The 71007-nt window shown below is 41.4% G+C and overlaps 3 protein-coding genes across 13 annotated transcripts; 2 read left to right on the top strand and 1 right to left on the bottom strand.

Annotated features, from left to right (window-relative positions):
- Window positions 1-8453: 8453 nt before the first annotated feature.
- On the top strand, window positions 8454-16124 carry CDCA4 (cell division cycle associated 4). Of its 3 annotated transcripts, none has more exons than XM_068160284.1 (3): window positions 8454-8628; window positions 12393-12473; window positions 14548-16124. In XM_068160284.1, exons 2-3 carry the CDS (start codon window positions 12435-12437, stop codon window positions 15292-15294), a joined length of 786 nt encoding a protein of 261 aa, XP_068016385.1. In that variant the 5' UTR covers window positions 8454-8628; window positions 12393-12434; the 3' UTR covers window positions 15295-16124. The 3 variants fall into 3 exon arrangements, with proteins under 3 accessions (XP_068016385.1, XP_068016387.1, XP_068016388.1); XM_068160286.1 differs by lacking the exon at window positions 8454-8628 and adding an exon at window positions 8635-9741; XM_068160287.1 differs by lacking the exon at window positions 8454-8628 and adding an exon at window positions 14233-14405 and having other exon boundaries at window positions 12401-12473.
- A 7824-nt stretch (window positions 16125-23948) lies between these two features.
- LOC137452107 (SERTA domain-containing protein 2-like) lies at window positions 23949-38521 on the top strand. Of its 8 annotated transcripts, none has more exons than XM_068160281.1 (5): window positions 23974-24153; window positions 26993-27111; window positions 29239-29333; window positions 30423-30561; window positions 34860-38521. In XM_068160281.1, the coding sequence occupies exon 5, from the start codon at window positions 34864-34866 to the stop codon at window positions 35713-35715; it is 852 nt and encodes a 283-aa protein (XP_068016382.1). In that variant the 5' UTR covers window positions 23974-24153; window positions 26993-27111; window positions 29239-29333; window positions 30423-30561; window positions 34860-34863; the 3' UTR covers window positions 35716-38521. The 8 variants fall into 8 exon arrangements, 7 of the variants coding, with proteins under 7 accessions (XP_068016382.1, XP_068016380.1, XP_068016381.1 ...); XM_068160279.1 differs by lacking the exon at window positions 30423-30561 and adding an exon at window positions 27341-28376; XM_068160280.1 differs by lacking the exon at window positions 30423-30561 and having other exon boundaries at window positions 29242-29333.
- Window positions 38522-42333: 3812 nt separating this feature from the next.
- CLBA1 (clathrin binding box of aftiphilin containing 1) lies at window positions 42334-53985 on the bottom strand. 2 transcript variants are annotated; one of them, XM_068160274.1, is made up of 7 exons: window positions 53898-53985; window positions 52016-52686; window positions 50479-50550; window positions 48389-48534; window positions 46932-47061; window positions 45543-45656; window positions 42334-43765 (listed from the first exon to the last, which is right to left on the bottom strand). In XM_068160274.1, the coding sequence occupies exons 2-7, from the start codon at window positions 52463-52465 to the stop codon at window positions 43640-43642; spliced, it is 1038 nt and encodes a 345-aa protein (XP_068016375.1). In that variant the 5' UTR covers window positions 52466-52686; window positions 53898-53985; the 3' UTR covers window positions 42334-43639. The 2 variants fall into 2 exon arrangements, with proteins under 2 accessions (XP_068016375.1, XP_068016376.1); XM_068160275.1 differs by lacking the exon at window positions 50479-50550 and having other exon boundaries at window positions 42335-43765.
- Window positions 53986-71007: the final 17022 nt, after the last annotated feature.

The following is a 71007-nucleotide window of genomic DNA, read 5'->3' as shown; positions in this document are numbered from 1 at the left end:
AATAGCATGTCACTGAAACATATCCAACATATCAGTCACCTATGGGTTGTGAGACTACTGCCTCTGTTCTGAACCATGCAGCAAAAGTTTCATTTCAGAAATTATGCTGAGAGACTAGTTCCCCTTTACTGTACTCACAGATTTTATTATGGATACATTTCACTGTGTTTTCCAGCATAATTCAAGCCCTGATCACTTTTAAATCACGGGATGATGTTTTTCCAGGAGTTCAGTGTCATCACAAGAGGGCACCAGACTCTAGGCTATTTCTCCTGCTGAACATAGTGGACTTCACAGTGGAAATAAATAAATAATATTATTGTTTATATCTCTTAAGTTCACAGCCTGTAGTCCTAAACTTGTAAGATTTCGTGCTGCTAGGTAAAACAGTCTGTAAAGATAAGTGTATGTGTGTGTGTGCTCATGCTTACCACACAGATAGCTGTTGAGGCAGGCACAAGTTTGGGTTATAATCTTCATCCTGGTATGGCAAAAAACATGCAACCTTTTTCAAACAGTCGCTTATAAGTAGGCAGAAAAAAAGCAGAAGCAAAAAAAGCAGAACTGAAAACTAGCAAGAAAAATCATGGGGAAAAACAGAGAAATAATTCCTTTGCATCACACAATAGAAAATGGAGGATGGATGGACTTCATGATCTTAGAGGTGTTTTCCAATCAAAACAATTCTGATTCTATGATGGAACTTGTCAGGATTTGCCCATGATTCCCTGGAGAGGATGTAAGTGGCAGGAGGCAAACATACCGTCTAAGGATTGCAGCTGAGCCAACCCCTGAGGCATCTAAACAACCAGCAACCAGGAGCCTCACTTTGTCTTCCTGCCTCTGCAAACCACTCTCCACATTGCCCTGCACCACTGTTCACTGCAGCTCTTGTGACTTTATCCCAAATCTATGGGCACTTGGTGCTGTTAGTTAGATAAGCAAAGATTTATTAAAGATTCATTATTGTGTTAATATAGGGCACATTGAAATGATTTCTGGAAAGTCACTGGCTACAGCAAGAGCAATAGGAGACATGAGCTGACATTCCTTTGTTGGTACACAAGTCAAAACTGTCATTCCCATCAAAGTACAGGACCAGAGTAGAGAACAAGAGCAGCTCACAGTTTGTTATCTGTGTCCATACTTATGCTTCTAATTGGGTTAACCCTTTAACCAGATAAAGCAGGCAGGCATTATCAATCATAGTGTCAGGAAAAATTAAGGTTAAAAAAATAAAATGTTTAATAAGCCTTTTCACTTCTCAGTTTACCTTATGCTCACTTTTGGATACCCTCATTAAACTATAATTGCTCTGTTCCTAAATTAATATTTTATTTTTTTCTTACAGACTGCATTATTCAGAAAAGTCACCAGTTTTCCAGTTTAATCTTTCAATTCACCAGACTCTTGAACAAAATTGGGAAACTATTCCAACACTCTAACAATCCATCATGGCCTGTCTACTTCTCCAAGGTGCACAGAGGATCATTTGAACTGCAGATAAAGTTCTGCATTTCTCTTACTGATGCTTAATTTTGTCCTCCTCATTATTTATGACAGGTCAAAGGAAAATCATACGTCTGTTTTGGAAAACGTAAAACAACTCATGCTGCCAATGGCTTGTTACTAAAGTCTCGACCACCAAAATTAAATTACTGTATAAGTAACTAAACAGTTTAAGTTTTTACTCACACACACACTAGTTTTCATGGTCCAAGTGCTTAACAACTTTAAGGCAAGCTCAAAAATAAACAACTGACCTATATATTCTTAAAAGTTTTGTTAACTTTAACTGTGTTTTTGAATTATAACTCTCCAGCTTGCCACTACTGCAGAAATTAGTTTCCCACTGGTATTGTAAATTTCAGAGACAAGGCTTCTAGAAACAGCTCTGTTCCTTCCAAAGTCTGCTTTCAAGAGCAAAACACTGTGATAAAATGAAAAGATGCAGAACAGCAAAGGTGTAAGCCTCAAATTTGGCCTAAGAGATCTGAAAGCCACACTGCAATGTATGTCCAAGGATAGATGAAAAAGGAATTATTCATTAACTTCAGCTTGCAACTGCTTCAGGCTATTTTGTTCTTTGCAGTTTTCAAAGGAAGGTAGTGCTGGTGGGGGAAAAAGATCTTCACATGCACAGCACAAATGCATTCATCAGAAGCAGCCTAACTCCCAAGATGGAAATATGGTACTTAGCTTGCTGCAAAGAAAGGAATACCTTGTGTAGTGACAGGCTGCACGTGGTTGGGTTTTTTTGAGCTTGCGGGTGCTATTTAATAGTAGATGCTTAGTTGCTATAGCAACTGTCATACCCTATGGTATTTATGCTTAGACATGGAACATATATTTTAAGCAGCACCAGACAACATTCAAGTGTCCAAAATGTATGTTTAGAAGAAAATCCCTGTTATGAAGGAAATAGGTAGTTATTAGAAAACCTCTATAACACAACAAAACAATCTTGCCTCTCACAATCATAAACCAGAACTACCACGATGATACAGGAAAGGGCTTAGAAGCTTTAAAATAAAATCCCAAACAACATTTAGCACTTTAAAATCTATCTTTGCTGACTGTTACTGCATAATCTGGAGACTTCTGCTGTTTGGAACAGTGCACGGTGCTTTGCCACTAGAGGCTTCAGTCGTAGTTTTAGTACCTCACTAGGTACTGCTTTGAAAGCCTAAACTTTCTATCATCTGGGCTCTGTTTCTACCACAGATGTCATCTCGCAACACAAAGCCACATACTAGCTGTTGCACTCAGCCTGCCAGTGCCCATATGGATTATGTGTGGTGTCAGGGCTGGAATTTCTCAAATGTGCTTTGTAGCCCCTTTGGCTTTTGTAGGTTTGCGTATCACCTGGTATGGAGAACACTCTGAACTGGCTGGCAACTGTAAATCTTGCTGAAAACACTTATTTTTATTTCCTCACATCCTGGGGGTTAAGGGGCATAAACAAATATTATAATATGAGTGCACTCTTTCTCTCAGGTTCTTCCCACTGCAAGAGGAAACTGATGTTCAGCAACTTCTTCTACTGCCTGTGAAGGGTCCTTAATGCCAACACAACCACTTTAGTCACACAGACTAAGAGTTTGCAGACTAGTACAAGCCTAACAGCTTTTCTGTTTCCTGTTTCCACTGTATTTCCTGCAATCAAAATTTATTAATACCTCTTCTTATCAATTTCTCATCAGTTTCTTAAAGCCATTAACTGAACTGGATAAACACAGTGGTGCTTGGGTTAGCTTACAGAATTTCTTAGTCTGTACAAGTTCTTAAATAGAAGTCCTTTCTTAGCTCATGCTACCCCTAATTTCCCTTGCCTCTTAGTAGATAGGTCAGATACCCACAGCCATAAAACCTAAAACCTGAGACTGAGACATTTTTCTGCCTCAGACCAGATTTGCTTTGCCACTATTATACTGACAGCCACACATCCTCTCTCATGTAATTTGCATACTACCACTCCAGTATTTCACCAACACAAACACCCAGTTGAGCCCATACAGTCAGCCAACCACTGCCATATTCAGACACGTATTACCTTGGTGTATGGATTAATTGATGTGCTGAGTACTCTATGTTACTCTCATTTTGCAAGACACTAACATGTGATGCCAGCATCATTATCATCCAATATCAAGCCACAGTCAGTCCACAAATGCTCACTCACTTACTATGAATGCTTTGGTTGGTTTGTTTTACAGGCACCAGACGCCTGCTGTTCTTTGTCCTATCCCCTCCTACAGGTAGAACGACAGCCCCTCCAGGCTGAGCCCTGAAAGAGCTTAACCTCACTGAAGGCTGAGCAGAACTCTTAGCCACCTTTGGTGGCCCACACATTAAGAAACAGTAATGATATAAAAACACTCTCTTAAATTCAGTGCACAGTGAGTGAAGCCTGAACACAATGAAGTTGTATCCTGTACCTGGCTTACACAGGGCCCAGCTGAGCTGCTACAACAGGCTTATTTCTTAGGGAACGGCCACATTTAATTACTCTCCTCAGCCTTTCTTCCATCTGCTCCTGGGTTTTTTTAGGCTAGCTCTGCTGCAAGAATGCATCTGTCTGCAGAAACACTCAGGACTGTTTCATAATGGTGCCTATCTCAGAGGTAATCAGAATGGGCTTAAAAGAAAGAGTACATTAGAAGTGGGCCTCCTGCCCTACTCTGAAGCCAAACTAAAAAGACAAACATATCTTAAACAGTTGAATCAAACAGTAATTATGAGAGAAACAATACACCCTCTCAGCAAGTCCATGTTGCCTTTAACAGGCAGAGGCAGGCAAGCTCTGTCCCTGCTCTAAACTGGTGGGATCACAGCCAAAACTCTTCCAAACCTCAAGCAGTTGTGCCAGTACAGCACAGAGCTTGAGTTAACACACCTTGTCTCTCAACAAGAATCACTAGCCAGAGCACAGCACTGCCCTGATGACAGCTCACAGCTTCCAGTTCAGGGCTGAGTCATGTCTGGTTGGCTCCAAGCACCAGCAGCACAAGCATGCATTTTCCTGCCTCTGACTGCACAGCCATGCTCTGAACTATTCATCCAGCACCATAAACCCCAGGGCCCTTGGACCAGAGACAGCAAACACTGCAGCCATAAAGGAGTGCAGAGGGCGAACCACTTCACCATCAGCTCAGCAGTGGATTTGAGACAGGATTCCATCCTATCTCACTGAAATTGTTTCAAAGCTTGAGCAACCTCCCAACTCATCTTTCTGCCCTCTTTATCAGAAAGTTTGCATGCCACCAGTTGTGAAACTCCACTAAGCCTCATACAAATATCAAGTAAAAGACAAGGCCTGTCAGAGCCCAAGCAGCCCCTCGAAGAGCCCTTTTCACAGGCTAGAAATAGCATGATAGCAGGGATCCAACAGAAAGTGAGGAACTTTGCTCTGCATGTATGTCTGTTTCTTATTCACCCACAAAAAATATTATCTGCAATAGCCCCTTAAAACTATTAAACTCAACTATTATTATAATAATTTATAATGTGGAAATGTCATAGACTGAGGTTGGTTGTGCAAATATACTAGAAATGTAATTTGTAATTTTATTTATTTATTTTTTATTCTTTCTTTGTCTTCTAAAAGTGCAGTTCGTGCCCTGCTCCTGGCCACTGAGTTCCTATTAATCTCTGCGGTTTTGCAAACACTGTCCAACTCTGAAGCAGCCTTCCTGTCACCACTGACGTGCAAAAGCCTGGCCAGCTCAGCAGGCACTGAGCAACTCTTGAGAAAGGAGCAAGCAAAACTCCTGAGGCATCAAGCACAGCCCAGCACAGGCTTTCTCCAGAAGGGAAGGAAGGGGGATGGGAGGGAGGGAGTAGTGGCTGCGTTCCAACAAGCATGGCACGCAGGTCACACCACCCGGTACCAGCCACCACTGAAGGCAGAGGCAGACCAGAGCTCCCGGGAGAACAAGCATACTGTGCGATGGGGAAAGCTGGAGCTGGCTGCCAGCATGGCTCCCGCAGCCGCTGATACTTCTCCGTGGGGGAGGCAGCACGGCTGGAGCCCGTGTGCACATGCAGCTCTCACAGACTGAAGCCAAACCCATTCTTCATCCACACTGAGCACAAGCTAAGCACTACCCAGCCAAGGGAAGGGGCTGAGGGTAGCAGCTGCTCTTGACTCAGCCCTCCTGATCTGAGGCAGGGGCTCCAGCTCAAAAAAGCCTCACCAGTGCTAAGCATAGATCTGCACTTTGGACCCACTCACAGAGGCCGAGGTGATGTCTACTTCTGTCAAACCAGCCCTATACCTCCCGTTGCCACTCAAAAAAGATCATCTCATTCATCTCCCTTTGATGTTCACACTTTAATTTACAAAAATGCTTCCAGAGCTTTTAAATCCTCTCAGGACTGAAGGTTTTGCTGGGTGTCACTGGTGACCTATCTTCCTAGGAGAGATCAGCTGAGCTGGTTTGCATCATTTTCTTCCCAGTCACTCATGTTAGTCATTTCATCAGCAAGGAGGTTGTTCCGCAGTGTCACACTAGGCGCAATGCCTCTCAATTGTCTAGAAGCTTTGAGTACATATTCAGAATCACCTTTTGATTTAAGTTTCCTGCCATTTCTAAGCAGTAATTCCCCCACCCTTTTTTCTGTTTTGGTTTGGGGGAGGTTGTTGTTGTCTGGGTTTTGATTTTTTATTTTTTTTTAATGCAGTTCTTGTCTTCAATTCAATTTACCCTATCAGGTTGCTTAGCAGACATTTCTTTCCAGTTCTACTCCACACTTTGCCTCCAAAATTTCAGCTTTAACTCAGGCACCAGTTCTGCTTTTGTTTGCAGGTTATCTTAGTTGTGAAAGTTTCATGGGCTGACATAATTTTCTCAATATATAAATATGTGTTTAGGAAATTACCAAGTTGGGGTTTTGTTTGTTTGTGGGGTGATTTTTGTTGTTGGGATTTTGCTTGTTTGTTTGTTGTTTTGCACCACTGGTGTTAAAATATCATCTACTGAAACCAGTAAGAGGACAAAAGACTTCAGCACATAGCTAAAATTTGATCATTCTCTTTATCACATTGTGACTACAATTCCAATTAAATTCTTTATAACACTATTTTAGTCCTAGCAGAGACTGTTCACTTTCTAGTAAATACTTTGGACTGTATTGTTTTGCACAAGTCAGTCCAGATTTTTCCATTTTGACTTTTCAGGTTTTGTTTCTCATGTATGTGAGAGTCATTTTGTCCTGAGAATAAACAAACCTTGTTATGCATTGATGAGACATAGATAGTTTCTCAGCTTTTCAGAGAAGCTGGAGTGATGAGAACCATTTGTAATTTTTCTTTCAGTGGCTTAATCAGAATCACAGATGATACAGTTCCTAAGTCATCAAACATCCTTTCATGGAGGGAAAAGAAAAAAAAGAAAAAAAAAAAAAAAAGGTCAAAATCCTCTCATTGTAACTAATAGGGGAAAAAAAAAAAAAGAGAGAGATAAAGACAGGGTACTTCTCTATCTCACTACATAGAAAGGGCGATACCAATGAACGTTTCTGGCAGCGATCCCCCAGGTAGCACCCACACTGCCTTGAACGGGAAGCCCAGTGAGGCTCTAAGGTTCTTAGATTTGTTTGAGGATTACTTATTTGAATTCTTTGCAGTTTAACTAGAAGAAATCAATGTCGAGCTGAACAGACCACGAGAACACCTTTCTTTGTGGTATTTTTGCCCCACGATGCCATAAGCATCTGGGGGAAGGAGGGTGGGGGTGTCGGCGGGGGTAAGGGGGAAATAGTGCACTCCATAACCTGTCTTGTCCCGAAAGCAGATCTTGCTTTGCTATGTAAATATTATTTCCTCCTGAATTCTCGCTACATCTCTGTTGCTTTACAGCCTGTCTTACTAAACCTCCGAACCAAGCCCTATTGATGCCCCTCCACCCCCAGCCTAGCCCACCCCTTCTCCATTTTCCTTCTCCCCTCGCTCCCCGCCCCACCGCGCCTTCTGTGGCAGCAGATCCTCCGCCTGCCCTAGCCGCAGGCTGGAGGCAGCAGCTGCTGTGCCTCCGCGGCCTCACCCCCGCCCCCCTCCTCCTTCTCGCTGCCGTGGAGACAGCCGGCACGTAGCTGCAAGACCGGGAAAGAGACCGAGAAAAGCTCGGTCTCCCTAAGTACTTTCAGATGTGCAGCAGCAGCGAGCTGGAAGCCACAGAAGCGCTCAAAGCTTTCGGTTGTGTTTGTGTGGTGTTTCTTTTCTTTCCGCTCAGGGGGGCGGTTCGAACTTTTGGAGCAGCGGCTTCGTGAGGGTGTGCGAAACTGCACCCCTTGCCCCAAAGAACCGGCTTCCCCGTGCTCTGACTGCGGGACCTGGGGCTGGGAGGCCAGGCCCAAACAGGAAATGCCACAAGCCTTGCTAATGGAGTCATGAGGCCTGGCACCCCCTGCGGGGCGAAAGCACGAAGGAGGGGGGGAAGCAGCTGTGAGGGCGGGCCGGCAGTGGTCGGCGCCGGGAGCTGCCCGACCCTGAGGGAAGCGGCGCCTGACGGCAGAGAGCGGCTGGGCCCAGCGAGGGAGGTGACGCGGCCTAGGGGTGGCAGCCAAACCCCCTTCCTTCTTGCGGCTCCCTGGGCGCCCCGCGGGCTGCAGCGGAGCCAGGTCTGAACCTGTTCTTGCCGGAGCCCGTGGCCGGGAGCCCAGACACGCCGCGGGCCCTTGGCTGCCGTTTGAAATCGGGGCGGCTCCACCCCGCCCTCCGCCTCCGCCTCTCGCCAGCCTCTCAGGGCCGAGGGGAAGGGCTCCGGCGCCACGGCAACCCCTCAGCCTCCCGTGGGAGCCACCAGGGGGAGGGAGATGCCAGGCGCCATAGCAACGGACCGCCAATCGTACTATAGACCGGCGTCTGCGTGATTTGGCGATAGCCAATAAGAGCCGCCATCACTCGCCGCAGCTGTCGGGGAAGGCCCGCCCTCCAGAGGGAGGACGGAGGTGGGGGTGCGAGGAAGCGAGTTCCTTTGTGGGCTTTGACAATAAAATGGCGGGCGGGGGGAGGCGGGGCTGGTCTCTACGGTTAGCCACGCCTCCTCCCTCAAGTGCGGAGCGATCGGTGAGGCGGGAGCGGGGACCCCTAAGCTGGCAAGTAGCGGCGACAGCAGCGGCCAGGTGGTGAGTGGGATACACTGCGCTGGGTCGTGCGCGACGCGGGGGCTCCGGGCCCGCCTGCCTCTCTAGTGGCTTCGCGTGGGGACAGCGCGAGTGGGTAGCCGGTGCCGGCAGAGCCCGCGGAGGAAGGAGTCAGTTCAAAATGGCGGCGGGCAGTTCGCCGGGAGCGCGGGGCCATGAGTAACCGCCACCCGGGGCCGAGGGTGGCCGTGCGCCCGCCCGCTCCAGGAGCAGTGAGGAAGCCTAGGGCAGCTGGGCTACGGAGATCGTTTCCCCGTCGGCGCTGGGCGCCCCCTTCTTCCGCTCAGTCCCTTCCCCAGGTGTGCCTCCACCCCCCGGCACCCATCCGGCGCCGCCGCCACACGCCGCGGCTCTGCTTCCCTCCCACCGCCGGCGTGCTGTGGCTGGGGAACCTCCCCTGGCTCCCCAAGCGCACGGTTCGCGGCTCAACCCCGCCTCGGCCGCCGCCGAACTCCCTCCCCACCCTCCGTATGCCGGTGCTCACTCCCCGCCCCGGCCGCGCCCGCCGGTCACGCCTCTCCCCGTCGGCTCTGGTGGGCTGCCTCCCCCGCCTCTCCTCCTTCAGTCGCCGTGGCCTCCATCGTCTTGCGTTTCTGCGATGTTCTGCTCCTCGTACCGTCTGCTGTTGAGCCTGCCCTGCGCCTGTGGCTACCCCAGCTTCCCAGTCTGTTCTTTCTTGGGACCTAGTTCCCCTTACCGAAGACCCCGTGTCCTGGAGAGTGGTGCCTGCTAGCTCACTACGACCAGGGAGTGGACTGGATCCCAGTTATATATTGGCGCCTTTGTCCCGGTCCGAATGTTTTCTGGCCCTAGCAGCTCTTCTGTGTCTGCAGCTCACCTTATGTATAATTCAACATCACCATACACATATATGTGTGCCTGAAGAGCAGTACCTGGCTTTACATCTTTGCTTCACCATTGCACATAGCTGCAATTTCCTTCCACAGTTGTTGAAAAGGCCAGTTTTGGAGTGGGGAGAGTTAGAGTGATAGAGAGCAGATCCAACACTTTGCCTTTCCATGCTAACCATCATCACTATATTTAATGGCAGTACAAAAAAGAAGTCTGCTTAAGTGAACCTCCATCGCTGGCCTAGTTAGTTTTCTTTCTGCTTTTTCATAAACATGAAAAATGTTGAAATTTCTGTTAACCTAACTCTTAAGAAGCAAGTTTTTCATTTAAGGAGTTAAATATATCTTTGACAGCGTATCACTACGTGAATCTGAATTGAATGTGAATCTGGAATGCTTCATGCTTTAGTAAGAATTGAATAAAATTTCAAGCACCTTATTTGTAAACCAGATTAGGAGTTTGTCAATCCCTAAAGCAATTTTTTAGATTAATTATGTAGTACTGTGCTACCACTTAAAGAAAAGAAAAATAACAAAACAAAACTCAACCTCTCCCCCCCAAAAAAACCCAAACAACCAAATAAAAAACCTGCAAACCCAAACAAAAAACACAAACAAAACCTGCAAAGTTCACAAAAGCTCCTTACATACTGTGTTTATTATGCTATGGGTAGCTGTTGTCTCACTGACAGCTTTTTGTGTACAGCTATTTCAGATAGTAGATAATGCTAACACACAAAGTTTGACTCTTGGTATTCCAGTTGTAGTGGAAGAAGGGAAATGATACAGCTAGTCTAGATATAGCTTCTTGGACAGAGACAGATTCTGCTTGAAATTAATTTGGGCTCTTGATCACCTTGATTTGATTGCAGCAGCAGTCCTTTTTACATCTGGAGGGTTTACACAATGGCTAATGCCTTTTCAGTATGTTAGTATGTAAATCAATAGAGAAACATACTTGGATTTTAACTAATTAGCTTTTGAATTTAACATTCTCTTGAGATGATTGGCTGTTGTAGGTAGTGTAGAGAAGTCTGGAGGAGGTTATTTACTTGCAAGTTTTTAAGTGCATCTGATAATGGCTATCAAGTTGGCTTGCCTGTGGTTTTTTACTTGGGTTCTGAGACACACTCATATGACAGTCAATAAAATCTGAAGAAATAGTAGCTGGCCATATTCTGAAAATTTTTACTAACAGAGGTCCACATGGTTTGTTTATTGCTCCAGGGAAGAGCCTGGAATCTCATGCAGCAGATCTTACATATTATTATGTTGCATAGGAAAAATATTTCCATATTGAGTATGTTAATAGTTTATAGACTGGGCTTAATCTGCCAATACCCTTAATGCATTTTCAGTTTGTAGGTGGGATTATAGCTCTTTTACTGAGAAGTTTTGAGTTCTGATCAACAGTCCCCCTCCTGTATCACTTGGCTATTTTGGGAGGCAAATAACTAAAGTCTCTTCCTTTGTCAGAAATACAAAATAACACCAGAAAATACTGATTTGTCTTCTGACTGTATGATCTTTAATTGTTATGAATGATTTTTGTGGGGTTTTGTTTGATTTTATTTTTTAAACAAAGCGTATGACCTTTTTCACTTACAGTAAACTAATATAGGAATTGGGAGATTCAAATAGTTGCTGTGTACAGGCTCTAAAAGAGATTGCTCTTCATTTATACAATATTTTGAAAGTATACTCAGGGAGCAAAAAAACCCTTATTGTAGCATCATAATATGCTTGACAAAAATAAGAAATACTTAGTTGGTTTGATATTATGATGTCTTACTGGGCTTGTAGTTCATAAGTGTCATGATCCAGAATGAGACTGAGCTGGTCAAAATACAGTTTTCATGACATAACAGCATTTTAGTCTGAATATTTTGGGATAGAATCATAATATTTTGGCTTGAGTGTTTTAAGCTGGGTGGTTGTTTGTTGTAGCATTATAACACTATGCAAATTCCTGAGAAAGAAACGTTTTCCCAAGTCCTTTGTCAACCATCTCTTTCCCCCCCCCCCCTCCAATTTTGAGAGCAAAATATCTTCAAAGATTATTAGCCCAAATAGAAAACAAAAAAATATGTCCATATGCATTCTCTTTACTTGTTTATTTACTAGATAAGTGCTTCAGTTGCAGACACTGAACTGTCTTGTACTGTGCAGACATGTCCAGAAAAGTATCTGAATTATTTTCATGTTTTATCATCTAAGTTTTTTGTAGCCAGTTGAAATGGAGCATTCTTTCTGGCTTTAGTAACTGAAGGGATTGTTGCATGTACTTGAACATTGAATGTGGTATATAAAATCTTACTTTGCCTTATATATATTAAAAAGAGCCTTTCACGTTAAACCAATTTATTAATGTCATTACTTTTTTATTGTCATCTTGCAGATAAATCTTAGGCATAGTTTCTGTGCTAGTAAACAAGAATTCTCTCTGGTTTTACTGTGTTTCAGTTTTGTATTTGTGCTTTTGTCTAGATGTTAGAGAGATACGTTGTTTTGTGATAACAGTAAGGAAGACTTACTTTCAGTACACTTTTGTTCACGTTTAATTTTTTCAGATGATCACTAAGGATTTTGTTTGCTCTTTAAATCGCAAAGGTGTAGGGATAAGGGAGGGGATGGCGCAAAGGTCAGGGTAATAGCATAGGGCTTGGACTCAAGCTGGCAGTTTCCTTCTACTGCCACAGATTTTGTGTATATTGTTGGGCAAATCATCTTTGTGCTCTATGTGTAAATTTGGTTTAGAAGTGTTGTTCAAGTTTGTAGGAACATTGTGAAGCTAGAGATATAAAATATAGAGATGTGTAAGTTTCTGAACTGGGAAACTGGTTTGCCCTGCATCTCCTGTACTTGCCTGACATCTTGCTTCCTGGTACTTGGTAGGTGGTGCTTTAACTTTTACTGTATGGACTCTTGCTCAGTAGCATGGGAGAAGAGGAAGGACTACATCAAACACAATTACTGGTATGTAATTTTTTGCTTCTTAAATGAAACCGAAATCCAGTCTTTTGCAGTAAGATGTTAAGTGGAAGTAAGTGTTGCAGGGAAAAAAAAAAATCCAGTGAACTCTATTAAAGGTTTACCTTTAAAAATCCATAAACATTTTTTCCTCAGCTTCACACCTAAGTGTGTGTGATGTATTAAGGTTTCTGTGTTTTCTGCTGTGTTCTTTTTGTTTTGGTGTGCCTTAGAAGACATTTAAATACCAAATAGTAGATGTATGAAAACCAGGTTAATATTCAGTTGAAGTTTAAATTATTCTTTACAGGAATATAGGGTGAAATAAAATAAGCTTCAAACTCTGCATAGAGGGTTTAATGTTTGATGACATAATCATACATTGTTGATTAGTACTCCCAAAAGATGTCTCCAGAGGTCAGATTTCACATGGATTGTTCATGTAGGCACTATCAAGCCAAAACTTGAGTTATATTTAATGGAAATAATGTGAATATATTAGATTATGGGAGAAAGTTTTAAAAGCATTTAATATATTGGTAATCCATGGGTAACTTTTAAGAAGTCCATGGAAAATGACCATGAGACCAAGTTCATATATTCTGCATTGTAGCTTCTGCATATTGTGATTTTTAGAGTTTTATACCTAAGCTGGAAAGAAATCTTTAAAAGTTGGGAAATTCAAAAAAGCCAAAAGGTTATTCGATGAATATATACAGCAATGCAAGAAGTGGTGTACAAAGACCAAGTGTTTAGCTGCTGTGCTATCCCCAGGTTTTCAGAGTAGGTAAGTATGTAATGTATTTTGAAAGAAACAATGTTGCTGCACTTCGGTGGATTTTTAGTGACTGAAAAAAGCTGAGAGTGCTCTGAAACCGTAGCAACCAGAAAAGCAAGGCAGAGGTTAGGGCTTACCAAGGGAAATGGAAACTCGTAGAGAAAAACACTGCAGTAATATTTTGGTTTTATAAGCAATTAAAAAAATCCCAAAATATTGGGCAAAAGGAACTCTAAGGACAGAAGATGTAGAAGGGACGTGACAAAGGTGCATGAATGCAAAGATCCAATACTAGCTTTCATTTGCAGCCTAATTTTTCTTAGGCTAAGAGAAGTGACATCTTCTACGGGGAAAAAAAAAAAAAGTGACTTTATTTCAAGAGATCTGCTGTGGTACTTGAGACACACTTTTGACAAAATTAGTGCAATTCCTAAGAAGATCTAGAGGTTAGTGCTTGAAAATTCAGCAAGGGAATTTTAGGTGTTAAAAATAAAAAGCCTGCACATACGTCACTTAATTTTTGCTGGCAAACCTAAACTAGGAATACAAGAATTTTACTTTCTTACAGTCCACTGGGAAAGAAGCCCATACAGAGGATGACTGTACATGTCCTTATTGGACTTGATTAATTCATACTGGAATTACACCATTCAGTTACTCACCTGAGTAAGGGAACCAGAAGGACCATTTTAGGCACCTCAATTGAAAGTCTCAAGTTATATGGAACAAACCTAGATCTTACTCTCCCTGCAGCCAAAATAAGCTTAGCTTTTCAAGTATAGTGGCCATGGTAATTTTTTTGTTATTCTGCTAGGCATGTTGATATTCTGGAGGGGTCAAGCTTTTAAAGATGGTGTGCCAGGTTGTATTTTTGTTTCAAAAATTAGAAGTTAAGCATGCCAGCAGGACCTTGGGAGGAGCGAGGAGAAACTGCCTCTCCAGTAGGTGAAACACAGCCGTTGAGATGTTTGCTTCTGTACAAAGCAGCAGCTCCTGACTTCCATGAAGTGTGGAGCTTAATGGGAGCCAGGATCTGGGAGCCCCTGCTTCTCTCCGATGCCATGACTCGTGGACCTGCTCACTCCTGGTTCCCGAGTGCCGTATTTGGGACCCATACGTTCCTGACCCCTGTTTTACCACACTGGCCATTCTAGAACCTGGTATGACAATTCTGATGTTTCTATCTTAAAAATTTGCTGTTTAAGATTACAGTATTATGTTTTCTTTTTAGACCTTTCTTTTTTTCACAGGCCTTTTGAGCTGTTTACATTGTACAAGAATTCTTTCTTTTCTTTTTAACAGGACACAATGTTTGTGCGAGGATTAAAGAGAAAGTGTTTTGATGGTGAAGAAGATATTGAAGGAACTCTGGCTGGTATTAAGGCTATTCCTTCATATAATCTTCAGCGACAGTCACTTTTAGATATGTCCTTGGTTAAACTTCAGCTGTGTCACATGCTGGTTGAACCTAATCTTTGTCGTTCAGTTCTAATAGCCAACACAGTACGGCAGATCCAAGAGGAAATGACTCAAGATGGGACTTGGCAGATGATAAATACACAGAGTACAGGGCAGGCATCCCTGGATCGTCTTGTTTCAACAGATATCCTCTGTCGTTCATCTAGGGAACAAGCTGAGGGAAAGCATGTTCCAGGCTATAGTACTTTCAATAAAGACTTTGAGGGCAACCAGGTGCAAGATAATTTAGAAACAGCCTCTTCAGTTCAAGCTCCAAGAAACCTGCAGAGCAATGCATGGGAAATGGAGAATCCACAAGAAAATAAAGGAAACTTTCAAAAATCATTAGATCAAATATTTGAGACACTGGAGAATAAAAGTCCTAATTCAGTTGAAGATCTATTTTCAGAAGTTGACAATTCTTACTACGATCTTGATACTATGTTAACAGGCATGATGAGCAATACAAAAATGGGACACTGTGATGGGATTGAAACATTTTCTTCTCCAGCAACTACAGCTTCTAACTCAAATTGTAAATCTGATCTTAATGAGCTTGATCATATTGTGGAAATCCTTGTTGAATCCTGAAACTCCTTGTGTAGGAGATAAAAATTTGTTAATGGGAGGAAAAGACTCAAGAAAGCTATTTCCACAGTTTGTTCTGAAATCTGCACATGTATTTTACAAATATCTATATATTATATAGATATATATATTAAAAAGCACTTCATATTGCAAAATAGTGTTAACTCTTAAAGTTAACATGCAACTAGCAGTGTAATAATCTGATCTATTGTCCACTGAACTGTAAGTACGTACGGTAATGTTCTTAAGTTTGGGGTCCAAGGCTCTTGAAATTGGGTTCCTTTTGCCAATTTGTTTTAGCTTTTAATGGAGCATATGCTCACCGAGAGTGATTCTCTCATCTCTTTGGTATACTTTCTCCCAGTAAAAACGGTAATAAACATAGAGAGAAATTGGATAACTGGTTTCCTATTTTCCTCCAGTTTCCACTTTGTTACACCACAAAACTCCCATCTTACCTGCTGCTTCTGTTCCAAGTCGCTACATGGCTCTTAAAGAGCAGTATGCAATAGTTCTGTTGTCTTAGCTAGCTTGTTCTGGTTTTTGCTACAATTTTTACTTCAAAAATAGTTTTAAAGTGTTTACTGGTGTTTAGATTTTTCCAGGTATTTTCCTAAAATATATTTTTACTACAGATGTTATCTCAGCTGCTAATGTAGTAACTTTTGATCATATCTGCAGTTGATGTATTTTTTAAAAGAATTTTCAAAAAGGGATGTTGTGTTGTGTTTGGTTTTTTTACTGTGAGCTACCCAATGTAGTTCAGTAAAGTGTAAGCAAATGTAAATAATGATTTTATACTTTACATTAAAATGTAAGACCTGTTTTCATGATTCTGTTTTGCAGAGTAGTACTTTACTAAATTGAGAATAGTTAACGCTTTTCATACCCCATATACTTGAGTATCATTAGAGGAAGAGCTTTGATCCAGCTAGACACAATTACATCTAATTAATTTTGGACCACACTTTTTGTTAACTACAAACCTAAGCTACATAGGGTTTTATTTATATTTATTTATATGTAAATGTCATCAAGTGAATTGTTTATCATGAAGTCTACCATCCAATATTTGTTTATATGGGATGACTATCTTGAATTAATTGCTACCAAAAGCGTTATTAGCAGCCTTTAAATCTCAAATGGTATGTCATGATGTCATTTAATGTGCTCCACTCTTACCAAGGTTTCTTCTTGACTTTTTTTAATTAGATAATACAACATGGGATGATGGTCTTTTCTTCAAGTACTCATATTTGGTTTAGATGTATATAGTTAAGCTTGTTCCTATGAGACTCTGTGGGGTAAAAGGATAGATCATGGACAGTGTATGATTTTTTTACAAAATGATAAGTGTTTACCTTCATAAGCTGGTACTGGAGAAGTGCTCTGAAGTAGCAAGGAAGTGTAGAGAAGGAGGAAAATACTGATTGTTTTGTGGAATGTGTTAGCATTGGTTATGCAAAGGGAAGACATCTATTACTGACTTAGTTGTTTTCTGAAGACTTGTACCAAGCAATTGCTGAACACCAAGAGAATACCTTTTTGTGTGTATCTTCCAGCAAGTGACCTTACCTACTACTACTATCCTCAAATTCTCAAACACCTGTAAGGGGAAGGTGAGGACAGAGGTTGTTAAAGATGTTCCACAGTCACCTCTGCAAAAGGAGACCACTGAGCTTATGGTTTCAACAAGTGCTTTAAAAGCATCTGGTTTGGGGAAAACTTATGCTACTTTACTAAATCTTTCAAACTCAATAGTTGAATGCTTTATTAGCTGAGTCACATGAAGTCATGCAGTTGGTATGAATCTAGTGAATTAAAAAATGGTTTTTGTATTAAACTTGGCAGGAGATAACACATAATTGCTTTAGTAGTTAAACATTGCTTCCTTAATTAAAGCTTAATAACTTCATAATAAAGAATGAAATACCACTTGCAAGTTCAGTCCACATGATCCAGCTGGACCAAAGCAACAAGCCAATACTGCATGTCTTAATCAACAGAGGTATAACTGAAAGGTGTAGCAGTAGTATATCCTCCTGAAGCAGGATCTGATTATTGATAGGAAGTGTCATATTGCAAAATTAAATCAGTCAATTCTATTTTTCAGTGTTCATTGTGATATTGGAGATTGCTTCAAAATTATAAATCCACAGGAAATTTTTCTTGATGCTTTTCTGTGTGAATAGGTCCACTGAATGTGATAGCAGATGCCTTAGGGTAAAGCAGAAAGCCAGGCAGTTTGACAGTTTTATAAAGGGGACATGAGTATTGAATAACTAAATGTCTACGTCCCTCTGGGAGGGTTCCCCAAAACTTTTCTGAACTGTGGTTGAAAACCTACAGATTTGAACAACTGTGAATATTACCCTCTGCTCACTCTCTATTTTGATTAAGTGAGCAACAGCATGTTCAGGTATTCAAAAAGATGCTCTCCCTCACCTCCTTGGTGTGCATCAGTCTTGTTACAGGTAGGACTTAGTATAATTTGTTCCTAACTCTTAAATTATATCAAATGCATGAGTGTGTACATACAACTATGTATCTTGCATGAAGCATCTAGGTGGGTGCACTCCTTTGCTGAGGAGGCTATTACTTAGAGCAATTTCTAGACAGCCTTTGTAGCTTAACAGGAAAAGTATTAGGTAAGTACGCATTTATGTAGTTAAGCATTTAAACAGAAATATCATGTTTTATTACATTCTTAAAACTTACGCCAAATCTTATGTGCTTTTACATGTCTGGTATCTTGGCTCAAGTCTTCCACAGGTATAAGAACTTGTATTGCTGAAACTTGCACAGTCACTGTACAGAACTCGTGTGCATAGAACTAGTCCGACCATGAAAGGACCAGTCAGTGTAAAATCAGCTTGTCTTACTGCTTTTTTTGGAGTGTCTCTCTCTGATTCAGCTGTGTATGCTGGGTAGCTTCACTTCTGGTTTGTTTGAGTTTTTTTGTTGTCTTTTTTTTTTGGGGGGGGGGTGTTGCTGGTTGATTTGGTTGTTTTTTAAGAAAGCTTTACTTTCTAACTCACATTTTTGTTATTTCTACAGTATATTTCCCCTCTGTGGATTCATCTTAAATACTGGGAGACATCAGAATTGATGGGTACCTGTAAAATGGTGAATTAAAAATTACTTATTTCGTGAACTCTTACTACAAATGGCAAGAGATAATCCTTGCTGCTGATTTTTTTTATTATTATATTTATTTTTAATTTCTACATATGAGCGGGAAATATTTTAACTCTGTTAAAATAGGAAAGGCTTTCGTCAGATGTTGATACCACTTCTAAGCAGCCTTTTTTCTTTACTGTGCTTCTAGGGAAGAAAGCCATGAAACTCGAACTGTCTGACACAAGGTTGTCAGTCTGAGTGATGTAACTCAGCTGTAGACTTGCGCAAAAGAAAGTGCTTTAAAGTAAATTACCGATGTTTCAAGCTAACATCAAATCTGCTTCCTTCTCAGGTAACCATAAATATCTGCCTCTGTGCTAGTGGCTTTATTTCTCTTCACTTACCAGAAAATCCAGAATACACAGAGTTTCTGGAACTTGGGCATTCAGCAAAGGCAAGAAATGCAAGAATCTAGAGTGCATCAACATCTTCTATGCATGAAAACTTGTTTATTGCTTCTGTGCTTGTGTGGTGGTTGGTTGTTTTTTCGGTACATGCTCTCTTCAAGACACAGCACTCTGAGTTTACCTAGGAAAAAATGTTGCCCATCTTTAGGAATTTGCTGCAAGGACTAATCTAGTAAATGAAGAGGAAATCTTGGGATGAAAAGCACCTTTCCAGACTGTGTCAGACACGCAGAAGTGAGGGGTGTCAGACTTGAGCAGGTTAGAGATTCACATGAAAGTCTGCACACTTGCCAGGAATTACCTGTTTTCAAAGCCGTCCTTAGACTGTTTTTGAAGTCTGAGGTATGTCTGGACTGCATAAGCAGGCATTTTAAAAAGCATTATTGTAAATTGACTGATAGTATAGTTTTATATTGTAATCAGACCATTATCCATGACTTGTGCTGCAGAATATTGATTTTTGAATGTATGACTGCTTTGCAGTTCTGCAATTTACTCTATGTTTCCATATAGCTAAACCAGCTGTCAAAAGCTAGGACAAAAAAACCCCACCCCTATTTATTTGCTGACATATTGGATGAAATAAGTAACAGTGCCTTCAAAAGTTGCTTCTGTTCAAACCGAAAGTATGCTTATGTCTCACACCTAAGATGTATAGCCCCTTATGTAAAAACCCATGGCTGATTATAACAAATTTTGATCACTCATCAACTCTTGAGTGTGGTTTCACAGTATGTGACTAATACCTAAAGTAAACACCCACCAATTTCCAAAGAAATTAAATATAAATCGTGGGAAAATAAGTCTTTTCACCAATTTCGCTCATTAAACTATTATCTTTCTCAAGGACTGTCTGAACTCTTTTTCAGTCTCTTGCAAAGTTGACAGTTGATATAAATTTTCCTATTTTGTTAGTGAATTTCCATGAAGAAATAAAATCCCACTGAATATTTCAAGTTGTCAGGAAAGACCTATTTCAGATGCCTATAGTGACTTCTTTTTGGGTGTTTTGTCTTTCGGTTGGTTGGTTAGTTATTTGTGGCTTATTTTTAATACAATGAAAAATAGTAACATTTCATTACATAACATGATTTTCCTAAGTGTGAATGGTATAATTACTCCTTTGCTCAACCAAGATCCCCCCAAAAGGAGTGTATTATAACCTGAAGAATTCTTGTGGTAAATGTTGATGCATGACCAACATGTCAAAAGGAAAACATAAAACCCAAAGGCAGCTTTCTATTGCAGGGCAAACATTCAGTAATTTCAACTGTCATCTTTTTAGGGAAGAATAATTGAAGATATAGGTGACTGCATGACTTCTTCATAAACAGAATTAAAAAAGAAATCGTATCCACATGTCTGTTGTATTTAGAAGTCCCCTAGGTGCCTGTGGGAAGTGGCAAGTATATACTGCAATAGTAAAATGCTACAGCAAACAAATAGTATGCTACATTTTTAATGTGCTTTTTACAGACAAGTTTGGAACACCAAGGAAATTTAATGCAGCTTCAACCTCAAGTTACATGAGCTTTCAAAACAGGGCTTCTAAAGAGAAGAGCAGGTATGTTGTTAAAAAATTACAAACAAGCTAAACCCAAAATGAGACTTGAATACTCAGAAGAGAAAAACTGTTAATTAGAACAAATTTTCTGTGTTTGAGAACATTGCTGAGAGATGATAGATGTGGAAAGTACTGTCTGCTGGGATTTTTTTTTTTTTAATTAATTTCGGTCCAGTGAGCTGACTGAAGTTTAAGACAGAATTGTTGAATGGTTTTAATTGAAGCCTGGTAACATAGTTTGCTTTTGTGTCTCTGCTTTGTTTGGAAGGAATGGGAGAAAGCACTTTTTCCTGTAAATTGTGACTCTTTTGACAAAATACAACAATGGCTTGCTTAGTGTTTTGACAAAGGTTCAGTAAGATGGTGGTTTAAACAAAAAAAAAAAAAAGGCAACATCTTGAGCCACGTCTTTTTCTTTAAAACTTAAGTGCAGGATTAGTTAGTAGTTCACAGAGGCTTTATCAGAAAACAACTAACAAGGCTTTAGTGAAGTAGGTGCTAGCCTTTGTCACTTTCCTATGGAAGTAGGGCATGCACGATGAGTATGTCATTTATCATCAGAATTGTTCATTCATTTCAACCAGAATGTTTAGAAGTTTTAATTAAGATTTTTATGTTTTAAGTGTGGAGATGAAAGATCAGAAGAGTGCAGTGTTCAGTACTTGATATCCAGTAATCCAGGTGAGAAGAGACAAAAATTTCCAGGCATGAGACCAACTTCAATTAGATCTTGTACCTTAGACACAGAGGCACTTAATCACCAGTATAAATCCATAGGAAAGCAGTTTTCATTAGTTCCTGTGTTCCTGGAACCGCATGTTTGAATGTATGAAGGTAAGTAGAAAGACCAGACCTTCATAATCCTGTCAGATGAGTTATGAAGAGACCCTGATTCATTTAGGGTTTGGGTTTTTTTCTGATTCATATGAAATTTGCTGCAAAAGTGAAAATGAGAACGGTCTCCTAGCCTGCTGCAGTGAGTATGGTCATACTGAAAGACCATGTTTAAATCATAAACCCTCCATATTGTTAAGTTCTCTCTTTGCCTCAAGGTTAGCTTAAGGCAATTTGGGAGAGCAGTGAAGACTCCTAGAACATGATATCATTTGAGAAACTAAGGGCCTTTTAGGAAAGTTTTTAAGAAAGATCTTACATGTGAGCTCAAACCTGAATTCTTAACCCTGAGGACAAGCATGGCTTCTCTAGCAGAAGATGGAAGTTGCACAGGACAAACTAAGCTGAACTAGCTTCTGGTTCTCTTAGGTGAATCCCACTGTTCACGCAGGTGAAAAAGTGACAAAAACCTTTGCAAATGATCAGTGTATTTTATGTAATTTCCATGAAGTTCTTCAAATGTTAGGTCATAAATCTGAAGTTCTAATGCATGTATTTAAACAACTCCACATTCATTTTTTTCATAGATCTTGCCTGAGCATATATGAAACAACTGAAGCACTCTTAAAGCACCTGCTGTAGAAGGCATGCACACACGTTTCTATTTAAAAAAAAAAATTGGTTACAAAACAGCTGGCCACAGAAGGTTAGTAATTTAAGAAAGAGTGAGGACAGCAGGGTGTTGGTGTCTTTGTGAGGAGGAAAAGAATGGCAGGGTGGTTTCAGGTACTGCATTAACTCTCTGTAGGGAGAAATGAATTCTCCATTATGCCACAGGTATGGAGGATGTAGGAGAGTCAAGTCTAGAAAACCTAGTTTTTGCTAGTTATTAAAACTGATGGTTAAGTAACCCTTTTATATGCTGCATTAGACATAATCATTCCAGATTTGTCTCTTTGATGCCAGCTACCTTTTTATGCCTATCTTGCATCTATTCCTTGGAGGTAATCCCTAGCATATGGCAGGAGTCGATCCTGGTGAAATAATCCTAGTTGCCCTTGGCTGACTTGACCAGAATCCTGAATGTCTAGGAGTCACTCTTCCACTTAATCTACAGTGTATGGTGGGATTTGGTATGGAATGGCTTATGTTTCACCTATTCCTCCCATTTTGCGTTGCCACCGGTTGGTTCCCTGCTTACACTTCGTGCAGCAGATGGACCATGGAGGTAGGGGTGTCACCCCACAGCCTTTTGGTGAGTCATCCTCTCCAACAGCATGTCAGAATGTGCGGTCACAAGACACATTAATAAGTCTTCACTCCCCTTCTGTGACCCCTGGCTGCAAGGTCAGAGCACAGCTGTGGCCCATTGCAGGAGAGAGGTGGTGTAGAGAGATATTCCCCAATCCTGCAGGGTCAGATACAGCTTTCCAAGCCTCTGCTGCTTCCTATAGGTCATGGGCCTGGCATGCTACCCCTCCACAAATGCTCATCAGGAGGCACAAGGGTTAAAATCTGTTGGACCTGGGCGCATCCATTTTCTTTATACAATCACAAAAAGCCACTGGTCGTTTATGAAAGTCGTAGTTTATCTCCACCAGAGAACTGCAGGTGTTTCTGTTGTATTTACTAGACCAATGTATATTCTATGTGTGCATTGGGTCTCATTCGATGCAGTAGGAACCTGTGTTATGTGCTTGATTTTTTTGTTTTGTTTTACTGGCCTACAGATTAACTTAAACCCATCTCTGAAGAAGCTGAAAGGCTTTTTGGGGATTCATTAGGTAACCCATAATAGGGAACCACAAAGGTTCAAAAATCAATTTTCACAAAATACTTGAATGTCAGATTTTGAAATCCATTTTGCACAAATGCTTGTGCCACTCTAACTTGATTACACAAATGCAATCAGAAAGCAAATACAAGAGGTTTGAGCATGGTCAAAACCACCTCACTTAAAAAAAAAAAAATCATAAATGGAAGAATTGTGCAATATTTGTAGTTTTATTGCCGGCAGAGATACGTGCATGCCTTCTCTCACGACTGCCCTGGAAACGGGAGTTGTCAGAATGTTGCTTTACAGAGGCCCTTGCGATTCTTATTTAAATTTGACAATTCCTGTAAGAGACTGCGAATTTAAAAGGGAAAAGGAGAAAAAAAATAAAGGTGAAAAAAATAGGTGGTGGGGGGGGCAGGCTCGGGCCCCGCCTGGCCGGCGCCTCTGCGGAGGTTTTCAAGACCCACCGTGGGGCAGCCTGGCCCGCTGTGACCGCCCGCCGGGGCCTGGCTGCTGAAGCGGGGCCGCGCCCTGCGTTGCCCTGTCCGCGGGCGGCGGCGTGTGCGGTCGTGCCGCGTGCCGCCCTGTGCACCGCCCCGTGCCTGCCCGCGATCTCCGCCCTCCCGCTCCCCTTCACTCGTCAGCGGCACCAGCGCAGGCGGGGCCACCTCCCGGAGTGCTGCGCCGGGGGATGGGGGGACTCGGCGGCGCCCGTCTTCCGATTGGGTGAGGCCGGCACGCGGCCCCGCCTCTCTTTGCTCTCTTTGCTTTCTCATTGGACACTGCCCCAGGGCCAGTCAGGGCTCAGCCCCTCCAACTCATCGCCCAGTGAGAAAATGGTTGCTGGGCATGTTGAAGGGATGGTTGTCCAATGGAAAGGCGGCCAGCTGGCGGGCGCGGTGCACTCTTTCCCCCCTCCTCGTTGTGGGTGCTACCGGAGGAGGGAAGGGCGGAGCAGAGGCTGCCGGGGCCCGGCGGGGGTGGTGCTCGCCTCCGCCTCCTCCCGTTCGGAGTCCCAGCTCCGCTGGAGAAAGCCCGGCCGGCTGGCTAGGAAGGGCACAGCAGGCTGCGAAGAAACGGAGGGGTTTCTCCGCTCACAGGTGAGGCTCCGGGCAGGGTCAGGCCGAGCCGAACCGGGCTGTGGCCCTGAGGGAGAAGCTGTGAGAGGGCGGGGGGCAGGAGAGTAGCTCCCACCCTCTGCGGGCGTGGAGCTGGCGAGCATGGGGGCAGGGAGACGGCACGGCGCGGCAGGCGGGCAGTAGCGGCCGCAGAGAGACGGCTGGGTACGGTGGCCAGCTGAAGAGGGGGCAGTCAGAAGGGAGCACCGGGCCCTGGTAGGAGGGGGTGGGGGTAGGGCACGGAGGTCGGGCAAGGGGTGGGTGGGGGCTCGCGGGAACGGGGTGGTGAAGCCAGGTGAGGAAGGATGGCGGGAGGGGGAAGTGTGGGCACGACAGGCGCTGGGGAGTTACGCCTGGGTCCGGTGGGGCGGGGGCGGGGTGAAGCGCGGCCGGAGCTGGAGAGGCCGGCGACTAGGGCGCTAGGAGCGGGGACTGCGGTGGAAGTTGTTAGCGCAGTTATAATTAGCTTGGCCGGGGTCTCTGGTAAGCCGGGGAGGAGGAAGGGGGAGGAGTGTAACTTTTCGCAGCTCGGGAAGCCCAAGGTTGTCTCTGGTTACTGCTGCCCACTACCGCGGGGGGAGGCGCGGGCGGCCGCCGGCAGGAAGTACCAACTAGTCTCCTTCCACAAAGGCCAAATGGTGGCAGGCTCCCTTGGGTTTTATTAGTACTTGTGCACTCGCAGGAGTGGCTGCAGGGAGGAGGCTTTCCCTGAGTCGCAGCTTTTTAATTCTGCCACTCGTGATCGCTGCCTCTTGAGAGTTAAAGACTGGGTTTGTTTTTTTTTTTTTATATATATATCAGTTGCATTTTAATAGGTTTTGTTTGTCTCAATAAACGTGTGCATTAGGCTGAACTGAAGTAGGTGGGTAAGGCTGGAGAAGCATAAACCTGGTCTCTTCTGTGCATATTGTAAATTCATCTCACTAATAGATGCAGTTAATACTTTCTGCCCTAGGTAGTCCTGCAGTAGGCTTGTAGCAGTTTCCTGCTTTAATTTTGATTCACTTAAGATTCTTTAGTTCAGGCAGTTAACTGCAATTAGGAAAATACCATTGACATTGAAATTAACGTACTAATCTAAAATGTCTAAAGCGACCCATAAACAGGTATAAGGAAACTACAAGGAAAGAAAAATGAAAAGATCCGCTCTCCATACAATTCATAGTGAAATCAGCTGCTGTGTGCTAGTTTATAGTGTGGTTTTGACAAATTGTAGAAGCTAAACACAGTAAACTCTGAAATCATACGGGGGGAAAAATCATACCTCAACAGTTAATTTTGCAGAAATCCTTTAAACTATATAATTAAATTTGATAACTTTTTGGAGTTCCTTCTACCAAAAGGTCAGACTCCTGAAACACAATTAACATGAATAATTTTTTATCACATGCTTTTATCTCTCTTTTTTTTCTTTCAACTAAGGTGCTGAAGTCTAAAATTTTTCAACATTTTGGTGCTCCTGTCAGCTTTCTTAGGATTCTTTAATGCTAAATAGATGTCACATTCTAAGACATCTGTTCTCTTATATTCATTACATTGAAAATGCAGTGACCTATGTGTACACTTTAATAGCGAACTTGCAAAGTCCTGCTGTTTCAAAGCAAATAGATAATGTGTCTTCATTTGTCTCTTTGGATTTTTATTTTTTTTTATTTGAAAATAGCATGAATCCCCTTGTGGGAAAGAAGTCAGCTTCTAGAAGGAGGAAGAAGACACTAATGTGTTCGTTGCTGTGGGTTAGATTTGGCATTCTTAGGTTGTGGGCATTTTACTGCTGTTTTACTGCATCTTTACAGTTCAAGATTCTGTAAATGGAGGAGCCCTTGGCTAGCATCAGGCTATGAGTTGCAGTGTAAGATGAACTGTATTTGTTTACTTGTCCGTCTGTCTTAAGTGTAAGATTGCCTTTCACTGTGTATTAACATTTGTAAAATAACATGAACTCTTGATCTTGAGGGACTGCATTTATCTGGCTCCTTGCTCTTGTAAATTTGTGAAGTAATTGGTTTGCTGTAGTTGGGGGCAGGTATCTTGTGTGTATTGTACATGCAATATTGTAACAGGGCTTTAATCCTTGGAATTAGAAAACTTGGATTCTTGAAATTGAGACCTCAGGAGCACGGATCATGCAATTCCCTCCACATCTGGCTTAGTCCATAGTTTGCTGTCACTTCAGCCTTTTCATATTTCCCAGAGTTTCCAGTGCCTTGATCTAATCCATGATTTAATCCATGTGGTCTCTTGCCAAACTGCAGATGTTGCTTCATCAGGGTTTTGATGAAAATAGTGTCACACTGAATATTATATATAATCATAGGATATCCTGCCAGCTGTCTTTTCACACTAGTTTCACGTATGCTGAAAATGAGAAAAGTTAGGAAATCTAATAAAAATCTAACTCCTTTTGCAGTTCGTGTTAGGGGGTAGTTCTTAAATGCACTTCTTTACAGTTCATGGTATTGTCTCTCCTGATACATGATTTCAGTGATTACTACAATTGTAATTTGGTGTTCAGTAACTTGAAGTATCAGTGCAAGTTCTTACCCGAAAACCTAATGCTTAGAGGATCAGCATTCTGTTCTGTCATACTCATTTATGAAAGATTTTTTCCATGTTTTATGTATTAATAGGGGAAACTAGTAGATCCTCTTATTTCAGTGTAATGATGATCTTTGGATTTCTCACTCGGTGTAACTGTTTCTGTAGAGATTAGCACAGATTGTTTAAAAAGTTGTATTAAATTTTGTGCTTAATAGTTCTGGTTTAAAAAAAAAGAAATAAATGACATAGTAGTAAAATACTCTCTTTTTTTCCCCTTAAGTCACATCATCATACCTTGGTGGATGACTTGGCCTCTTGATTAGTTTGTGACTCTTGGATGATCACACTTCATGCAAAATTTGGAATCTTCCTGCCTGGACTCCTTTCTATTTTCTAAGGGTAACTACTTGTATGTTTTTATGAAATCATATCTCATGTGCATAGTACATGTCCTGATCATCAGATGTAGACGTTATTTTTGTGGGTTAGAGTGGTAAGCTGAAAAAATAATTTTCTAAAATGAGATTTATAATGACAATAGAAATGTTTTAGGCATACCAAGTAGTCTTTTGGTTTGAAGATTCTGAATGTGCATTACTTTTTTTTTTTTTTTGCTTCCTTTACCTAGAAGAATTATAACGTAACAAAGAATTGCCATAAGATCACATTTCTTGCCAACCTGTTCGCTGAAGCCTCAGTCTTATAGTGCGCTCCACTGTTCACCTGATAAAATTGAGTGTTATGGACTTGTGAGAAAAGGTGCTTTGAATGCTGAAGAAAAGTTACTGTGTGCTACTTTGAGAGACGATTTAAAGTGATTTCTGTCTTGGGTGTTGAAAATTATTTACTTACATGTCTTGTACAGAGAGATAGACTAAATACCTGGTCCTCTGTCAGGAAAAAAAGAGCATTTTTGTTTTGTTAAGTTGTTTTTTTTCTTGGTTGTTTTTCATGTTAATCATCAGATTTTCCTGCTAAAGTATCGACATGCTGATTTATAGTTAAAAAGCTGTAACTTTTGTTACTAATGGATGTTTGTATAGATCACTGTAACCCTAAAATATATCAGTGTTATGTAGGTGAATACATCCAATATCTTTGTATCTGAAGTAAATAGCTACTGCAAAGAAAATGGCTTGTGAACTGTTGACTTGATTAGAACAAGCTGTAAAGAGGTATGTTATCACATTTGCAGTTCCAATGATAATTTGTCTCTCCAGTGGGATACTTTGGTGGAACTATGATGGTTTGAATCTTCTGTGTGCCTTTATATTCTACAGTTTTGCTTTACTGTGGTAGTTTCTAGATTTAGTAACTCTTGGTCATGTGTTAGTTTTTGCTAACTGCTATTGATTCTTAAATTATTCCAGGTCCTTCTGCTTAACAACAACAAATCCTCCCAGAATAGTCTGTTATTAAAAATATACAGCTGTGAGCCTTATTTGTGCACATGGAATTAAATGCACAAATGTAGAGGGGGAGAAGACGACGAGTGACAGTGACTTTATTTTTCTTTATAGTGGTAGATAGGAGCTGCTGAGAACATGGTTCATTTACTGTTGATAATAACCCAGATCCGCTTCTTTTAGCTTGTGGATGGTACACATCCAAACAGAGGAATTTCTTCTCCAGAGTGAAGTGTTGTGACCTGAAGCTTAGCTATGGTAATTTGTAAAGCAAAGCTCTTAACTTTATGAAATATGATGGGAGTAAGGAACTTAAGATGTCCTTGAAGTGCAGGAATTTTTCAGTTCCCTTTAGACATAACATAAACAGGTTGGGGTGACTGCGGGAATGTTGAAGTTAATTTTCAAGGCAAGGTAAAATTTACTCCAATGTGCTTTGTAAACATCATTTCAGCTCCTAAAATGCCAGTGTATGATAGATATTTATTCTCTGCTTCCACAGATAGTGAAGTGACAGTGAGAAGGTTTTGAATTCCAGACTAATTCTGTGCTAGACTGAGTGTTCTTCTCATTCCTTTTCTCAATTAATACTATCCAGCCTACTCTTATTTCCAAAGTGCAGGAAGGGATGTTATGTATGTCCTTAAGTGTGAGGTTTTCTTCTGTGTGGTCTTGGGATTTGGTTTTTGAGAGTGAGTTCAGTCCTTTATTAAGTCTGAACAGTAGCATAACTTCATTCTCACTTGCTTTAATGGTAACAGACTTTAGCTGTATTATAAGTCAGGATTTGGTGACCAAAAGCATTGGCATGAATTCTCCCTTCTTTGAGCAGGCCTTTTCTGGTCATTTCGAACTCCTGTAAGAAGCTGTTGCATAGGAGTTTAGGTATGGGAGTATGCTGGTAAGACTCCTCCCTGTATGCACACTTTTAGCCATTTGTGCCTTCCCCAACAGTTATTCATCTTGACTAAACTGGGGCAGGGCTGGGGAGGTGGGGAAGCAATGGACTTAAATACATTTTTGTGTAGTTTAATGTGTCTTCAGGTCCAGATTACTTTTTACTTCGGTGTTTTCTAAGGTGTTTAATCCTCCTTCCCTCACTTCCTTTCAATTTTGCTAGCAGTCAAGATGTGATGTTATGGGGATCTCCAACACTTGCTGAGGACACCAGATCAGATGCACTGTTCAGTGTAGTCTGGCAGCTTACTGTGTTACGTAAGTCATGTTTTAAGTGATCAGTGTTAAGTCCGGATGGGAGAAAGGATTTACACTGTGTCTGTTAACTGTACCTTCAGCCTTACCTTTTTCTTATGTAGCTTTTTGTACAGGGAATACTAGTCAAGAGTCTGCCACTCAATTAAAACTGTTAATGAAGCTGTTCCAAAGCCTAAGCTAAAATGCATGTTGGGTAGGGGAAGGATGTGGCATGCATCAGGTGATTCTGGGAAATAACCAGAATTACAGGAATGTTTGTTTTCCTCTGTACTTCCTGCAGATAGATGTGTGTTTGTGAAACGTGTGGAATAGGGGAGAGCAGGAAATAGGTTTATCAATCAGCTTCAGTTTGTTACTGGCACAGGTTTACTATCCAAAGAGCCTTCTGTCTGGTTTTACTGTTACATACTTTCTACTGTTACTAGCCAATTTGCAAAGGAATTGCCCAAATTACAATAGCAAGTAGTCTCTAATTTTGATTTTAATTTTAAGTTGCACTACTGAAAACTAGACAGGCAGCTTTCACTCATGAGATGCTTGGACCTATTCAAATCCGCTGTTCCTTTCCTCTGAGAAAAAAAGTACATTTTCACTTTGGGACAGTCTTAGCCTGAAAAATGTAACACTGCGGCTATATGAACAGTATTAAGGACCTGTGAGTTTAATAACTTCCTAAAAAGAAAAGCCAAAAGGGACTACTATGAATGAAATTATTCTGACCTGCATAGTGCAGGCCAAGTACTTTATTGATGGTCTTGCTGTTTAAGCATATTCTTTAATGGCAAGTGAATAACTCTTGTGTAGTTGACTATACTGCTTGTTTTCTGCATGAAAAGGTCGTGTTCAGACAATGGTAACTGTGACACTTGTGTTTTATATACTTATGCTTTTTGAAGCTTTTCTCTACAGAAAATGAAAGCTCTGTGCAGTTCTAAATCATAAATATGGTTTAGCTTGCTCTTCAAATGTTGGTTTGTTGTTTGGTTGTTTTTTTTTTGGAAGGTGAGGAAGAGGAAATTAAGTACTTTGCCCTGATAGAAGTAATTGAGGGGTTTCACATGCTGTGTTCTTCTTTGTGACTTTTTCCAGCTGTACTTCCTAACCATGTGTCAGTGGCAGCTGCACTGCACTATCAGACCCTGTGACAGATGGAGCTGTGTTTTTTCCTCTGAAATGGTGGCACGGGTCCTGTATTGTCCACAGCGCATCGCAATGTGAATTTTTTGTGGTAGCCTGGAATGTTTCTTCTGAGTCGCTGCATGCTATGACCAGGGCTGTTTGTTCTGTGTGGGTTTGCCAGCCAGGGACATGCCTCTTCCCTCCCAGGTTTTTTTCCAACCCCAGTATGGTGTAAGGTTACAGTGCATGGATGCTTCTTCCCATCTTAGCAGGGAGGAGTTCTTACTAAATGCACTCCATGGAACTAGAAGGGACTGAGGAGCATGCTGTCAGGGGCAAAATTTCTATGTGCAGACTCCTTTGTAGTTCATTGGCATGGATGGAGATTTTGGCACTCCCAAGATTTAGAGTTCACTTCGCTTCCTTTTCTCTACATTTGCAAAATAATTGTAACTAAAAAAGCATTCTGCCATCACTGCCTTGTGGCTCAGTTTACATTACTGTAATGAGAGAAGATGAAAAAATGCCAGAAAGAACCCACTGAGATGTGGTGTTCCTCGTTGTTGTCATTTTCATGACAAAAGATTCTAAAATGGAGCATCTAAACTAAAAAAAAAAAAAAAAAATTGGGTTGTTGAACTTCTACTTAAAGTTCAAGAGAAAGGTGACTTACCTTGCTTCTGTTATTATTGAACAGCAATGTATAGTTGGCATAAACTTAAAGTTTGCATACAAATTACAGAGTTATAAGATTGGAACATTCCAGAATCCTGTTACTTGGTCCAGTTTTTTTTGAGATGTGAGTAGATTCCCTGAAATTAGGCTGGAGTAAGGGGGGGTGCAATTTCTAGACGCTGTTTAATGTATGCCTAACTTGCCCTTCTTTGAACTGTCTAGGCTATTCTGTCAGCCGATGGAAAGGACTAGCAACTGTCAGTTGGTGACAGAGGATTGTCTGGCCATGGTAGTGGATTTTTGTGTGGACTTGTGCTGATTTTCCTTAGGACCAGAAATTGAAGTGGGGAAAGTGCTTCATAATTGTGATCCACTTATTTTGCAGAGTAATGCTGTCAAAAGAGAGTGTTTGAGTAGTGTGTGGATTTTGAGGTTGGGGGGTGGGTGTTGCTATGCAGTACTGCATTGGAACAAGTTACTTACAAAATAGGGAGTAGTTTATTAAGGATATGACCCTATCAGAAATTCTTGTGCTAGAAAGTAAAGTAAAAGGCCTGATAAAATGTAGATTAGCTGGTAACAAAGGGCCTTTGTATCTTTTGTAGGTCAGCAGCTGAGTGTGTTTGACAAGAACTGAAATTTAATGTCTCCTGTAGCAACCATGACACTAGCCATTTTAAAATCCACCATACCAGTGAAGGTCTGGTTTTCATTAGCCTTCTCCAAATTTTTGTGTAACCTCTGAAGTCATCTAGCTTCTGGAGGGAGGCAAAAATCATACTAAACAGGCAGGATTTCTAAAACAAGACAGGACTATGGTTGTGCATTTCTAAAAAAATAAAAATAAAAAAAGTCTTTGCCATTTACAGAGTGGGGAGTCTGTTCAGTAGAAATATTCAAAGTTGGAGCAAGTAATATTTCTTCCATTTAATTTTTATAGTTGAGACTGCTGACATGCTCAAGCTTTGTTAGATTCTTTTCTAGAATGCTCTGGGACAAATTTTATTAGGGAAAATTGGGGAACGAAGAGGAAGGTGTCTACATATATGAGCATGAAATATATAGTCTAATTGAACTACCACATGAATTCAAGTGTTTTATTTTGCTTTGGTGAAATTACATATCCTCACTTATGATTGCTGGCTTTCTTAGCTGCTTTCAGTATTTAAATACTAGCACAAATTTTAGATGTTAGAAATTAACATTATTTGTGTAATTCAGATAGACAAGTCTTGCATTTCCTGTGTGTCTAACAAAGTGTCAATACAGATCTAAAAATACATTAAAAGCAGTAATTTGTCAAAACCAAGCATTCTGAAAGTTTAAAATGTCAGAATTGCTGTTCCCCGTATGTTCTTAATTCTGTTCCCGTACAAGTGTGTATTTTGGTCTGCTTTAACTAGTGGTGAGAGAAAAAGAAAAACTCAAACTAGTGTGCAGGGAACAAATAGCTATTTTGATGTATATTTTTATTCTTCATAGTTACAGCATGGGGTAATGCCTTGGGCAACACACACATAAATGTACTTAAAATGGAGAGTTAATAATCTTATTGTGATTTTTGTGTGTGTGTGATTTGCAGACAGTAATGGCTTTCGTGATATGTTATGAGCAGTTATATTTAGCAACAGTTCTATGGATTGGTTTTTTCCATAGGTTGTGTCTAAAATTACCCGCTAAAATACTGTGGACAGTGGTGTTGGTAGTTTGAGAATGCCTCTCTCGCACACACAAAGCCCCCAGAATACTTTCTATTGTTATATTTGGTGTCTGAATTTTGTACCCTGATTTCTTCTGTTTTTGTTTGTAGTCGAGAGCTCAGTACTGTCTAGTTCTGTTTGCTCTAAATGGGGTGATGTAATTGGGGAGTAATAGGTATTAACTGTGGGAAGATCACCTAGGTAAACAGGCACACCACATGCAGACACCCTTATGTTTTTTTAGAGAGATTCACCTGGTGCTGTGGCAGGTCAGCAGAAGACTTTGGAGTAAAACAAGTTCTAAAAGTTTAAAAATTGCAGCACTCGTAAAACTATAAGTAATTAAAGGATTCTGTTGTTTTAATAGTGAACGTTAGTAAACTGAACTACTACCTGTCATGTAGAACTGCATTCTTAGGACAAATTTAATTTCATGCATGTGTGTGTCCCCTAAAAAAAAAAGGTGGGTATGACCAAGAAATCCTAAAATCCTGTAGCAATTGTCTGTTTTCTTGTGTGCCTTACTGAGAAGTATGCACTGCTTGCTTACTTTCTGTTCCTCCAGAGGAGCTGAGTTCTCCAGCAGTCTTGTCTAGGCAGATGGATGTAGCCATGGAGCCCTGCAGTGCTTCCTGCAAATCTGGAGAAATCCCAAAAGTAAAAGAGGCTTTATCCTGCTGCCTTCTCCTTGTCCCCAAAAGTCTAGCAACAGGCTAGCAGCTGGCAGCTGCAGCAATCAGCTGAGCTATTGCTGGCAGTGTCCATTGCTCACATGAAAAGGAGGTTGGGAGGCCCTCTGCAGCGTGCAGGGTCTGGATCATTGTGTATGAATGATCTGCCCTTAATCTGCTACTGGGTGTCTAATTTATGATTGCTTAATTTTCTTAAACTGTTTGGGAGTGAGGGGTCTGTATTACACGGACACATCCTGAGTGGTGTAATCAACAATTCACCAGTGTTTCCTGTGCACAGTATACTCCTTTTCTGTGTTTATACAAGTGATTGCATAGTGCTTGTTGTCCCTAATAAAGCACTTTATATTTTGAATGGTAATTGCTAAATATCCAAGCATGTGTGTGTTTGGATCACGTTTATTTTAGGTGTGCATGCATACAGGTTTTTGTACCGCAGTGTTCTAGACCGATCATATTTTGATGCAAAAGCACACACTGCAGACTGAAAACCACCTAAATTCTATTTATTCTTTTAGCTATTTGCCCAAGTTGGTCACTTTTAAAATGTCATTTAATAGCCTTTTGCTGGATGTCCTGTGTGTTAAGTCAGTAGCAGGTTGTGAACCAGCAGCTATGGGCACTGCTCATCATTCTGTGAGGTCTGTGGCCTGGCCAAATTTCCTCCCACCATTTAATTAAACTACTAAGCTATGGAATGGATATAAGGATCCCATGGGAGGCCCTGTTGTTCTTGCTGGGTGGTTCAACTGTAGTAAAACAACCATAAGTCACCAAAGAACTGGGAGAGAAATGGGTTCTATAGAGAGGGGTTTTCAGAGACACTGAGCAGGACATTAAGAATACCATAATGAGATAAAAATAAGTGTTGGAACTCTTTAAAGTCTTATCTACTGTACCTAGGAACGTATGTTAAAGTGTTGAAATAATTATAATCCTTAATATAAGCATCTTTTATTTCATTTGGACATTCAAGACAGTTCTCATCAATGAATGTCTGTATACTGTGTAATTCAAAAAGATAAGAGGGAAAAAACTCAAAGAGTTTAAATAATTCATATTCTTATGGTAGAATTAAAAGTAACCTTGAAACCCAAAACTTAGGTGTCTGTAGCTTCTTTTTTTCCCCAAAAAAAACAGTTACTGTATTTCTTCTATGTTTTCTGTTTAAAAATAAGTGCTTCTTCTCAAAGACAGTGTAGTATGTTGTGCAGGATTTGATAAGGTCTTTCAGTGCTCTATGGCATTAGAGGCCAAGTTAGACAATACATTGCATGCTACAGACTTTTCAAAACTGTTCCCATCTTGCCCATGGTAAATTCATATTTTCTCTCTTTCAGGTTCATGTTGGGCAGAGGTCTAAAACGCAAGCTGAGTGACTATGAGGAGAACATGGCTGGTCTCTCGAGTGCCTTTGATTCCAGTCGAAATTTGTCATACCCACTTAAGAGGCAGTTGGTGCTTAATATGTGCCTCACCAAGCTACAGACATACAAAATGTTGGTGGAACCGAACTTGCACCGCTCTGTCCTCATAGCCAACACAGTACGGCAAATTCAAGAGGAAATGAGACAAGAGAGTAATCAACAGCCAATTAACGTATGCCCTGGCATTACTCCTAGTTCTCAGAGCTACACAGGGATGGAGTCATCTGGGATTTCTCTTCAGTTGCCTTCAGGTATTAGTCAGCAAGAATCTAACTGTTGCGATTTGCGGTCTGTAGAAGACCCAATTGAAAATAGCCTGCTGATAGTTTCAGATGATGACATGTCCTCTGCTATCTCATCTATTCTGAAGGATTTAGACTTTGTAGAAGATATAAGCCCGCCTACTTGTCTGGTTCCTACTGGAGATGACCAGCCAAAGTTTCCAGAAAATACTGGTCTAAAACTAGAAGATGATAGACAGGATTTGAAAGGAGCTGAATGTGTATTTGGTTCCTTTGAGATTTCAAATTCAACTAGCTACTTGAAGGATTTGGCAATAGATGACATTTTTGAAGATATTGACACGTCAATGTACGATTCAGACTTTTGCTGCCCTCCACTCATGCCGCCCAGACCACCATCTCTCACTACAGAAGAACCGTTGAAAACCTTTCCATCTTGTAATTCTTCTTCCGCAAGCAACATCCAGATATGTAGAACAGATCTGAGTGAATTGGACCACATCATGGAAATTCTGGTTGGATCCTGATACTTGTTTTACCCAAAGATACTTTTTAACTGCCACTTTCATTTGGTTTCAGGATATAAGCCACTGGAAAAGTTGTAAAGAATTCTTTAAAACCCAAACTAAAAATAATTTCTCCGTAGTGGGATTTTCTAAATAATTCCAAAACTTACAAACCACAAAAGTGGCAGATTTTGGTTTTAGAAAAAGAAATATTTATTTATCAGAACTGTGCAATCATCTTTTTCCTTCCAGGGCATGTGTGGAACTACAGGCGCATACCCTTACCACCCCTCATGCCTCTTTCAATAAACTTTTTTATGTGCAATTTTTAATTTGTCAGAAGAATCTACATGCAAAACAAATTTCATATGAGATGATCTTTTACAAAGCCTCCACTTTATTTTTAATATCAGAGTCTATGCCAGGTGGGCGCATGTCGAGTTGCAGAGCTGGGTTGCGTGGATTGCAGGCACAGGACTAGAGATGGGTATATTTTAAAGATGAGACACGCTTTGCTTGCTTTCGCTCGGAACAGCAGATCAAGATGCTTATCGACAAAGTCTCTTGCATTTTCTAAAGCATTCAGAACTATTTATTTTTGTAAATTTTATAGTCTTTCTACATTTTACTACGTTATTTCATCATAGTTCAAATGTACTGGACTCGTAGTTGGATGTGTTTAGCACTACCTCTGAGCTGAAATGCTTTAATTGTTTCCAGTGCTTCGTCTAAGACTGCAGATCTTTTGGGGTGTTTTGTTTTGTTTTGTTTTGGTTGGTTCTTTTTTTTCCTGGGGGAAAGACTTCTAACTCTAGGCTGATCCTTTGACAGTGACCTAGCTGATTTTTGAAATCAAGGGTATTCTCTGTTTTAAAACTTTTAAGTATTTACAAATGTAATTTATATGTAGATTGTGCAATTTAACATTTTTTTGTCAGTATTACGTGCTTAGATTTTGAATAATCTTGGCGTTCTTTAAATTAAAACTTACTATGTACAGGTAGCTTTTTAATCTGTTTTGGAAAACACTGTCCTTCAACCCTGCTTTCACCACAAAGTTTAAGATGATTTTTATGTGCAATATTATTTAAAAAGATACATGTTATATACCTGGCATTGTGGAAAGAAACGCTTCGAACTTAAAATTTCCAGCACCTTCAGAGGATACTTGGGAGAGTCAACGTTTCTGTATCCTTTAAGAAACAAAGTCGAGAACACTTCTGACTACACCAGTGCTTACCACTTGGACTACTCCTGAAGTGCTCACTGATGTGGTGAATCAGTGCTGATGACCAAGTTCCATCGTGAGGCAGTCAGTGCCTGTAAGATCTCAGGGGTCTGGCTGCTCTGGGCCTGCCTGGTCTTCAGAGGCATCATAGTGGTTGCTGCTGCTGCTGCCTCTGACTGTTCTGGGAAAGGAGGGGTGTGTGCCTGTGGCAGGTGTGGATATAAGCATCTATAAGTGCACTCGCTAACTGAAGGTGAGATTTGCAGTGAGAACTATTTATCCCTAAGACAGTTTGGATTCTGTTTCAACCTGAACTGAGGTCTGTATTGATCCTTGCTGTCATCTTCTGAACTACACACTTGCACAGTAGTTTTTGGGTTGTTTTTTAATTTTTTAATTATAAAACTGCTTTGAAAGTTGCAGCACCTGTCTTGTAAGAAAATTTGGAGTTGTAAAAGCTTTGCTTTGGTTTCTTGGGGTGGGGGTGGGGGGGTATTGTTTATTGCTTTTTTCTGCTGAGACTTTTTGTGAATGGGGCATCAGCAGAGGAAGAAAATGTTCCCTGTGTGTTGCATCTCACAGAAGCTGAAATCCTGGCCCTGTCATAGGGGCCAGGGTGTCACCTTGTATTTCTAGTCTTAAATGATGCCGTGGCATACCTGCCGTATCTCCATTTTTTACTGTGACTGTTTTGGTTAACAGTTAGCTGCCGATCCAATTTGGTATCCCAAACCAATGGAGAACCAGTTCAGGTCACATCCTTGCAGCCATCTGGGTTGTTTAGCAACTGAAGGGTATAAATGTATTTATATGCATATAATGTATTGATTCTAATATAAAACTTCTGATCTAAAGTATTTTGAATTGCTGGATAAAGGGATTTGTTTGAAAAGTGTATAAATAGTTCTTGAAGAGGTACAGCTTTGGAATGTACACAGATCGTGCATTGTGTATAGACTACTCTGGCTTTTCCTCAGCCTCTACTTTTGTATAAAAAGATGACTGAATAAATCCTTGAAATATTAAGGGCCTTCTGCACTGTGATGAAGCAGAGTTGTGGTTAAAAATGTCTTTAAAATCAGTGATGAGGGATAAAACAAAAAGACTGCATCTAATTTCTTTTTGCATTTGAAAATATGGAATGTTACTATGCAGTAAAGATATTTTGGTATGAAAATTTGTATTATGTAGCAAATAGAGAACACTTAATAAATCCACTTACCTTTCAGCCCCTGTGGGAACATAAGAGAAGACAACTTGCTTTTCAGGATTGACATGCTAAAGATTTTTGTATACTTCATTTAAAAAAAAAAAGATGAAATTGTTGGTAAATGTTTTATCAGTAGTTAAAATTATAATTTCTGTTCAAGTGCTACACAGTGCTGTTTCTAATTGGTTGCTTGCATCACAGTGCCAAGACCATAAGCTGGTATGTAATGCAGTTCAGTTATGTATGGAATTACGTGCAAAGGGAAGTTTAATTTTTAAATATGCACAAACTAATTTTAAAATCCTTCCATGTAAAATGAAGTTAGAGGCTAGTTGTGGTGGACCTATTTATTGTATGTTTGGAAATAAAAGCCACAGTTTTGCAGTTTAGCCATTTCTATTTTGGAGCCTTCTGTGTTTATTTTAACACACAATATCGTGGTACTTTGCCACTCTTCATTTGGTCTTTTACTCTTGAAGATGTACCGGTTTCCTAGGTGGTTCCTTTTGTACCTTTTTTCTTTTTCCCTCCCTTTCTCACTGTTGTGCACGCCAACAGAGTTCAACTGTAGGTTTCTGCATAAGCCGAAAGACAGATTCCATGATGAAAGGCACTTTTTATTAGTGGTGCTGCTGCAGCTCGAGCTGGGTGCTACCAAAGGGAGGACAGCATACAAACAAATCCCTGGGCAATGATAGTTCCCTTAGAGTTGAAGTTCCCCACCCCTCACATGACAATTTGTAGTCTCAAAGTCTGGCTTGATCTTCACTTTTATTGGTTGGATTTGTTTGTGGTTTTGTTACTAAGCGGTTGCTAAGTGGTCATCTTATACAAATCACATCCTCCCAGTTGGTTTTGGCCAATTCTGCAGTTACATTGTAATACAGTTGCTGTGGTTCATATACCACCATCTGTAGCCTTTGCTTACTTCAGCTGTTCATGATTGTCTGTCTAGTTGTTACTAATGTTATACCTGTTTGGCTCTAAGTTTCAACTAACTTCTATAACATCACATTTGCTTTCTGTCCCATCCCTGCAGAACAAGGGATGGTGGCATTCGTGTTGTGAAGAGGCAACATGTTTGTTAGCATTTGCTTGTCCCTGTGGGCTTTTTCTCACCTAACTGCTGTAGTACTCCCAGCCCCTGCAGTTCTTAGTGTTGCTTCAGAAGTTGCTGTGCCTCAAAGCAAGTATCAAATAAAGTTTCCTTGGTGCATGCACTTGACACTTCAGGCTTGTCAGCCTGGAAGAAAACCACTGCCACTTGGTGCTACCAGAATGTCACTTGCTAGTCTGTGCTAATGTAAAGTACACCAGCAACTTCAGGTTTAAAGGGGTCTATCCTCTTGCGGACCTCTGAGATCCTGACTCTTGCAATGAACTTCATTTTATTGATGAGGCTGCACTGGCTCCTACTTATAGGCCAAAAATTCTTTCTGCCTTTTGTCCTGCTGCTCACAGTGTGAAAAGCCCAGGTCCAGAAGTAACTTCTGCACAGAAATGCTGTTCTGGCTATGACAGTTGTCACCCAGGCATTAACTCTGTGTCTACATTATTGAGCAGGACAATATTGTAACTGCAGTACAGAACTGCTCTTGTACCATGGGTCTTGAAGTCTAGCAACAGCAAATGCTGCCTTGGGGAGGTATGCTGCAGTTAGTCTTGTAAGAAAGTCTTTCTGAAGTATTGTGTTCAGGAATTATAAAGTTTCATATACTTTCATCACTTTTAGTCACGCTCAACTTGTAAAGTCTGCTGAGCCACATAACTCAGTGAAATGCTGGTTTAGAACAGGGCTAGCTGGGGAGGAGCAGATACTGCCTTGAGTGCACTCTCTGTCAATAATCTATCAATTCTGTGAAGATGAGTTACCAGTTGCAAAACTAATTTTGACCTACTGAAAATCAGCGTCCACTGTGAGAAATTTAGCTATTGAAATTTGGGAGGCTTGCTCTCTACAACTGTCTGAAAGGAGGGTGTAGTGAGATGGGGGTTGGTCTGTTCTCTAGTATCAAGTGGTAGGATAAGAGGGGGAAGAGAAGATTGCACTTGGGGAGGTTTAGATTGGCTGTTTGAGAAAATTTTGTTCTGAAAGGGTGGTCAGGCTTTGGAACAGGTTGCTCAGGGAGCTGGTGAAGTTGCCATCCCTGGAGGTGCACAAAAAACGTGGACATGGCACTTTGGGGTATTCTTTAATGACTATGGTGGTCTTAGGTTGACAGTTGGACTTGATCTTAAATATCTTTTCCAATCAAAACAATTCTATGACTATCAAGGAAGCTGGAAGATTTGCCCATCTTACACAGGCCTCTTGCCTTGATTTAAAAAAAAATATGAGACTTCACTGTGCATTTCTCCTCATTAGGCACCACTTACCCAGCAGAGCACTTAGTGCTGTGGCACCCAGGCTGTGCTGTGGGGAATGACAATTTCAGAAGTTCACCTCCCCATTTATTGGAAGGATCAGAGAACAACTGCTAGATGGAACTAGCCTGCTGTGTATGCTGGGTGGGTTCTGTTTTCCTTGAATCCTTCAGAGAGGTCTGGCAAATTGAACTCAGATTTACAGAGAAGTTTAGGGGTTAACAATTTTAATGCAGCTTGATTTTTGCCAAACTGGAGTGACAAACAGAACTATTAAAACTGATCTTTGCTATTCAAAAGATCAGAGTGCTTTTAAATGCTGTAAAGACCCTGCACTTTGAAAAGCCACTGGGCTTATGGAATGCTTGTAAATCATCACAGGGTCTGGAACTCCCCTTTTGTTTGTGGGGGTTGGTTTGTGTGGGATTTCTTTATTTGGGGGTTTTGGGTTTTTTTTTAACAAAATTCCACATACTACTTGGACTTTACAAATACTAGCACTATGCTGTTTCTAAAACAAAGCTTCCCAAAAAGTTGCCTTTCTCCTCTGCTCCGTTTTAAGGATTGTTTCTTAAAATAAGTTTCCTGAAATTTTACCTATCTTACACCTTTGACCAGAACATGCATTGAAATGTTTTCAATCTCACAAAGCTGTTCACAGTGCTTTTTCTACAAATGAAACATCTCACTAATTACATTGCCAAGTTGCTCTTAAAACTTGGTTCTGTGGGTATATTTTCACTCTCAGTGGGGAGTGGGGTGGGGGTGGGGGAGAAGTCATTTCTTTCTAGCTCTGCTGTCTAAAACTCTTACCTGGCTTTAGTTTTCACCTTTTCAGAATCCTAAGCAAATATCAGAAGACTCTGGTATTTGCTTTCTGCAAATAGAGTACAGTAACATGTTTAGTTCATCAGAACTCAGTGTTCCACAGCTGAGAGCTCACACCTAAGATGAAAAATTATGAAATGGTAGCTTAAAACATACTAAGATACAAAGTTTTATTTCCTCTGTGCACCATTTCCACAGAACAAACACCTGCTACTCCTCAGTATGGCTGTGCTTTCAGAGAGTGGGCACACAGCAGTGGCTGGCACATGTGGCTGGGTGCCAGGGAGGGCAGGAACAAGGAAATGACTAACGGAAATGAACAGCCAGTATTTGTGCAAAACACCCCAGAGGGGTTTCCGGCACCCCTCGTTTCCCAGGATAGCAACTCAAGACAAGGCTACTTTATACTATGCAACACGCCTGAGAATGATCACCTAACAACTTGGTTTGTCTCTCTGAGCATTCTCTAGTCAGTTAAGAGTATGAGTGCAATTTTCTCTTGTGAGTACCCCCAAATAGGCACATTGTGTCCAGGTTCTGACAAGGGCTGGAGGACTGCCAGGACTATACAACCAGGAAGCCAAATTGATTACTTTGTCATTTCAAAGCTGATAGTTTATTACCTTGAAGAGATGAACTTGTTCTTCTCAAACTGGAGACCGAAGTTAGAAAGTCTCTCAGTTATCTTGTGCAGCCCATGTTTACAGGTAATAAGGGCTCAGGTGGCCCAAAGAATCTGTCCAAAAGAGAAAAACCTGAAAGGTTGAGCCCATCACCTTTGGAACCCCAGTAATTTTTTTCCTCACTGAATCATAAAGGGCTGAAACCCTTTTTTCCCCAATCCATACCTTGGACATGGCTGTAAAACCTGCTACTATAAGGGAAAGATGATTTATTCACCCTTCTGTGGCAACAGGAAAACATTCATCCAGTGTCAGCACAAGCAAAGGCAAACTCAAAGGCCCAGAAGGAAAGAGGGCCTAGGCTCTGATGCATCAGCCAGTGCTACACATGCTACAGATTGCCCCCTTCAGTCCCTCTGCAGGGCCCTGTTCGTCTGAAGCACAGAAATGGGACTTTATTCTGGTAACTGATTTCAAAAATGTTTGTTATCCACCTCAACTATCCATTATTTATTAGCAATTTACTATTCTATGAGTTTACAGCCTATTTAATACATATTTAAGTGCTCTGAAAGACTTACAGAGGAAATGGAAAAATAATTCAAATCCAGTGTTAAGTGGAAAAGTTAACCCTGCTCTTGTATCCACATGGAGTTTTCAGTCTGATGGCGCAGAATTCCCTCCAGGGCCTGGGCAGCCACTGAGCCACTGTCAAACAGCACTTTTCTAAGTGGCCAATTACCATCTACTACTACACAGTTCATCCTCTGCTTAATAGCACTGAGGTGTCATAATCATTACTGAAGTTAGAACTTCAGAGTGGCCAAAGCCAATGAATAATAAGTTGCTGCAGTTGGCAAGGAAGCACCATGGATTATATGAATGACAGTGAAGTGCATCCCCTCCAGCACTCACACACACAGGGAGATGGGCACCACAGCCAACAGTTACTATACATTCGCAGCACTGTCAGTGCCATTCCCGAACCACATCACTGTTAGGCTTTAACAGGCATGGTTACGTGTGGCTTAAGTGGTAGCCAAATGAATCCAAGAAGCCCTGCTCAAATCAGCTTTAGAGAGGTGAGATTTATTTCAGTCAGAAACCAATGCCAGGACAAAATGATCAACCAGCTATACCCACATCATCACAGTAGGCTTCATCAGACAGAAGTCAAAACAGTTTTATCTGCCTAAAGCCCAGGGAAAGCCATCAGATGTAGGAGGCTCCTCACATTATGTTCAATGTTGGCAGATCTCACCTGATCCAAACTGGAACAACTATGAGGAGAGATGGTGATAAGGCACACTTCACAACACACTCAAGGTTGTGTTTAGACTTTGGTAGAGAAACAAGGTTTTTGATCAAACAGGAATTAGGTCAGTAGTTCAAGAGAGTAGTCCACCAGAGTATCTTTAAAGTGCGACTGCAGCTGAATTTACTGTAAGAGATGACCCTGCAGCAAAACCTAGTTGGACAAAATTACACCTTTGACTTCACAACTAAATAGAATAATTATCTTCTAATAATGTGGCTTTAGGTACCTCATATACAGCAGTCGTCACTTTCCTAAAGAACATAGGTAGTCTATAGTACCAAGCCAGTAACAAAATGAAGGTAAACTGCAGACAGTTCAAAAATAAATTAAAAAAAAAAAGCAAAAACCAAAAACATTTGGTTCAACAACCATCACTATGTCATGAAAGGGTGCTTCTTCTTTGGGGTTGTTACATACTGCAGGTTTCCATTGGGCGATGTGGCTTTCAAAAAGAGGTTATAGCTGAAAAGACCATTTCTGGAATCTGGTGATACAGAAAGCTGAATGGAAAAGAAAAACTATGTTATTCATTTTTCTTTTTCACCCCACAGTGAATTAAAGACTTTGCATATTTCAATCGAGTTTTTATAAAACTAAAAATAAAGGACCTAACTGGGAAGGTACACAGAAAACATCCCACTACGCAGCTAACTTACTTAACATTAGAAACGGCAACCTAAGTTTCCTAATGAACTTTACTTTGAGACACCAAGCCACAGGGTTTGTTCATGGCCTTCAGAGGCTACTCCAGGAAAATACTGTTCATTTCCCCTAACTTTGTATCATGATTCCTTTTAGTCCACCTACCATGAACCACTTCTCCTATACCTAAACCTTGTCTCTGTATTTTACACAGTTCCAACTATGTGCCAGCTACTGTGATCTTGCCCTCAGGTTCTCACTGAAGAAGGCAGAACTGAATTATGAAGGAGTAAGTGGAAAGTCTCTTGGTTTTCTTTCTGAGTTCCCCTCCTTATCATCTCTTAGGTACAAGGTTCCCAGAATGGTTATGCATCTTCATTGTCCAATGCAGTAAATGAAACAGAGCAATTAAAATGCACCTCAACAGCTGTTCAAGTTTATTCTCCACTGAGGGAGGGACCTTGTGTTAAAAATAATCACCCAAGAAACTTCATTAAAAGCAGAATGCAACACACATTTTTAACAGCCATGGGGATTTACAGAATTTTCCTTTCAACTTGCATCGCTTTAGCAAGAAAGAAGCAGAGTTTATTAAGACCTGTTTGTCCAAAGATACGCATACACTGACAACAACGTATTCTGGTTTCATTTCTCTGTACGTTTTGTAACACATCTTAAAACCAGTTCCCAAATCATTATCATCGTAACAATGAACCTGTTTTCTCCTTGAGTGAATAAACTAAATCTGAATCATTCTGAAAATCTGAAATGCAACTTTGAATGCGATCTCTTCTCTACAGGCTTTGCTTCTAATGTTTGCTGTTTGCCTTGCCATATATTTTAGGAGTGAATTACAGTCATCATCCCCAGTGATCAATGTCTTGATCCTTCTACAAATAGGCTCACCTTCCTTTGTCATCACATGTATCACATTTTTCTCTCAACCACTGAGTAATGTGGCCTAAAGTCCAGGGTATGTAATGAATAAGTATCCCCCCAGTATTACGTTGCTTTGCCTTTGGTACATTGTTGCTATACCTGTGCATATGGTGGGGTATGTTGTTTCAAGAGCCTACCTGTCTCAACATGGGATAGCTGAAATACAAGCTGGTAGACCAGTTGTGGAGAGGTGACCACAGCTACAGGTGGGCCAAAATGGCCTCAAACTGTGGAACCAGCAGCTCTTTATTGAGAGGTTCATACGTACTTTACTTCATACTTCACTTTCCCACAGCCTACCAAGCCACAACCCCACTGTTTGGTCTTATTTTCACAGATAATTTTTTTCCCCAAAGTGTTTTTCCTATCTGCTCCAGTGATACAGCTTGTTGTTATCTCCACACTCCCATTCTTTCTCACATGGTTCTGAGGTACAAGATGTCCCATCACAGAGATGCGAAGGCCAGCTAAACATTCCATTAACTACTCCCTTAGCTTCCCACAGTACAGTATATTGTACCTCTTCTAGAGCTGTCAGCTAGATTTCAAACAGCCAACATCAGCTTCACATGTAAACACATCAGGACTAAACAATTACATTAGAACACATGCTAGAACAGCTGGCTACAGCACAGAGGCACATGTAAAAGACACTCTGTGGTTCTCTGAAGTGCTTACCCTCAGAGTAGTTCTTACCTTTGTCTGGATCAGTGCTTTGCAGTCATTAATATTGAATCCATCAAATCTGAAGTCCTCGTTATCTTTAACATTTGGTTCCTCAAGAATGTTATCCTGGATCTCCGAACAGCCCTAACAAAACAGAATTTACATTTTCTTTATGAATTTCTATCTGATTTCAAAGCACAAAGAGAAGTTTCCCCTCAAATAACAGTAACAACTAAACTTCACTTCCAAAGCTGTAATTTGATTTATTATGTTCTCTCTTTGCACTAAAACAATTTTATGCCAAAACTTGTTGTACACACAAGAATCTAATTGTGACTTGAATTAGTAAAAAAGCCTTTTCTAATTAAAATTAGCCTTAACCAACACCACAACAGGTGGTGAGAAACACATCTTCATTAGCACTATTAAAGGCAATACAATCTTCCAGTGACAGAAAAGAAGTAATGACATAAGTTTAAGCTGCCTGGGAATTGATTTGATGCTGGTGTATCTATGGGCAAGAAGGGAACAGAAAGGGAGTTGAGCTATGTTGGAAGAATGTCTCCCATTCTCTTCTGTTATGTGACAGTTATATAAAAGCAACTTTAAAGTGCAGAATAGATACTATACTTTCATCACTGTCATTCTGTTTGTATATATCTTGCATGAAAGGCCAAATATATCTATAAAATCAAACCAGAATGCAGTACACACACTCACACTCCCCCATCCTTCAAAAATTCAAACTGTTACTTCTGAAAACTACGTGTGACTCGTTCATCCCAACTAAATAGTCAGGTTGAAAGCTGAACCATTTCTGATACCCTTATCTTCTCAAAACAAAATATTAAAGACAACTCCTTTCAAGATCTTTCAATACCATTGGTTTCGTCTTGATTCAATTTAAAACATACTCTCCCTCAAGCCTTGCACAAAGAGATAGAATAATCTGAGGAAAAGGGAAGTAGAACACACTTTCAGTTCCTATACAGAAAATAACATCCATTAATTACTTTAACAGGCTCCATTATTCAAATCTGATTTTCACTTAATGGAAGGATATTACAAGCTAGTATTTTTTTCATGCTCTGAGCAAAAAAAGAAAGCCATCTTACCATATGCACATCTGAAAGCTAATTCTACATCTGTACTTAAGCTAAATGTGCCATCTAACAACAGGGCTCTACACAGTGGAGACTTCAATGTAAAGATAATCAAAATTTGATCCTGCACAATTTCATAGTTACTTCCACGTAACGATGAGAAAAGACCAGACTATCATTCTGAAAGGCTTGCTGTAAAAAAACTTGTGTCTTACCCAGATCTAGATCCTCATGCATCTGCACATATGGCTTACAGAAGAACAGATTCATAACCAAGTGTTTATGATGGCATACTAGCAAACCATTGTTCAATTACCTTTTGATTTGCTTCTATTCCAAGAGCACTCAAGAGGGTTTCTTGGCAATGAGATTTACCCCAAGTATGTCTTAAACTGGGGATATTATCAAAGTCTGTAAGTGTTCTCCATATGTTTCCAGAATGGATGCTAGGAAACAAAGTACAATTTGAGAAAATCACTAAGGTTGGAAGAGACCTGTTACAAGGTGTACAAAGTGTCCAGTGAATATTCCTACCTTAGTTATTTTTGCTACATACAGTCATATACTAGCCTACCTTGATCTAAAATGCAGCTTCCTTAGAACTTTTTCTACATTCAATCAAACGATCAACCACCTTTCCTTTTCTGCCTCTGAACCCTTTCTCCTTCCCTATCAGCCAGTGCTCCTCTGCTGCAGCAGCCTGCTGCTCAGGTGGGTGACCTGCATCTGCTCTTCACTACAAAACAAACCAACGGCACATGCTACTGAAACAGGGAGAATTAAGAAGCCCCCTCTACACTGTACTTGAGTGCACTGGGTTTTTACATTGCACTCATCCTATTCAGTTGCTTTTGGCTTAGGACAGTATGCAATAATCACTGACCTTAGTTACCACGGTAGATCAGAGCTTTTTTGGCTGTAGTTAGCACTCACAGTCCCATTTACATACATCCTATTTCTCCACAAGTTTGAGGCTGCTTAAAGTGAAATGCATATACAAGGAACTTGACAAAGGGATGCCCACATTAAATGCTTTAATTATATTTCTTGTGATTCTTACATTTCCAAAGCATGCACTGACCCAGCTTTTCAGATACAAACCCTCAGTCAGATGTATGCAAAAATAACTACAACACTGCTCAGTAATGACATCACTGCTCAGAAACTGCTGATCCTTCAAAAACAAATCTAAACTTTTTCCAGCTGCCTTAAGAGAAAGCTAAGTTAACAATACTAATTCCTGTTAACATAACCCCAGGAAAGAAGCCAAATGCACCACTGGTTTAGAAGCATATCTGGTTAAACATGAGAAGAAGTTACCACTGGGGGAGGGGGAGGGGGGAAGGGGGAAGGAGTCAAGAGGGTTGTCAGCAGAAGCAGCAGCAATGCTCCTGCCTCAGATGATGAAGAAATAAGTCAAATGTGTTGCAAAGAAAGGAGAAGCAAACAGGAAGAATAGGCTGCCTGCTGGGTGTTCTGGCATTCCAGAGGCTTAGTCATAAGAAGGCACACCAACAGCAGGAAAAACCCTAAGCAGGAATTTGTAATTTTGATATATTCTCTTCCTTGTTTGCCAATGGCTAAAACACAATCCATTTCCTTTAAGAAAACAATGCAAAATTGGCAAGATCTATATGCTGAAGACCACAGTGATTAAGATGATTTTTATGATCATCTGCAAGTACCACTGAACTTTAAATTATTAAGTAAAAAAGTTTAATGGATGATAAATAGTTTAAAAACAAAATTAAGAAGTTTGTCTAAACTTATTACCAAAGTTGGTTCTTCCTAAGTTCAGGAATCCCAACATCATTATTTGTATCAAGTACTTGATCTAAGCTTCTTATGCTCTCTCTGGACTGTGATACAAAGACTTCTGGAAAGCCCATCTTAAATATATCCTCATAGCTGTGGTTTGCCTAGAAAAAAAAACAGATTATATATGTAACACAGGCCATCCACAGAGTTCATGAAGTACCTAGTCCAAAAACTGCAACATTCTAGAAACAGTATTATTGATTGGTTTTAAAATCTATATTAACATTAATAACACAGAGGGTCTGGGCCCATAGTTCAATGTTTTGATTATTTACATTGAATTAGAAGAGGTGAAGCAAGAGGCCAAGAGTTTCTAATGAACTTTAGTCTCTAGCTTCCCAGCTACTAAGTTATAAACTGGTTTGCTCATTAGCATTCAAGACTCCTCCTTCTGTTGAGCTAATTGAGTCAGTGACAAAACTCATGAACACATCAATTCAAAAGCTCATTTTGCTAACTTAGTATTAGAACACACCTGATTCCGCCAAATGCAACAACCACTAAATGCTATAGTTACCAATAAACACTTGTACTGTGTAAGTCAGATGGGATATGTCTCTGTATCCTTGCATTTGAACCAAACTTCTTCCAGCCTCTGTTAAAAAACAGAGCCAGATTTACATACTTGTTCCTCCTCCAGCGTTAGGAGGAAGAGGTTTGGAGAACTGAACATGAGTGATCCAAACAGGCCTATGGGAAGTAACAAGGTTACCTAAAGACTGATACATATACAAGGAAAAACGTGCATAATTTACATCCTATCCTAAAGGGATGTTATCATACCATCTATAGTTTTGTGTTTTTATTCCTTCAAGGAAGGAATTACTGCAATTTTCTAAATCAAAGCAATTAATTGACTATAATACCCTGCAGAGGGACTGCAATCCAGGAGCAGTACTCGTGTGTGAAAGCTCAAGAACGAAACTAGCTAGTTTTCCTTGCCTAGCAACCGTCAATTCAACTCGAAAAACATAGGTATGGATACTCCATAAGCCTAGGTATGGATACTCCATCTTTTGGCAGTTTCATTTAGTTGTAATTCAAATAGCTGACATAAATTAGAGGTATTTCCACAGTTTCATTATGCTGAACTCAAGCGCAGTGTAAGAGAGTATGGATTTAATCTAATGAGTAGGCAAAATCAACAGAGCTTCTAGAAATACAATTTATCCCACCCTTGCCTTGTTAAACTGCTTATCATGATGGACAACTCTGGAACACTCAAGACTCCTAAGTAAAATAATTTGAGTCTTGCCCAAAGCATCATAATACATTAAATCAATTTGTAATTTGTAAATTATTTCAGTAGACTTAAAACAGGGATACTATCTGGAGGAGAAAGATGTCTGAGGAGAACAATTCTGTGAAAACACACTTGCTAAAGCATTCATGGAGAGTCATGCTCATAAAATACTTCTAAGCAGGCACCAAAACCTAAATTAAATGGGAGCTAAGGAAAGTGTTAGACAGCTGCCCTTGGCTTTGGAGTGGAAATTACAGCCACAGAAGTTGAGTTGAGGGAACCACTGCACTGTTTCAGCTGTAACAACTTGTTAGAGCCTGTAATGTTACTCTGACACATACACAGGTCACTGGGTTACAGTTCACCCAAGCCAGAAGAAAAATGCAAGGGTTTATTATTATTACTTTAATACTCTCTGCTTCAGTGGGTGTTTCCAAAACAATTTTGAGTATATTCCCATTTACCTTGTAGTTTTGTACTAATTATAACAATATGAATGCACAAATTTCACATCCATGCTTTTTGACCAAATCCTCTATATCCTATCAGAATACTCCAGTGCTTAAGCAAGTGCACTAGTCCCTCTCACAAAGGCTGATATTTAAAGAACACATGAAAAATCCTCAAAGTTATTCAATCATGTAGGCAAAAAATCCAGCTACTGTAAGGAAGCTAGTGATTGTTTTCATTTTAAAATATATTGCTCTGCTCCAGACTGACATAATTTAATTAACTGAAGTACTAGATATTGAAGGTCAGGCCACTGATCTCAGATGATCTCTTGAGTTCCCTTCCAGCCTACCTGGACTTTCTTTCTATTGACCATACCATGGACAAAGACACAATCTGAAGAGTTTGTGATCTCAAACAAACACTGCAAAAAAGCACAAGGATGAAAAACAAGCTACATGTATATTCCACATCCAAAGAAATCTTCAGCAGCTCTGCAGCTGTTTCTCTACCCTGAAACAAAAAAGAGACCACTTGAAAGGCTAAGTATGGTTAACTTATTTAGCTCGTACAGGACATTTCCTTTTGCCTTTAATAAATGCAAAAATAAAGGCTTCATTAAGATTAAAATTTACTGCTTTTGGAAAGAAACCAAACAATCTGCTATATTCTATTTCAGATACAATTATTATATACTTTCTCTCTTCAGCATAACCCTTCTCGTCTCCGTTTTCCAGCATTACAAGCAATTTAAATTCTTTGTTTATGCACACCAATAACCAGGTTTCTTGTGAACTCCTCTCTGAGTGCTGGACAGCTTATCCCACGTGCATTTTTGTGCTTTCCCTAGTAACACTCCTGCAACAGGTGAAGTTATCAGGCAAAGACAAAAGGCCTGTCTTCAGAAAATCCTCTACCCATACTAAAACTCCTCTACCCATATTAAAACTCATCTACTAGACTGCAAGCATTTACTATTTACAAAACTATTAATGAATCTCATTAACTCCATGGAAGTCTTACGTGATGTCTCTCTTTTCAATAATGTTTTAATTTCAGATAAAATTAGTAAGAATGAGAATGTTTTGTTTTCTAATTTTACATTGTTCTTTTCTTTTTGTTACTTTGCTTCATGTTGGCGATGCATGTTTGGTAAATATGGAAAGACATTAATTGCAACAAGGTTAATGGCTGGACTTGATCTTAAAAGGTCTCTTCCAAAGAAAACAATCCTGTGATTCTAAGGTATAACCCTTAACCTGAAGCTTTTTTTGCGCTCATGAGGCCACATTACATTATACAGTGGTAGAACTGATCACCTAAATAAATGAATGTAACATCCTATGCTAAAAAATTAATTATGTTATTTTTATTCTCTGTGTGTGTGTGATTAACTTCCACCCACAAGCAGTATAAAATTCCAGAAAGAGTGGTGGATTATTCAGGCAGTAGAAGTTACTGTTTGCTCTAATTTCTAACTCAAAAGTAATGCTGGTTTACTTCAGAAAGCTTGCAGACAACTCAAAGAATTTTTTTCCACCCTGTTTGTTACCCACCTTCCCTGATTTTCTATTTCCTATGCTCATTCTTGACCAGCTTTTAAATCGCATGTGCTTCAGGGCAAGCTTCATCTTTTCTACGTGCTTACTTATTCCTAGTGTCTAGAAGCTAAGTAGCATGTTACATTCTTTAAAGCTACAGAGTAGGGTAACTTGTCAAACACTGTAAAGAAGATGCTTTTGTTCCACTCAAGTTAACTGCAAAGTAGCTTGACAGTCTCTCCCTGTACAGTGTTTTCCTTTATAAAGAAGAAATTCAGATACAAATCTTGAGATGTAGGAAGCAGCAACACAAGCATTTCTGGTCTTTGGTTTACTATTAACACGTACCTCATTTAGAGAGCTCGAAGCCACCTGTATCCCGCTCTCTTGAGATGGCTCATAACAGAAGTGACCAGGAGAAGTGCTATAACGTCCCCTGCTTAAGTCCAAATCAACTTCACAAGTTTTTGTTGACTTCACTGAAACAGCAAGATTATGCCTGAATCTCTCTGATTTGTCTAAGGATTCGCTGAAGCCTTCAAAATCACCCCAGGAACTACTGGGTTCTGAGGTACAACCGCTCTCAGAAAACCCTTCAGAACTTCCCCCTTTGCCGTTCACTATGGGGAGGTTTTGCTGCATTACTTCAAGATTAATAATTCCATTATTTGTCCTTTCATGCCAGTTACAATCACTTTCATCAAGAGACATATCACCTACTTCAACCACTAGGTCTTCTAGAGACATCTGTTGTAATGTGCCTGTATTACTGAGACTTTCTGCAGACAGCTTCTGCATCTCTGTTTAAGAAAAAAAATCATTTGTCGAAATCTGTACTGCAAAAAAAGGCTACTGAAGTTCAGTTGCATTAGAAATCTGAGTATTTCCAAAATAGAATCAAGTTCTTCATTTCACATCAAAGAATAACACGGCTAAGTCAAAACAGGATGTCCTTCAGCCTCTCCTCCAGTAGTCAGTGTGCATGTTATTGAGTCTCACTTTCTGTGTAGGATATTAGCCTGCAGAGAAAGAATTATAAATAAATAGTTCTGTGGTAAGAGCTGTGTAGGAATAAAGATAGATGTTTGATAAAGTAGGAGAAAGAATGCTCAGTGTAAACCAAACACATTCCAGTATTATACAACTGAAAATGGCTGTATGCAAAATTATTTCAGGTTAACACTGAACTACCTGCCCACACCAGAAGCAAACCATTAATGACCAACATTCAGAAAATACTTAGCAGAGGTTGTTGGATATTTATTGAGTCCTGCATACTCAATCAGGAGACAACCCCAAATAATTACAGAAAATATCCAACACATATCAAATCTTTTCCATAGGTATTTTATCCATCACATGCATGCTCAAACAATGGTGGTTTTGTTTACCCAACCTCTCCCTGTCCAAAAGATTACTGAACGGGTGAATTTGACGTGCAGCAACACGGGAAATTGGCCCTTCAATCCTGTGAAAAGAAAAGTGCTTCCAACTACTGAAGCAATTAAGACAGATTTAATGAGCTCAATTTGGCATCTGTAAACTATACAGATAAAATTGCATTTAGCATTTCAGATTAGTCACATCTTCTCAAACACTTCCCCTCCTCACAAGTTGCTTTGCGGGGCAGATACACAACATTAAAAGCACTTCTGCAAGACTGGCTGCTATTAGGTCTTTCCTGTGCTGCATGGATAGTGCCAGTTTCGGTGTTTTGTTTGTTTAGGGTTCCTTTCCTCAAAGTTCACCTCTCAGGTTGCACAGGACCGGCCGGGAACGGACCACGGAGAGGAACGGCTTCACTCTTGCCCACCCCGCAGCCTCCCCTCTGCCCCGGGCGAAGTAGGAGAGAGAAGCCTCGGCAGCCGGCCACCGGCAGCCAGTCTCCGACCCGCCGGGAGCCCCAGAGAATAAGCTTCTTCACGGCCCGGCCCGGCCCGCCCAGCCCGAGCCCCGGCGGTGACCGCACGACCCCGGTCTGAGCGCCGACACCTGCCCGCAGGGGGAAGTCACGCTCCCGGGGAGGAGGCAGGCAGGCTGAGAGGGTGTGTGTGGGGAAACTTGCGAGCCGCCTCGCCCCACCGTCCCCACGGAGCAGAGGGCCGCAGCCGTGCTTCAGCTGCCCCCCTACCGCGGGGGCGGGACGGGCACAGCCGCCGCTACGGCGGCCACGGGGGCTGAGCCACCGAGGCAGATCGGGGCCCCACCACCCGTAAGGAAACAGCCTTACCACCGGTCCGAGACCCCACCACGGCTACCCGGCCAGCACCCCGGGCGGAGCCGAGCCGGCATGTCCCCAGAGGCGGGGCGTAGGTGTGCCGGGGCGGGGCGGAGCAGTCAGGCCGCACCCAGGCTGCGAGGGAGGGGTCGACTCGGGGCAGAGTGGAGCACAGCTGAGTACAGCTGTCCGTGCCCGCAGACCCGCTCATTCGGGGTGCTGCCGCCCGGGACGGGCAGAAGAGGCCGTCTAGGGAGCGGGAGCGGGAGCGATGGGTCTGCTGCTCCTGCCAGGCTTCTGCCCCACCCAGGGGAGCAGCAAGGGGCAGAGGAAACTCGCCTCTTCCTCAGCCCCCTCGCACCCAAGCCTGACCGTGGCCCTGATGCAGTCCGTGTTCTCTCCCCTTCCTCTGTTTTGCTAAATACTTCCCCGGCCTCGGTCACTGCGGTTGTCTTCACTTATGTCTCGCTTGGGTTAAAGCCACAAGTCACCTCTTGCCCTATAGGAAGAAATTGATTTTAAAATCGTGATGTGAAAAACTACTCACATTTTCCCAGCTCCTTTCTGTGGTCTGGCAGGCTACATATGTACGGTTTGATGATGGTGGTTCTATGCATTTAATTTGAAAATAGCTAAAACCTTCATATAATTGCAAAATTCCAAGACAGGGGCTTAAAAAAAGTAGCAATCAATCCACTAATACAACTTCATGATTAAATGGTAGGATGACCAGCAACAGTATCTCAGGATCTGTTCTGCCTCTCCTTTCGCCCCATGAAGTGTTTGGCTGTCCTGCCTCTGCTGAGGCCGAGACTTCATCCACTTGTAGCTGCTAAAGCCAGAAGCTAATGATCCAGTTGCTGTGGTGCGGTCACCAAGACTCTGAGATGACCATTTTGCCCTACTGTGGAGGAGCAGAGGTGTGGGCTGCAGGCAGTGTGCCCAAAGCTGGCTGCTCCAGCATCTGAGTGGCAGAGGAAGAGCCTAAGGAAAACTCAGCCTTCTTGTCTTCGGGGCTGAGTTAAACATCTGGGCAGTCCCAAGCAACAGGGGACAGTTGTACAAAGAAGGAAATAGGTTTTCTGGAGCAAGGCCCAAAGTAAAAAGCGTTTTCTAGTCATTACTGCATGTAAACTTTCCAAGCCAGGCATAGATACATGCACTTCCCTCTCACACATCTGACTCTCATTTGAGGCTGTAGTGCTATATCTGTGAGCAGGAGGCTGAATTTAGGAGTGATGCCCAGACAAGGAGTCAAAGAAACTTTACTGGCAAGTGTGTGAAAGGTTGTTTGTTTGTTGGTTTGTTTTTTTTAATTTGTTTTCTTTCTGCTTTGGAGCAGTTTCTTTTTCCTCCGTGGCCATCCTGCATCAGCCTGCAGATTTCAGGCTATCCAACCTCCTCAACGAAACTGTGATTCAGCCCCAAAGCTGTTGGGATAGTCATCATCCTGCACTGCAGTATGCTTGTGCTGCAGGAACCTCAGGAGTTCATAGTATCATAATATCATAGTATTATAGTATCAGTCAGGGTTGGACGGGACCACAAGGATCATCTAGTTCCAACCCCCCTGCCATGGGCAGGGACACCCCACACTACATCAGGCTGGACAGAGCCTCATCCAGCCTGGGCTTAAACATCTCCAGGGATGGGGCCTCAACTACCTCCCTGGACAACCCATTCCAAGGCTTCACCACTCTCATGGGGAAGAACCTCCTCCTCACATCTAGCCTGAATCTCCCCACCTCCAGCTTCATTCCATTCCCCCTAGTCCTATCACTACCTGAGATCCTGAGAAGTCCTTCCCCAGCCTTCCTGTAGGCCCCTTTCAGATACTGGAAGGCCACAATTAGGTCACCTCGGAGCCTTCTCTTCTGCAGACTGAACAGCCCCAACTCCTTCAGTCTGTCCTCATAGGAGAGGTGCTCCAGCCCTCTGATCATCCTTGTGGCCCTTCTCTGGACACGTTCCAGCACCTCCACATCCCTCTTGTAATAGGGGCTCCAGAACTGGACGCAGTACTCCAGGTGGGGTCTCACCAGAGCTGAGTAGAGGGGGCCTGCTGGCCACACTTGTCCTGATGCAGCCCAGGATCTGATTGGCTTTGCGGGCTGCAAGTGCACATTGAGAGCTCATGTTGAGCTTTTTGTCCACCAGCACCCCCAAGTCTCTCTCCTCAGGGCTGTTTTCCAGCCAGTCACTGCCCAGCCTGTATTCGTGCCTGGGATTGCCTCGACCCAGATGCAGGACCCTGCACTTGCTCTTATTGAACTTCATGAGGTTGGCTTGTGCCCACCTCTCCAGCCTGTCAAGGTCCCTCTGGATGGCCTCCCTTCCCTCCAGCGTGTCTGCTGCACCACACAGCTTGGTGTCATCAGCAAACTTGCTGAGGGTGCACTCAATGCCACTGTCCATGGCACCCACAAAGATGTTGAACAAGACAGGTGCCAGGACTGATCCCTGAGGGACTCCGCTTGTCACTGGCCTCCACTGGGACATGGAGCCATTGACAGCCACTCTTTGGGTGCGGCCATCAAGCCAGTTCCTTATCCATCTAGTGGTCCACCCATCAAACCCATGTGTCACCAGTTTGGAGACCAGGATGTGGTGCAGGACAGTGTTGAAGGCTTTGCTCAGGTCCAGGTAAATGACATCAGTTCCTTGCCCCTCATCTATTAATTTCGTCACCTGCTCATAGAAGGCCACCAGGTTGGTCAGGCAGGATTTGCCCTTGGCAAAGCCATGCTGACTGTTCCAAATCACCTCTTCACTATTCTTTTGAGTGAGTAGTGACTCCAGGAGGATCTGCTCCATGATCTTTCCAGGCACAGAGGTGAGACTGACTGGCCTGTAGTTCCCTGGTTCCTCCTTCTTACCCTTTTTGAAAATGGGAGTAATGTTTCCCCTTTTCCAGTCTGTGGGGACTTCACCAGACTGCCAGGACTTTTGAAATATAATAGAGAGGGGTTTAGCAACCTCATCTGCCAGTTCTCTCAGTACCCGTGGGTGTATCCCGTCGGGTCCCATGGACTTGAACACTTTCAGGTTCTTCAGGTGATCACGAACCTGATCTGCACTTACAATGGGCAGTTCTTCATCCCCGTCCCTGGCATTGTCTTTGATAACATCAGGAGTGTGGCTAGAGGCCCTTGCAGTGAAGACTGAGGGAAAGAAGTTATTAAGTACCTCAGCCTTTTCCTCATCACTTGTGACCATGTCACCAGTTTCCTTTCTGAGGGGGCCCACACCTTCCCTAGACTTCTTCTTCCCATTAATATACTGTTTTGAAGAAATCTCAGTATATTTTTTAGCTACCAAGATTATTTTATATGACTTTACATTTTTGCCTTTGTTTTCTCAAAGGAAACGGCTACAGACTACACAAAAGTTGAGATGCTTCTCTCCATACCACGCTTTGCATCCAGATGGGAAAGGGTGCATGGGTTTGGCAAACCTTCTTCTGCCTTGCCAAGTTCAAGCTGTCTTTGCAGTGGTGAGTGGAGCAGTGGGAGAGCCTGGTGCCTCAGACCTTAGTGAAAGAACAGTAGAAACTACTCCCAGAGTAACAACAGTAACTTTATTAAGAACTTACCACATCACAGTGCTGTTTGTTTCTGTCTCTAGCACACCTTATAACCCACTTTGGGAAAACCTGTTGCTAACTCTGAGTCCCTGCAGAGGAAGCAGTTGGTTGCACCACCTGCTGGATGTACCTATTGCTGCCTCTATTTGCAGGCAAATGCATCTGAAAACCCACAGAATCACTCCAAGACAAATCTGCACTGATGTGTTTTGGGCAGATTTTCAAATCAGAAGGAGTCAGAATGAGGTACAGCCATGCTGCAAAGTGGATTTCATATGCCCTCACCAGAATTTACTTTTCTTGACTCAGCCCACCTGAGTGTGAATGTGATAGCTGCTGCTGAGATGCCTACTTTGCATCCTAAATAAAACCCTTTCATAGAGTGATTGGTTTAAGCTTAAAGTGTTAGTGCAGCTGGGTTGAGAGTTTTCCCCTCTCAAGTATACTAAGGACAAAATTCATGTTATCTATTTGTGCCTGACACATACCTGACTTTGGAATTTACTTCAAAGTTGCTGCATTAAATCAATAACTTCTTTATGAACTATTACTTTTATTTGAAAAAGAAACAACAAACTAACAAAAACCAAACCAGTCTCTATTTATAAAGGTAAATATGCCAAAAGCTTCAAATATGGACTATAAGCTTGTATTTAGACACTTGAATGTATGCATCTACTACAGCAGAACCTCACTACTCAAAAATTCTCCAACATAAAAAAAACTGACTGAACTGACTGATCTACAGCTGCTATTGCTGCTTCCACCAAGTTTCCTACTAGGAAATTATTTGAGCTTAGTACACATACCCTAGAATTATTCTTTTGTTTTCATTTTGTTCTTTGAGAAATACCAATTTGCCATGGAAAAAACTCAACAGAATAACTGAAAAGTATTTACTTGCAGAGCAAATCAGCACTAGACTGATATAATTTTTTATTTGTTTGTTCTGCTCCTGTATTACTGAGCTGTGTGGTTCCCATGTAAATGACCAGGGTGATATTGATGGCTTTTTCTTCACTCATTTTCTCTTGAAAAAAAAAATACAAATGAGCAGTACTTTTGTATGCAGAATTTCTAGTATTTTGTGGAGAGTTTTTAACTGACGAATTAAACAAGATTAACTTGCTATTTAAATGACTGAAATATTGTCTTTAACTCTTATTAAATAATAAGAATAAACTGGCTTTTAAATTCCTTCATTTCCATAATAATAGTAAATTCTCAGCTTTTTGGAAAAATATATTGTAGATAACAGATTTAAACACTGATTTAATTGCCTATCTATGGCTTAAACTTGAAAATGTGGTTGATTTTTCTATTAAACTTCCTTCTGAAACACAGTAGGTTTTGCCATACCTTCCAGCTTTGCTCTGCTGTTGGTATGGGTGGTTCAAAAGGTCAGTGAAATCCATTGTCTTTTTCCTGAGGTAGAAATGACAACAGCATCATTTCAGGGCAAACTTGTCTTCTCAGTGCACGACACGTGGATTACTTGGACCCACTGCAAAATATTGCTCTGTGTGGTGAAATAGTGGGATGGGAGTTATTGTCAATCACCTGCAGCAGTTAGTACCTGCACTAAAAGAGTACCAGGATCTTTCCAACAGCAGATGGCAGCTCTCCCTTGTCTCTCTTCCTGCACAACAACAAAACTGTTCTCTTGAGCAGGAAAAGTAATTCATTCCCTCTACACACTACTTTAAAAAGATACTGGACCAGCTGCTTTATGTGCTGACCACAGAAAAGCCATTGCGCAGGACCTCTACACTGATAGGCTGTCAGTGTAGATGGACCTACACATAAAAAAGACAACATCCTTTGCCAGGAGGGGTAAGATATGCTTCAAGTTCTTCTCTTCTTCTATCAGGTGTGGAAGATAAAGGAAGTGTAATCCACCTCTCAAAAAAAGCTAGATGTGCAAGAGACATGTATGACCTGGGTTCAGAGGCTCACTTTTGTCTAGGCTGTGAATGTGGTTTTGAAGAAAAGCTCTCTTTTGCTTCTATGGCTAGTCTGCTTCTTGGAGTGATTCTGAGGAGCAGAAACTAGGTATCTTCTGGGGGGAGGCAGTGAAATGCCATTCCACTCTTACACTTCATGGAAATGTCTTCCAAACCCATATGTGGGCTGTACTACTTTAAGATCCTCCATCATGTTACATAGCACGTGTGCCAAAAGAAGTCTCTTAAACCATTCAGAGCTCCCACAAGATCCTGAAGTGGTTCTTGTACTTTATATAAAAGGCCAAGTGCCATAAGCACCTTCCTATTTGCCAGCATCTGCCAGTCTTCAACTATTTGCCACCACTTCCTCATGCATTGATCCTCTACTCTGCCCTGTTGAGACCATACCTGGAACACTGTGTCTATTTTTGGGCTCCTCAATTCATGAGAGACAAGAGAGAGAAAGACTAATGGAGAGTTTTGAGGATGATTGCAAGACTTGAACATCTCTCCTATGAGGAAGGACTGAGAGACACCGGGCTGTTCAGTCTTGAGAAGGCTGAGAGCTATTCCAGAGGCCAAACTGGCTACACAGTAACAAAGGCTCTGGAGATGTGGCATGGTCCCACAACAGCATCTCCTTCCAGAGCAATCAAGCTGCTGCACATACATTCTAAAGGCATCCAGGTGTCAGGAACCACAGGAGAAAGGAGTTCATCTCCTTCCAGGGATTAATGTATAAGTCCAGTCCTCAGAGGGACAGTCTTATTGCACCAAATTATTTGCTCCTGTAGGCATAGCCAATGGCCTTCTAAAGATCTTGCTTCTCATTTTCCACTTGGCCAAGGAAAGAATCCTCAAATCAGACACACACATCTCTTAAACCTCCATCTTCTCTCCTTGCCCTGAACACAGTCAAAGCAGAAAAACTAGGAGCGTATCTTCTTTTTATGGTACCCATTATGAACACTGGTGAAAGTGGGCCACACACACCTTGGACCTGCTAGAACTTGTAGAAGGATGCTACACCCTCAAAAAGGTGGTTGTTTAAATATATGGCAGTAGTGTGTGGTACCACAGTTGAATTGCTTTCAATGCTTCACAATCACCTACCTACCACTGCTCCTTGCTCTATTATTGTTTCCCCACAAGCTTCTGTTCTGTGTTGCTTTTTCTGCTGATCATTCCCAATATCTGCATAGAAGTGTTGAGTGCAAGTCTAACAGGCTCTGCTGCCCACGTGGGTTTTTCAGGTACATCAACACTGGTTAACTGAAAGCATGCCTTGCCATTTTGTCCAATCCCCTGCACTCACTGTAAACTGAGTTGCGATCACTGTAGTTTGCAGCTCACTAATCCCCTGTTTTAATGCCTGATTAGGTCCCAAATCCATTATTGTTAGTGAGATGTGGATGTGGGGAGGGTAGGAGGATTTAATCCTCTTGGCTGAGAATTAAGCTGCTAGAGGTACACTCAACTGGTGCTGTACCAATGTATTAATTAGCTTGCCTGGAAGTTTTGTTGATGCTGCTCAGTGAGGTTGTTGAAAGGTCAGACACTCTATTAGAAGGGTTGTGTTTCAACTCTAAGCCATAGCACTTGACACTTAACAAATCTCTAGGAAAAAAAAAATCAAATGAATCATTTGCATAAAAATGTTTTAAAAAACTTGAGTCCCCACTTCAAGCAGCAGTTGAAAGAACACTGAATCATAATTATTAGCGTCTTTGTAGCTCCTTATTTACAAGAATTTCACCTTTTCATACTCCAAGTGAGCTTCACAAAGATTCTATGGCAGGTGGAGCAGTGATCATCACTGCCCTTTGTACCGGAGGAGACAAGAGTAAAGGTAGTTTATCCACCCCCAGAAGAAAGACAATCCTGGTGGATGTCTCCATGAGCCAAACCCCATGAATATGAAATTAGTTATCAGTAAAGATGTTGTTTTATTGGTTAAAGAGCAGCACTGCAGTATGAATGAAAAAAACATGCCACCCTTGCAAGAAAATCTAGACATGGAATTAAATGGCAAAAGGGCAGAATTTGTGTGAGTTTTTCAGATATGTGTAAGACGGTCATCTGCCTTTCCTGACAGGTGGTGCTACCACTTTAGTAAAGCCACAAAGTATGATTGTGGCACAGACAACAGGCAAAGGCTCAGCTATCAAAGAAAATAGATGACAATTTCTAAAGCTGAAGCAAACTGCCAGCTGATATTTCAACCCTTGTGGTGCCTGTTCTTTCCCCTGGGAGGTGGGAATGTGTTCGCCCAGACTTCTCACTCAGTTTTAAGATGGGACACGTGTCTCATAGCTGGGTGAGCCAAGAATATGTGTCCAAGGCATTAGAACAGTGCAAGCGCCAGCTGGCAGCGGGTGAAGCTGCAGTTACTATGTGGTGTTGGGCTGCAGGCAAGCCTGAAGCAGCAGGGCAGGCTGGCAGCTGGAAGGTCTGGGAACAAACCCTACTCTCTCACCTTCAATGAGAACATCCTACGTGTGCTCTTGGCTTGTCTCTCCTTCACCATCAGAGTGTGTATCACACTGCAACAAATGTTTTAGAAGTGTGCATAAGGCATGTGGACTGCATTTAAACCTTATTCATCCATCTCCTTGAACCATATTTTCAGGTGCTCTTTGCAGTGTGCAGTTAATATGAAGGCAGTCTTCAACCTCAATTTGTCTGTATTGCAAGTGACAGACTAAGTGCAGCTAAATGGATCACAAAACAGCTGTTTTGGACAAGAATAAACTGTTAAACCCACAAGGTTACACCTAACAGGCAGGAGCTGGATCGGGAAGGAGGCTACTCCCCAGATCTGTAACACCAACATAAGGCCAGACAATTTAGACAAAAGACCGAAGGAGGGCAGGCGAGAGCGCACAACCAGTTCCTCCTGCGCTAACCACACTACCAGAGCGAAAGCTGGAAGCAGGCGGCATGTGTTTTATTTAATGGTTTCTTTTGCTCCATTGCTGAGGTCATATTTAAGACAGCAAAATAAATCAGCTGACAGAGCAGGGAACCTCTGCTGCAGTAGCTGGGTCTGGCCTGGAAATTCAAAGTTTAGATCTGGATCCAAACTCCCCCCAAATAGTTTCATAGTTTCATAGTTTCATTCAGGGTTGGAAGGGACCACAAGGATCATCTAGTTCCAACCCCCCTGCCATGGGCAGGGACACCCCACACTAGATCAGGCTGGACAGAGCCTCATCCAGCCTGCTCTTAAACTCCCCCAGGGACGGGGCCTCGACCACCTCCCTGTACAACCCATTCCAGGGTTTCACCACTCTCATGGGGAAGAACCTCCTCCTCACATCCAGCCTGAATCTCCCCACCTCCAGCTTCATTCCATTCCCCCTAGTCCTATCACTACCTGAGATCCTGAGAAGTCCTTCCCCAGCCTTCCTGTAGGCCCCCTTCAGATACTGGAAGGCCACAATTAGGTCACCTCGGAGCCTTCTCTTCTGCAGACTGAACAGCCCCAACTCCTTCAGTCTGCCCTCATAGGAGAGGTGCTCCAGCCCTCTGATCATCCTTGTGGCCCTTCTCTGGACACATTCCAGCACCTCCACATCCCTCTTGTAATAGGGGCTCCAGAACTGGACGCAGTACTCCAGGTGGGGTCTCACCAGGGCTGAGTAGAGGGGGAGGATCACCTCCCTCGACCTGCTGGCCACACTTCTCCTGATGCAGCCCAGGATCTGATTGGCTTTGTGGGCTGCAAGTGCACATTGAGAGCTCATGTTGAGCTTTTTGTCCACCAGCATCCCCAAGTCTCTCTCCTCAGGGCTGCTTTCCAGCCAGTCACTACCCAGCCTGTATTGCATTGAAGGGAACGGTTGCAGTAAAAGGGTTTTCAATTTAGCCAACATCAAAGCGCACAGTTTGTGTAACTTAAAAATGCATCAAAATACAAACTTCCAATGCACAGACACACCAATAGCTTATGTTTTGAAAAAGCTCTTGTTGAGGAGTTGGGTGACACTTGTATAGTCCATTTTTTAATATTTTGTAACAGGGCACTAATTCATTGTTTGCTTGAATATAGATGTTTATATGATTGTGTCAGGAAAAACACAGGTAATATGAACATGTCACAGAAAGGTATTTTGTTAACTAAAATCCTCTCTAAAAGTAAATTCACTGAGCTATTACTTTTTGTACAATTCTTAACCACATACTAGCCTGCTCATCTATTCACTAGTTGCTTTCTGCTTATAAACTATTGATGTTTCTTATATGTTATTTAGGAGGAGAAGATTGCAGAATAAGGTGACTTGAAACTTCAGATTTTGGATTGTCAGTGTAACACAAGGATGTGGTTCTCCCTACAGTCAGTGAGTTCAGTTCATTAGTTACAACTGGGAAAAAAAAATTGGTCCCTTTTTTTGAGCATAATGACACCAAGGTTTTGAGATTTAAATCAATTTATGTGGAAAGGCTGTTTGGCAGATATTCTGAATACAGAGAGAACGGAACTGAATTTAGTGGAGTAACCTCCATACTTTAAATCTTTACCTTGTTTAATTTTTAATGTATTAATTTTGCAATTCTATACTACATCTTTAATTGTAGAAGTACTGGGCTAAATTTAGTTCTTGTCAATGCAAGATTCACTAAGCAAGTAAGGGACAGGAATGCATTTGAGAAGATCTTCCCAAAGGGCTAGGATAGCAGAAAACACCTTCTTTAAAACTGGCTTAATTTAATGTAGGGATTTCAACATTCAGTGAACCACACCAGATTACTGATTTCAAATGTCTGCTGTATAGCATGCGTAGTCTTGAATGAATTACAACTAGCAGCAGTGGTGTGTGCAGAAGTGCAGGATGATTCTGGCACCATACCCATTTCCATTTCCACACATTTCCCAGGAACTAAAGAGACATTTTTGCAAGACATAGAGTCTATGGTTTTACAGCAGTACTTTCTAGAAATAAGTTTGTTAGCTATGCCCTGAAGTCTCCAACAACCTGAGAAACTCAAGAACAATGTGTCTGATTGGAGCATATGTGTTGTATGAGGAGACACTAGGCACATTTTGTTTGTGAATAGACAGTTACCTTCCCAGTTGTTGTATACTCTGGAACCACTGTGAATAAAAATATACAAAGTGTAACTGGCCACTGCTCTTGTAATTTAAAGCAGTTTAAACCATCAGTGGATCATACAACAAAGCACTGGTTTTCTTAGAGCTCATCCATGAGCAAGGGGACTATCAGGGCTGAAGGAGGCATCTCCTTCAGCTGAACCCTAGCAGCTGACCTATGCTTTTCGTATGGAGTTAGCAAGTGTGTTCCTTGGATGAAGCAGATGGGAAGCACATGAGAGATTGGTATAGTTTCAAGGGGGAACTTTAGCCTAGTCCCAGACTGCAAAGACTGAAAGTAAAATAAATTACCACTGGATACAGAAGGAAAAAATAATGATAAGGTCTATATAATTCATTGGATTGCCAATGGGAATACAGAGCAGAGTCATAAATGGTTCTTTCCCTCTTTTCTTTTCCTGTCACTTCTGCTTGCAACTTTCCTCTCTCTCTCCTGTGGCCTTGCTGGGGTATCTCTGTTTTGACTACTGTGTGAGGTAATGGGAAGGAGGGAGGGAGGTGAATGGGTTCCTGGGATTTGTCCAGGGGGATCTGAGAAGTTTCTGTGTTTATAAATTGTAAATATATATATATATATATATAGTACATATTCATTGCATTTCATATTCATACATTGTAGCTTGCTTATAAATATAGATTCATTTACTTCCATCCCAAACTGAGCTGGTCTGGCAATTTCATTTTGTGGGGTAATTCTCTGTAATTTTGTGGGGGCAATGGGGGGGAAGGGGGGTGTGAGCAACTTCAACCCACCACAGAGACTGTTACCAGGATTGTAGCACCTTAATAGTTTTTAATATTTGCCCATACCTTTCCCATAACTTTGAGTTGCCAAGGTTGGCTCATCCTAGTCACAAGTGCTGTGCTTACAACAAATGTGTTTTGTGGCTACAGAGATCTTCTCTAAAGTCTTGGCTGCTGGTGCAGAGGAATAAACCTGTCTCAGTGTTTCACTAACTTTTCACTTCCTTCATTTACTCAGATTTTCTGAAAGTCCATTAAAAGATTCTTCCCTCTTCTTAAAAAGCAATTTACCACCCTCCCCCCCAGCCGTCATATATGAAATAATGGTATGATAAGACAAGTTAATACCAAGCTTTGGGTGTTTCAACTGATCCAACAGTTTTCTCCAATTAATGACAGTATTTTTTTTCTGGTATATGAAAGTACATCAGAGTTCAAGATGAGCTTTTGAATAAATTAATCCAGAATTGTACATTTCTGAGTTGGATTCATAAAGCTAAAAAAGTAGGTGTATATGAAGAAAATTAAATAATCAGACTAAATGATTCACAATGTGTATAAATATAAAGTTGCATAATAGTGATCTTAAGGAAAACATGCTCAGAGAACAGTTAGTGTTTATTTTCCTATTATTTGAGTAATTTTGATAGGGATTTTTCATGGATATAGAGTATTAAGTAAGAAATATGACAATATCTGGCCTTAGGGGGGTTGTGTTCTTATCTTCTGATTTGAAAGAGGCATGGGATGACAGGTCCAAGCTGTTCTAGCTGTTCTAGCTACATAATACCACTTTGAAGTATGTTAATAATCTTTCTGAGCAGTTCCACTGCTCTTCACCAAAACTGTCCCATTACAAGTTGTCTTCAAATAACAGAACCAGCTTAAAGAATCCTTAATCAGCAGGGCTGTGTGATGCTGCTTTTAGATGTGTTGCAAAAGGGGACAAGAAAAGACAAGAAATTAAAATTAACTTATGTGGTTAAACTGTGGAAATTCAGAAATTCATGCATTTTGAATTCCATGGCCTTACTTTAATCAGCTCTGTGATCTGTTTAGTTAAGCTATTGTAAATCCTAGTGTAAGCACTATGAGGGATATTTGGTAAGGCTAAGACAAGGAAGACTTGTTTCCCTAGGCTCTTTCTACAGTCACAAGAGACAGAAAAAAGCTTTTCCAGGGGAGCAGCTGGGGCTGTGGATCCACTGAACTGATTTCATGAAAAGATGCTGAAAGAGTAATATTCCTTCCCCCAGTCTATCTGCCTCCTCCAGCTAGCTCTTGTACTCCCTGGCTTTTCCCATCAGCCAGGTCAGCTTTGTAACACAGAAGGAAATGATGCCATACTTTTCTGCCAGGTTTGTCTGCTGCCAGGCTCATGGCTGAGCTGGCACACGGGATGATCTAGCCTTCTCTAGGGAGGGACTTTCCTCACAGGCTGATGAGAAGTACTTTGAATCATTGAGCATCTTCACAGAACTCTGTGCCCTACAGGGTATCACCATTTTCCAGCATTGTGTGTATGTACTTATGTATATAAACACATACATATGTATGCAGTTATATATCAACATGTATATATACCTGTTTAAATACTAACTATAGAGATACACAGAACCCATACATTTGCCTAAGAGGTGGTTACATAAACGTATAATAACTACAGTGAGGAGCAGTTTGTTTTAAAAAGGGTTGCTATGGCTGCAGTGGCTTTTGTGTCTGGCTATTTAAAAGTGGGCTTAGGCAGAACGAAGTGACAGACAGATGTGTATCTTTGTGTGGTCAAATTACCACTGGCTGTTGGTCCATCTCTGCTTGCTAGTTGTGCAAAGGACAGCATGTCTCTGGTGTCCTGGGTGAGCAAGTCTGAAGCTCACTATTCATGGTCATCTTCGGGCAGCTGTGACTCAACCACTCTGAAACTGTTTACTTGCTTGAGAAAGGAGGTGGATGTGTGTCATTTCCTTGCATAGACATATAAGCATCATTTTCCTTTATCCTATTTTTCTGTTTGTTCTGTTGTTGTTGTTCTTTGGGCTTTTGTTTTGTTTTTATGCGTAGTTTGTTGTTGGGTTTTGGTTAGTTGGTTTGGTTTGTGTGCATTTGGGGTTTTGTTTTGGTTTATTTTGCTTTGTTTTGTTGTTTTGTTTTTATGATATGGCGAATCAATAGGGACCTACAATGCAGTGCAAACTGCATAGGAAGAACAAGACTGAAGGATACATATTCTTAAATGGGTATTAATTTGAACAACAAAAAATCCAAGAGGCACTTGAAAAAATGAGACACTTTAAAATTGTGTCCTTGGATTGCCCAAGTGAGCCTATGAGGCAAGTCATAAAACCTAACTTGAGAGGCATGGGAAGGAAATGCAGCATGGAGTTTGGGGCTGCAGAAGTGGTGACTTTAAAGAAGAGCAAATGAGTGTTTCACAGACATGAAAGGAATACTTGTTCATCTCTGTGGGACAGTCCAGCTTCCCAGAAAGAAACATTTCAATGGTCTGATACTGGGGATTATTTTTGTCCTTCTTATTTATTGTCATCTGGGGAATTAAATCAGTGAGTAGCATAATCACAGATTTGAACAGTATGATCTATATCTAACGAGATATGCTCTGCTCATTGCTCTGTTATTTTCCATTTTAAATTACCTTCTTTGAAAAAGCACATGCAAGAAAAAAGCAAAAACGTAACAATGAGAAAAAACTTCTCTGGGAGTAAATAGGGCAATACCTGGGTCTGAGCACTGCACATGATCATCCTCATCACTAAGCTGCTGGTGGGCACCATGGCATGGTTTTCTTCCGGCCTTCAGTTATCAGGGTTCACACTGTTCTTGCAGTCCTCTTGGTCAAAGCCACCACATGGTGGGCAGTAAAAGAGGTAAGCTATGTTTATGCAAACTATGGCACATTGTGACTGAGAAACACCCTCTGCACCATTTTATCTTCTAGCTTGGATGCAGCTAAAAATTCAGTACTCAAACTCCATGGAGGTTACTGGGAACACTGTCAGAGCTATCCAGGCTTAAAAACATTTCTACACCAGCAATTTTTAAAATGTAGCAGTCTGTGTATCAAAATGCTCACACATCTCGCTGCAAGGTAGCTCTAAATTTCTGCTCATTGCAGTTATTGCTATGCGAACATTGCTGGGGTAACATTTTCTCTTGGAGTAGTTCTTGAGCACCTGCTTCATTTACCATGTGTGCAGACATAGGACCGATGCTCAGGGAAAGAGCTGAAACCCCAAAGCTCACAGAGCTGACGCCCTTTATCAGAAAAGAGGCCACCCAAGTTCTTAATTTAAGGAGGGAGGCAGGAAAAGAATCTTTGGAGAAGAAACAGCTTCTTTTAAGTGTTTAAGGAAACCCTTTCCAGGGACAACATTAAAAATGCATGGGTGGGGTGAGAGAGAAAGAATTCTTATTTATGTATAAAGTTACACACAGAGACAATGTCCAAAATCACTGAAAAAAAAAAAGTCTGTGTGTCTCTGTTTTCCTGAGTTATGATAGCATGTGTTTAGTGTTATGGCTATTCCCCTTCAGGGGCCAAAATTAACATCTTCCAAAGCATAAGGTTCTGTGTTTTTTTTCTTTTAAATCTCAGTTAAATTCTAATGCTTCAAACCTACTTAAACATATATATCAAAGAAAGGGGGAGAAAACAATGAAAGAAATCTCTGGGAATTCTTTATTTAGTTTTCTGTAGTTGAAACAATTACGTAATTGAGTAAATAATCAGGCCAGTTCAAATTGGTGGAATTTTGCAGTGTGGAGCAGAACAAATTATATTTGAGCCTGGAGAAAATAGTCATATAAGAAATGTATGGCTTTTGTTTGTTTGTTTCCCCATTTAAAAAGGACAGTCTAATCTAAAGGAACCTTTTCGTAGCTTAAGGAAACAAACATAAACACTTCACAGGATGACATATTGTGCACATCCCACAGTGCAGAGCTGTCACAGGACAGTTGGATGCAATGAAAGGTGGCTAGAGAGGGCATCTTTGGAGGGTTTGCACAGTTCTCCTATCCCAGTGCATGACACTGAGGTTGTTTTCTGTGGATTTATGTGCTCAGTGTCTTGAAGTGAGCAGGATCTGGAGGCAGCAAGTTGCAAGGGGAGCCCTGTGCCTCCTCATCCTGTCTTTTCAAGCATTGCAGATGTCAGATCAGCAAGATGGCAAAGGCACATATGTGTTTCCCAAATGGCTAAAGTAATTTGTCTTTAAGTTAAACTTCTTTTTGTTTGTGAAATAATGGATTTCACTTTTAACAAGATCACTTCAAAGAAAACTGCTGGGAGCTGTGAGTGTGTATATTTTCCAACAGACTTTCTGTAGAGTTGTTTGTAGGAAGAACATAAAAAGGAAGGTCATAGAACTTGTGCATTAGAAGCATTTCTTATGTAGCAGAATTAATAAAGCTACAAGGGATGCTACTTACCTCAAAACCAGTTATCCCACATCCTCTCCCCTCTGATGGCCTTCAACTCCAAGATGGCTGCTAGTGACATCTTCCCTGCTCTGGTGCCATGCTGTCAGTATCTGAAACACATGGGAGCAGCAGTGTTGATGGCAGGGCAGGCTCAGTCTCTCTGCTTGGTTCTGCCAGGACCAAGTGTTCTGCCATGGTCTTCTGTTCAGGACTAACAAAGCAGGGTTCTTTCTTTCATACATGAATGACCTAAAAAAATACAAGTTATTTTTTGTTGTTGTTGACACACAGGTTTTCTTTCATTATTTTCTTATCTGGACTTAAAGACAGGTCAGGACTCAGTGGAGCACTTCATAATGCCTGGAGAAGGGGAGTACTGACAGCAAGAGCCACGATCCCTTTCAGGAGTCAGGTCTGGTAGAGTGAAGAAAGCACAAAGCTGCTGTAGTTTTGGCGCCTCATCCCTCCCTCAGTTAATCCTATATTGCTTAAAGTAGGGAAATTGAAGAAGAAAAAGGTCCCTTAACTAAAATCTGAAGTATTCTGTATGGAATCAGTGCCACTCAGCATCAGAATTCCCATGCATACAAGCTCAATTTCCTGCAATTTATTTCATCTCACCAAAACAGTGCATAACAAATCACCTTCTCAGATAGCACAGGGAGACAAGCCTTTTTCTACACATTAGACCAGAGAAGAGCAAACCACAGGAGAAACCATGAATTCAGTGTTTTCAGAACTGGATGGTTCAGATAATCCATCCAATGAGCCAAGGCAAAGAGAGAGGAGAAAATACTTTACTATAGGTCTCCACTACAATGGTGAAAACTTACCTTTGTGGGAGAGGAGCCACTTTGCCATGGTGTTTGCTCATCTTCTGAAGCTTGGCCCCTGGGTTTAGCCATTCACACCTTCCTTGCCATTTGGATCTCTCTACTTCACCCTTTTATCTGAAATTCAGGAAGAAATTATTTCTCACAGCTTAAAAGCCCATCTGCTCTTCAGGGGTGTTTGTGTTTTGCACAGTATTGGAGGCTTGCTGTCTTCTGTGGTTATAATATTATTAGCACTGCACTTAGGTGGCCACCATTCCCTGGTGTTATGTACTCATTCTCTGCAATGAGGACTTGCATGCACTTAGATGAAGTTGCAGCAGTTTTGTCATTCTGACCATTTCTCAAGCCCAGTTGTGATTCTCCCCATTCCTTCCATGCAAGCAGAGACATCTTCAGGCATAAAAGCTTTACAAGGACTTAACAGATTTGATTTGGTAGATTAAATAGACACAAAGATGAA

The sequence above is a fragment of the Melanerpes formicivorus genome, unplaced genomic scaffold, assembly GCF_026170545.1.
Source record: "Melanerpes formicivorus ecotype bairdi unplaced genomic scaffold, bMelFor1.0.p_v2 SCAF_48, whole genome shotgun sequence".
NCBI classification, from domain to species: domain Eukaryota; kingdom Metazoa; phylum Chordata; class Aves; order Piciformes; family Picidae; genus Melanerpes; species Melanerpes formicivorus.
The sequence above is the reverse complement of the archived record's forward strand: the minus strand, read 5'-3'. Positions and strand labels throughout refer to the sequence as shown.

Bases quoted from the DNA above. Each gene is read 5' to 3' on its own strand.
- CDCA4 (XM_068160284.1), top strand. From the start codon at position 12,435: ATGGGAGAAGAGGAAGGACTACATCAAACACAATTACTG. The intron at 12,474-14,547 runs GTATGTAATTTT...TCTTTTTAACAG, and splicing joins TACATCAAACACAATTACTG to GACACAATGTTTGTGCGAGG.
- LOC137452107 (XM_068160277.1), top strand. From the start codon at position 34,864: ATGTTGGGCAGAGGTCTAAAACGCAAGCTGAGTGACTATGAGGAGAAC.
- CLBA1 (XM_068160274.1), bottom strand. From the start codon at position 52,465: ATGCAGAAGCTGTCTGCAGAAAGTCTCAGTAATACAGGCACATTACAA. The intron at 48,535-50,478 runs GTAGGCTGGAAG...TTTTTTTTCTAG, and splicing joins TCAATAGAAAGAAAGTCCAG to GCAAACCACAGCTATGAGGA. The intron at 47,062-48,388 runs GTAATAAGTTTA...TTTGTTTCCTAG, and splicing joins CTTAGGAAGAACCAACTTTG to CATCCATTCTGGAAACATAT.